Source organism: Globicephala melas, chromosome 16, assembly GCF_963455315.2.
Source record: "Globicephala melas chromosome 16, mGloMel1.2, whole genome shotgun sequence".
Classification (NCBI taxonomy): Eukaryota; Metazoa; Chordata; class Mammalia; order Artiodactyla; family Delphinidae; genus Globicephala; species Globicephala melas.
Window position 1 is genome coordinate 25579526 of NC_083329.1, and position 60948 is coordinate 25640473.

Sequence of the window (60948 nt, forward strand, 5' to 3'; positions counted from 1 at the left end):
GACAGCAAATGCTGTACCTTGTTAGAGAAATCAGGAACTCGGTGACTCAGGAGCTTGAGGTGGGCCCTCAGACCTAGGCAGTAAACGCACACATACAGCCTCTGGTATGCAGCTTGTAAGAGTTGTACCATCTTGTTTCTGTGCCACTCAGACATTAGCTTAAAGAAGGTAAGAATGAGGTACTCTACCAGTTCTTTCCTGTGGCTTTAGAACAGAACTGTCCTTGAGAACTGTCTTTCTAGATGCTAATATGGCTCCCCTGGGGTTGCCTAGAGGAGCCCAACAGTTTAGAAGGAACTAGGCAGAAACCATTCCACTGGAGTCACTGAAGGGCTGCGGCTGTGTCCTCTGGCCCAGGGTCAGATGGGGGTGGGTGCACGCCTGGCTTACACTGGACTCTCAGACACCACAGGGCTGACTGCTGGGCAAAGTCGAGGGCTAGAGAAGACAATGCTTTCTGCCAGCGTCCCCTGGCCCATCAGTGAGCACTCCACCTGGGGAGGCAAGAACTCCTCACGGGAGGGTTCTGAGGATGCTCATCATTCTGCTTTGCCCACCTGCACGCGGCCCAAAGAGAAGTCTTGCTGGGTGGGGGTTCCGCTTCCTGGGTAGAGGCACAAGGCTGTTCCTTCCCACAGCCTTGGAGCGGGGACCTAACACCTGACTCAAAGTGCTAAAAGAACAGTCTTAAGCAGAGGCTAAAATGACAATGAGTCTTAGGAAAGGCTCACGGGCCCACGATGGCAGATGTTGGCACACCGTTGGCTCCCACATCACCTAAAAATCAGTTCTGAGGCGCCTGCCTAGAATGCAAGCCCTACACTGCCACCCCCGACTCCTCAAGCTTCTCTGAAACAGTACTGCTCACTTCCTCTCAACCTGCCTCACACTGCCGGTTAGCTATTTCACATGAGTTTGTTTTGTCCTCTCCACTATAATTTAACTTCTAGAGGGCAGGGGCCTTGTCTTACACATTTCTTCCACATTCTCCTCAGCATCCAGCACAGTACTGGGCACCAAGAGGGGACTCCAAAACAAGTATTTCGTGTGTTAAGTTCCAAGGCCAAGTGCCCATCCACAGTTCTATCTTATCAATAAAAGATCTCCAGGAGGGCTTGCTTCCTTTAAAATGTCATGTCTTAGCTTTGGAGTCTCTGACAAAACTTGTTTCTGTTTTGGGGGCTCTGATTTTAACCTGTCTGTGGGACTTTACAAAGTACTCAGAAATATCCTCTTGGCAGGGAGAGGGTTTGGGTGGAAATGCCTCAGGACAGAGAGTGCCCGCGGCAGCCAGCCCAGGGCAGCCCAGCTTGCCCTCAGCCCAGGAGCCTGTCCTCAACTTCTCTCAGCCTCTGTGGGAAGAAGGGAAGAGCACTTGCAGTGAGGAATCTCGAGGTGTGACTCCCTGAAGTCTGAGGAGGAGGAAAAAGGATCAAGCGCTGCAAGGAAAAAGAGCAGTCGAGTTTCGGGGATCGATTTTATTTGGGCTTCTCACAGTGGTTAGAGCCACTCCGTCTTCAGAACAATCACAGCACAGGAAATGCGTCACCGAGACTGCCCAGAAAAGTCTGACCAGCTGAATCTTATTGCTTAAAATACACATATTCACAATAACTGACAAAAGGTGATGTGCCTCACACGGGAATGTGTTAGCATTTGCAAATCTTCCGACTGTAGCACCAAACCCTCGACCAACCCCTTTCTTCTCGTTCACCTGGAACACCAAACTCCCTCACATCTCCCCGGCCCCCTCCCGAGTCCTTCAGCTCCCTACTTCCGCCTTTCGTCACGCAGGGCAGCCTCGTGTAGCAGGGGCCAGACTGTGACGCTGGACTCAAGCCCAGCTCCACCCGTTGCGTTTTCTTCTTCTCGTGCCTTTTGGGTTGGATGCTGCAGTGAACCCAGCAGTAAACACGTGGACCAGTTCCCCACTCTGACTGGAGAAGGAATCCTGAGAGGGCCAGAATCCATCCCTTCGACCAGTTAACTCAAGCAGGGTTCATTTTGGTAAAACTTGATCTCCTTTGAGACACTTCAGTGAGTTGTTTGAGACAAAAACAAAAAACAAAAACCAAAAGGTGGCAGGAAAGGCATCTGAGGGCTGTGGCACACTTCTGCCCACTCTCGCCACACATCGGCCACGTGCTGGACCTCAGCACAGGGAGGTAAGCCCTATGGCACTGTGGTGGCCGCCAAACCCTCCTGGCAATTCTGGGCAGGGCTGACGTCTGGGCCACAGCCAGTCCGAGCTTGACACTGAAGATCCAGTCCAGCTTCTGTCTGAGGTTCCACCCTGGCCTTCTGTCCCGATTGGTTGTGGACACCCCCGGGGGCTGAGGCCGAGGGCCAGGAGCAGCCGAGGGAGGCAGACAGGCTCAGAGCACGTTTCCGTTTACAGGGAGCAGAACACAGGCCTCTGAGTGTCCACGGAGCAATGTGCAAATTGCAGTGATGGGTAGAGTAAAACCTCTACTTGGAGCACAGTATCTCTGGCAAACGTGGGGACTGCCGCCGACAGCGCTGCTGAGTACACCCAAGTGCACAGTCAGACATTTGCTCAGTAAACAGTAAATGCGTAAAATAAATTACCTTGAGAGGGCTGCGCCTGCTCCAAACGTGTGGGTAACGTGAGCAGAGTGGCTGCCGTTCAAAGTGTATTCACAGGAAAACAGGGCTGGGGGCTCACACACGACGGACAGACACACACAGGTTATCCAAAAAGTCACTGTATACGGACTGCACTTTGTTCAACATGGATTTTGGTTTTGTGGACTCCAAACTCAGACACTCGTTCACCTCACAGCCTTGGGTTTGTCTATTTTGTGTGTGTGTGTGTGTATATATATATACATATATACCCACACATACACATATATACGTGTGTATTCATATATATACATATATATACCTTCCTTTCTTACCATAACATCAATGCCTAGTCTGAATGTCATCGTTCAAGAGTGGGGGAAGAACCAAACTCTTCATATGAACAGGGCTGGACAGGGAATGTTAGTTTCAGCAGTTTGCTTTCTCCATTCAGATTATTCCTATCAAAGCTCAACTGGTTTTTGAAGCCAAACTACAATAATAAGGATCCTGTGGTCCTTCAGGATGGCTGCCTTCGCCCTCCTACCTGGGCCACTTAGACACTTGACATAGGCTACAAAAATTAGTTACCCCACTCAAGGCGGGGTGGAGCAGGGAAAGGGCACGAAAACCACAGATAACCAAGGCATTTTTTCCAAATGGTCAGTTTGAAAAAACAAACAAATAAACAAAACAACTTATTCAGAATCAAGAGAAAATACTGTGTGAGAGTCAGGCTGCGGGACCGCCCTTTCTCAGGTCCCACAGCCTCCTCATTTGTTCATAGAGAACAGTGAGACGTGAAGGCCGGCAGACGTGTACTTGGGATTGGGGGAGGGTACTGATCACCTGTGGACACAGATCAAAAGGGCAGAGATGCAGAAAGCTGCACCTCTATCCACTGCCACAGCGCAGGGCCTTCTGCTCATCCGCAGAAGTTCCAGAGATAGCCCCCACCCAAGCCTGCACACAAAACTTCTCCTTCTGGCTCAACTGCAGCCAGGACTCTTTGAAGGCCAAGTTGGGAAAAAGCCGCAAATTTTCCTTTTCCAAAACAGAATTCTTGCCTGCCCACTGGTCAAGTTCTTATTTTCAGCTCACTTCTGTTGTTGTTTTTTTTTTTTAAAGAAAAAAACCAAAGAGAAGGCAGGTATAATCTTCCACACTTGAACCAGTCTGCGGCCAGCCAGGACCTGCTGGGAAGGGGCCCCTCCAGGATGCATCGTGCCACCTCGATCTCGTCACCTGGAATTTGAGAGCACAAGCCCTTTACCAACCCGCCACGCAACCGCCGGTCAGCTCTCATCTTCCCACAGGAGGAGCCCAATTCCGGCTCCGGAGACACTGGCAGCGAGGGGCGACAATCCCGATCACTGGGGCTTCATCCAGGGCTGAGACCTGCCACCTCTCTCAGACTGAGACGCAGCAAGGTTCTCATCAACTCACACCAGAACATGAATCCACTCCACCACCAAGAGTCACCTCAGGGCACAGTCTCATCCCCTCCTTGGGGGCTTCTGAAACGCACATCTCTCTGACCCAAGCAGGTAGTGACACGTGACTTGAAAAGAGGTAAAGGGGGACGGGGTGGGGTATGAGGAATGAGTCACAGGACAACTTCTCAGCCCTCCGTGACACTGTATCTATGGGAGGCAAGGCACCCACACCCCAAACTGTACCTGGAGATGCAGGAAAACGCAGGAGCAGAGGGGAAAAAAAAAAGGAACGCAGTCACTTAATGCTTCTCTCATGGTTCTCCCCTACCCTGGTTGCGTCGCCAAGTTCTCGGGCGCAGGCAGGGCCTGCTCTAGCTTGGGGAGCTGCTGCTCTGGGAGTTTGGGGAGTCCTGCTCGTTGATGGTGTTCAGCAGCAGGCAGGCAGGCAGCCGCGGCAGGTGAGGGTGCCCGGGCTCCCGGGCCTGCTCCTCAGAGGGCTGGCAGAGCCCTTCCTCCTCGTCGCCAGGGGGCCGCACATGGCAGCTGTCGCAGAAGTCCAGGGGCCCGTCCAGAGCATCGTCGATGAGCGCGTTGAACTCTTTGAGGTCGTCATCATGGTGGCCCCGGTTGCACACACACACCTCGATGCCCGAGTCACCTGTGAAGCGGCGACGTCTGCCGGGCGTCTTGTCTTTGCTGTCAGGGAGGGCGCCGCCCTGCTCGGAGCTGTACTCTTTTAGCAGCTCCTCCTTACATTCGGAATCCTTGTCCAGGAAGGCCCCAGGGTCCACCTCCCCCAGGCCGGCCACAGAGCCACTGGGCTCCATCCCGGGGGCTTTGGTGGCTGCTGGGTCTGCTGGCACGTCGGAGGGCTCAGGGTCAGCGATGCTCGGGGGTCGCGTGCTGCTTCTGCTGGGCCCGGACAAGGGGCTGCTCTGAGCCCCCTGGGAGCCCCTGGTGGGGTCGGCACCCGGGGGGCTGCCGCCTGTAGGGCCACACTGTGCAGGCACCTGCTGCTGGAGCTGGAAGGCACTGTATGGTGGGGGAGGAGTTGGAGGTCGGTTCACCACTTCCTCATAAGGAGGTAGTAAATAGTTTGGCAAAAACCCTAAAATGGGGAGGTAGGGAGGAGAAATTACTGCACTGGCAATTGTTCTAGGACAGACTGCAGGCTCACACTAAGCATATGTCTCGTCCCACCCCCAGCATACCCACCGAGGGACAGCTACAGCTCTCAGGTACAGGTGGGGCACAGGGCTGTGAACAACTTTGCAGAGAAAGGGGGGTAGATTGGGAGTGACAGATTGTAGCTTCTGGAAATCTGAGAGCCCCTAAAGCTGCTTCACAGGCAAGGACTTCTGCTTGTCTGGAGTTAAGGCAGAGGGTTCAGCAAATGTGGTGAATGGCCAAGAGAGTTCTGTCTGGAAGGGACCTGTTTTCCACATGCACGCAAGTCTCATGTTTCTAGCTCAGACTGTGTCCTCCATCTGCATCCCATAGGCCTCAGGGTCAGGGACCCTAAGTTAAGACTTTCCAGATGTATATCATGAAGAGAGCCTTTTTCTGGGAGGCTGGAAAACTGTGTTGCCTCTCACCCTAGTGTGGCAGGAGGTGGTCTGGAAATACACACCAAACCTCATCCTGATTCGCATCGAAAGCGGGTGGCTTACCAGTAAAGGGTGAGGGGCCTGTCATCAAGGCTTGTTAAGAACATGCCAGGGGAGTTATCTTTTGCTTTGAGGCACAGATGACCTAATTATAACAGTAATTGCTAGCATTTATTGAGCACTTACTATATGCCAGGCACTGTGCTAAGCACTTAACTCTTCTAGGTGTGGAATTCCAAATTTATGACTACTTTAGTCTGTAGAACACACAGCAGAATGGCTTTGGACAGGCTGTACTTCTGGGCCTCCACCAACCACTTGAGAGATCAGTGTAAGGAACCCCAGGGAGGGGCTTCCCTGGCGGTCCAGTGGTTAGGACTTGGCATTCTCACTGACAAGGGCCCAGGTTCAATCCCTGATCAGGGAACTAAGATCCCACAGCATGGCAAAAAAAAAAAAAAAAAAAGGAACCCCAGGGAAGTCAGGTGAGTGTGCCCTTCAGTGGGTCACTGAGTTTCTTGGTTCTCAGGAAGTCCCAATGCTACCCCCCACCGCTGCCCCTTTTGTAGCAGCCTCTGCTAAGGCATATCACATGGCAGGAAGCAAAATGGGGGGATTTCAGGCCACTGACCTCTAAATCTCAATTCATTCACATCATACACCATACAACCACCTGCCTAAAAAAATCTGCCTAAACTAAAGGAGCAGAGATGTAGTCAGAACCCGGCTGGTGTGGACTGGAACGGCCCAGTGGCTGCCAGGGGCTGCATCCACAGCACTGGCTCCTTGGCGCTAAAGGTGCGCACCCCCTTGTTCCCACACTTGTGAGACCCTGCTCTGTGCGGGTCAAGGAGGCCAACCCCCTGTGCCCACAGTCTATGTGTCCTGGGCCCCAAGGGTGGGGTTTCGTGTACGTACTGAAATAAAATGGCAGCGCTGAGTAATTGTGGGCTTCCCGGTAGGCGATCAGGTTGATTTCATGTTGCCGCTGTTGGGCCTGAAGGCGGTGCTTGGCTCGGCGGTGGTGGCACACGCAGCAGCAACTCAGGATAATGATGATGGTCCACACGAGCCAGAACCCTGGGGGCAGGGAGGCGAGACAGAGAGGAGTGGGCACACCATGAATGCCAGCTGGAGGGACTGCTCTCGGCACAAGGAGGCCGGTGGACACTGCGCACCTGGTCGAAGCTGGCACTGTTGGCCCTTGCCTGGTGAAGTTACATTTAGAACCTGTGATCAATTTTCATGTTTGTACCAGAGTGAAAGACACGTGGGGCGGAAGAGGGCAGAAATGTAAGAATGGTGACCAAAAAAGAGGTCACCCACTCCAGGGCGCCTCCACGGCTCCTGGGGGAAGGGAAGAATGCCAAGGCATCTGTGCTGCACTGCTGGTCCTCCCATATTTTAGGTTTGGGGGGCATTAAGTATGCTTACCTTTTAGGACAACGTGCCCTTCCTATCTTAAGAGATCGCTGAGAAAATGCTTCAGCCTCTCTTGTGCCCACCTCCCCACTCCAGCCCTGCTCAGGCCCACAAGGACAGCTCCCAGGCTCCCCACCAAGAGCGAAGAGGCCCTCAGAATCCCCACATCTCAGCAGATGCGTGGTTGCCGGGGGCCTCGGAGGGGCTACCTGATAAAATTTTTTTCTCTACCATGTTGCCTCCGTCATACAAGAGTCACTGAAGTTAGAGGTGGAAAAATTCTAATTTCCTCAGGCCCATTTCTTCCCTGGAGAGTGTAAACAACTTCCTCTGCTCTTGCCATAATCTGGTACAACTCCATCTCCCACCATCACAAACAATCCACTCCCACCTCGTTTTGGCCTGCAGCTGCATTAGACTCGGGACCATCAGCGGCCTCCCCTTCTTCCTCCTGGCTCCAGAGAGGGGTAAAGGAGCAGGGGAGAAGCCTACTGCCCTCTTCCCCAGGCAGATTGTTTCTTCTCATTTCCCACTGTGTTCTCTTGGATCATACTCAGAGAACCCTGGCAAACTGCAGTATAAGACCCCCTCTCCAATCTTCACATGTATACAGAAAAGGCTTCTAATTTTTTTTTTTAATGAATGAGCAATTTTGCTTTAAAAAATATAGAAAGAGACAGAGAGAGAAAAAAAGACTGGAAGGAAAAAATAGTGACATTTTAAGTCGTGGGATTACGAGAAGAAATTTTAATTTTCTTCTCCCAATTATTTTTCTTCTTTCAAATTATAAAACTGGAAACAAAGTAAGTTAAAACTTAAAAATATCTGTGACTAATTTTATTTTTGCTGGCTTTAAAAAAATTAACATATTTCTGAATAGGTTTTAAAATTCCTCTGGGAATGTCTTCATACAATGAAATGATATGAATCATTAAAAAATTATTCACAGAATACTATATTTGACATATAAAGATGTTTCTAATATTAAATGAAAATAAAAGATTACGAAACAGCATAAAATATGACCCCAATTTTTGCTTAAGAAAAAAGTATATATAAATGTCCAGAGGGATGATCAGGAAGTTAGTCATGAGGTTATTCCTGGACAATAGGACAGAAGATTTTCTGGTACCAGCTCTTGTTCTTTGCTTATTGCCGATAAGATGAACATGTACTTCTTTGAAATAAAAAAGAATATTTTTTCTCAATAAGAAAATAATCTGGGGCTTCCCTGGTGGCGCAGTGGTTGAGAGTCCGCCTGCCGATGCAGGGGACACAGGTTCGTGCCCTGGTCCGGGAAGATCCCACATGCGGCGGAGGGCCTGGGCCCGTGAGCCATGGTCGCTGAGCCTGAGCATCCAGAGCCTGTGCTCCGCAACAGGAGAGGCCACAACAGTGAGAGGCCCGCGTACCGCAAAAAAAAAAAAAAATCTGAGGAATAATTTTAAGGTGAGTTTTTATTAAATGAGAATAGATATTATTTTTCATTTGTTCTCTGTTCCTGAAGAACTTCAAGTTTTTCCCACTACAAACGTTATGTATATTTTTTATTGTCTGCTTTGTAATTATAAATTTGTGTTTAGAATGTGTTATGTATTTCTACATCTCGTCAGAATGAGTTAATTTCATTAAAAAAAAAAAAAAAAAGGCTTCCCTCTCCCAGCAAACAAATTTGTAAATGAATAAACCCCTGATTTTTTTTCCTGTTTGTACCAGAACACAATATTCTGAAAGATACCACTGACATTTAGGGTGTGGCCTCTAGCAACACCCAGTGTGTTTCCTTTTGTCCTCCAGGGGTGTCCGGGCTGAATCTCCCCACAGAGCCACCCCTATGGGGTAAGGCAGGACAGCAGTACAGCCTTCCAGCCCTGGCAGGTTGGCAACACCACTGTGTAACACCTTTGCGTTTTCAGCACGTGTCGGTGTTCAACTGAACCTTCCTCTGAGGTCTAGCAACGGGACAGCAGGTGGAGGACAATGGGCAGAGAATCTCTTCCCCATTTCCCATCAGCAGACAGAAAAACCCCATTCCTAACCAGAGTTCATAAATGTAAGTTGAAGTCAGAAGTCTCCCTTGTGGTCCTTCCCGGAGTCGCTGCTGACATTTGCTTAACTTAACTTGCACTTCTCTCCTTCCAATGCTTGCCAACTGGAGACTGGACACTGTAAGAGGAGCCCTCAGGGAACGGTTTTGAGGCCAGAAAGGAGCTCTGGGAGTGAACTGGCTTCCCGCTGCGGTCCTGTAACGTCCCCTCCAGCCCCTACGATCTGTTCAGCTCCCAGCCTCCCGGGGTGGGGTCACACCCGAAGGAAGCGGCACAAATAAGCACAATGCATTCTGCTGAAGAGCCTGGCTCCAAGTGTATTTTAGAGTCAAGTCAAAAGATTCTCGACTAACCACTTTTTTATACTACCCAGCATCATCTCACAATCCTTTATACTTCGGTGTTACTTTATAATTTTCAAAGTACATTCTCCCATGAGATAATCAGCACCAAACTCTACAATTTTTTACCTCCCAAGTCATTTTTTCAATTTTCTTACCTAAAGGTAAATTAACTTTTAACCTTAATGCTGCAATATATATATGATATAAGGCAAAACTTCTCAGCTATATTATGACGGCCTTTAAAAAAAAATAAAGTTATTTATTTATTTATTTATTGCTGCATTGGGTCTTTGTTGCTGCGTGTGGGCCTTCTTTTTAGTTGCAGCAAGCAGGGGCTACTCTTCCCTGCGGTGCGCAGGCTTCTCATTGCGGTGGCTTCTCTTGTTGTGGGGCAATCTCTAGGCGTGCAAGCTTCAGTAGCTGTGGCACATGGGCTCAGTAGTTGTGGCTCGTGGGCTCTAGAGCGCAGGCTCAGTAGCTGTGGCACTCAGGCTTAGCTGCTCTGCAGCATGTGGGATCTTCCCAGACCAGGGCTCGAACCCGTGTTCCCTGCATTGGCAGGTGGATTCTCAACCACTGCACCACCAGGGAAGCCCTATAATATAGGCTTTTAATAAGAAAAATCTCAGGCACTGGTTTTTATGTTGACCAAATATTTCTGTTTCTCCCCCATCCTGGCATGTGGGTAAGCTTGAACTTCCTGGTGCCCTTATGATTGTGACACTTTGGGGCAGCTTCTAACTAATAAATTGAGATTGGAAGTGACAGGTGTCACTTAGAGGCCAGAATATTTCTTGCTGATGTGAGACCCTCTGTTAGTCTCCCTTCTGCCACGGCAAGCCGTAACATTCCAGATAGTGACTTCAGGGTCAGTCTGGCCCCAGGGGATAAAGAAGTAGGAACAAAGTTCTCATCCAACCTGTGATGGACATATAGTGTGAGTAATAAACCTGTTGTTTTAGGGCCACTAGGAGTTTGGACTTGTTTATTACTGAGCATAACCTCTCGCCTATCCTGACTGATGCAGTATCTTTGTAGGTTTTTCTGGGGGAAAGGATTTAAAATGTTCATCAGATTCTTAAGAGAATCCTTATTCCAGAAAAAGCCTGAGTTCTACTGAACTAGAAATATAATAGAAAAAATAGATCTTTTTTTTTTTTTTAAGGAAAAATGAGGCAGGGTAGAAAGAGGCTGGGGGAAGAAATGAGACAAGAGGAAGGCGTGCCCTTGGCAGAGTTACCCCAGTTATATTGAAGAGCACCAGAAAACTCACATGTTTACTGAAATTCCATCAGCTGCATCTGTTCATGTGGTATCATGGGCAGAAAAACTCTCCCTACCACGTACCACTTATATGACGTGATATAAAATCTCGAACTGAGTTTTGCATTTCTAATATAGTATCACAAAGTGATAGTGTGGATCAAAACTAGGAGAAAACTAACTTGGGAGCAGAAGGGGCCTAGTGGGGTAATGAGGCATTAGCACAGGTCCAGAAAAGGCCCCTAAGGACTGGTCCAACTTGACGGAGTTAATGTGGGAAGACAGAAGGCATTCTTGGTTTGACCCTCACAAAATGGATGCTATTGGTAGCTATTCTAGTCAAAGCCGTGTCCCATCAGCTTTAAAAGGGGGACCGTCCAGACTAGTACCTATGGAGTTGTACAAACTTTTGATCTTTTCACTAGATTTCACAAACAAGGAGGAAAGTTTTAAAAAGGAAAACCTACTGAAAGAGCCAAACAGAGAAAGACAGAAGCATGCCCTCCTCCCCAAACACACACCTACCACAGATTATATTCCCCACTGACCTTTGAAAGCTGTGACCTCATGGTGGGATGCATTTGTCATGCTAAGCAAAGTGGAAAACATGTTTTTAAAAACAATCACTGAGTCACGTGCCCCAGAGCTCACTATAAACTTGGGAAAACACCACTCCCCAACTGGCAGGAAATTCCTCATTAGGAAGCCAAAGTATACTGTCAACTAGCTCTCCTTCTACCCCACAGGATGGTGGGTGACCTCCCTGGCCCCTGACAGCTCTTAGCAGGAGCTCCTGACACTGCCGCTGTGGAAAAAGGACTGAATTTGGGAAATGAAGACTTTAGAGGACTTGCAACTTCATCGGAAAGACTGGACAAGTTTCATTTCCTAGCTTTGTGGCCTTGATCATTTTGTCTTTACTTCCCTCATCTGTAAAATGGAGAGAATAATGGTTTCTACCTTGTGAGGATTACCGAGTTAGTATCTGTATGCAGAGTACTCAAGCGTGCACATTCGAGACCTTTCACGACCTGGGCCCACCACCCTTCCAGCCTGGCACTGAAGAGTTCAGGAAGGGGGTAGCTTTGTGTGAGGCACACTGACCTCACTACTCAGCTGCGACCAACTGACTGGCTACTTAACGCCCCTGGTCCTGAGAAACGGGATATGTGTACCTGGCAGGGTTGTATTTGGGGCGGGCTGAGCTGACGTGTGTGAAGACCTTAATGAGTACCAGGCACACAGCAGAGTTCTATGCACGTCAGCACCCTCATCTCCCCTGGTCGAGCCCCACAGCCCAGCCCCATGGCCACAGGGGAAAGGTTAATGAGATGCATGCTCTCTTCTTTCCCATGAGGCCTTGACCTATGGTGTTTGGTATTCTTTGGCCTGGGAAGTCATTCTACCCTTCTCCATGTGCTTAAATCCTATCCACGCTTTAAGGCCTACCTCAAATGCCACCTCCTCCATGCAGCCTGCCTGAATCCTGTCCAGCTAAAGCAAACTCTCCTGGCACATACATCGCAGTCCTTGCACGTACACTCCACTCTCTACTTTGCATTACTAGTGAGGCACGTTGTCTTATCTCCTCTCTCTGCTCAGACTCCCTTCTTGATGGCAAGGATTCTGTCTCCCCACACGCTCTAACACAGAAGAGGCCACAGCGTCCAGTAGGAACTTGTTAGAATTGCAAATTCTCAGGTCCACCTCAGACCTATTGAATCAAAAACTCTGGGACTGGGGCCCAGAAATCCGTGCTTTAATAAGCCCTCCAGGAAATGCAGATGCTTGCCAAAGTCTGAAACCACTGGAATAAGAGTTTGCTGAATAGATGATTGAATGATGAAAGTACAAGTGCCATGAAAATGCATGGGATGATAATAATAATAATGGCCAGGTTCTTATAGCCTCAGCCACGGCAGTGGTAAACAGGACCCTCACTTCCGGACTGATGCAGACCCAGGAATGACCCCTGGCTTAACGTTACAAGAGACTGAAAAGACACGGGAGTAAGGGCGCTGGCTGAAGCTTAAGGTCTGTGTGTGCTTGTGTGTCTGTGTAAAGTGGGCTCTGTGTGTGTATGTGTGTGTGTGAGACAGTCCTCAGTACACAGGAAAATTCAGCTAAGTAGTGGTATGAGGGTTGGCAGAAATGGCATTTGTTTTTCCGTGAGGCCTTCCCTGTAGGCAACTATGGTTAAAGAGGTACTTTGACAAAAACCCTGCCAAGGATTTCCTGGCTGAGATTTTTTTCCTTCCAAAGGAAAGAGACAAAAAGAATAATGCAAAGCCCATTACTTTCACATTTCAGGCAAAGTTCAGAGGCAATTAGAGGGAACAGGGTTCAAAGCGCAAAAAGCACAGTTCTGATGAGAACTGAAAGGGCTCATTCCTATGCTCAACCTCCCTCCTCTACACATCAGGCTGAGGCCAGGCCCCTAAGAAGGAGGAAAACCAAAGAATTCCGAGAGGGGCGGAACACTCACTGGGCATCTTCTGACCAAAAAGCCATTTCTGGGCACAGACAAGAGGAAGTTTGGCTTTTACAGTCTCCGTCCCCCCAGAGCTTGGAAAGCATGGGCCAACTTGTACAGGGGTGAGTCTTTCCTCCCTGTCCAGACTCTGGTCTCCATCTGACCTTCTCCTTTCCCCGGCTGACCACAACTGGAGAGGTGATGAGCCACTGTGTAGCTCTTCCCCTGGCTTTCTTCAGGCCCTCGGGACGAAGTGCCTGGTTCCCAGACTGCCTGCCACCCTGCCACCTGGGCCTCCCTGTCCCAGCCGCCCCACCCCCAGCCCTGGCTTTGGTGACCCAATTCTGGTGGCTACTGAGTCTGCTCTGCCAACAGCCCAGGAGGCTCTGTCAATCTGAGATGGGGGCCATCAGCAACTCCATTCTTTCCGCAACTGATGCCGCCTGGGCCGGGCCCCAGAAAAACAAGCTGCAGCTCTGTGGCTTTTTTGGCAGCCCAGCTTCAACTTTTGTTTTAACAAGGGGTGGGAGGGAGAATTTGAGCCCTGCGGTTATCTGCATTTTGAAACATTTAAACACAGACTGTCCACCTGCCTGGCACTTTGTGTTTCTCTAGTGAGTCCCTCAGCCCCACCCCTTCTAAAATAGCACCAACAACTCCAGGCCTGCCTTTGCTGCTGCTTATATAATGCTTGCAGGACTGGTGGGGACATCTTGAACCCTGTTCTCTCCTTGGGGAGGAGTCTGCCCTTAACCACCCCTGAGCCCGTCCTCAAAAGGAAAGGACAAGAGTGAGGAGAGGTCCTGTTTGTAGGACCCACTCCCACTGGCTACAAGATCCATTTGCATTTAGAGGGAGAGGCTTCCCAGCCAATAGTCTAATTTCCTTTGCATTTCAAACAATAGCCCTTCTAGCTGCTTTCTGACCATATCACTGATGTGGGGGGAATGGGGAGATCAGAAAGGAGAAGGGGAAAAAGGGAAGAGATGGTGGTGATGGTAAGGGCATGGCTGACCAGCAAGCATAAAGTTTGTTTCCAAATGGAGGGAGTGATGGGGGCTTAGAATTCTCTGGGGAAACAGTTAGCGTTTCCTCTAGCAACAGACAGTTATGAGAACCACTGCATGCTGGTCACCTGGCAACTCTCTGCCCTTAGGACCCTCCCATTCTCCCCTTCTTTGTCCAGCATCCTACAGTGTCTCGTCTGAGTTCCAAGAAGATTAGAGTACAAAGGGCTTTAGTGACCTCTCCAAGCCTGGGTCACTCCCTGACGACCACAGCAATGTCACCACCCTTGTGCAACTCTGGAAGGTGCAAGCAGTCCTGGCTGCCACCAAGCAGTGGCAAGACGAGGATTATCTCCACATGGCACTGAGCTGACAGTAACAGGTTAGGTAGACTGGAGAAGCCTCTAGACACTTCAGTTTGTGATCTGGGGAAGGAAGAAAAGGGGCTGAACCTATAGACTCCTTCTCTCCAGGAGGGCTCTGTCGGCAAGGACCTAGGAAAAGATTATCCCTTTGAGAGGGACCCTCAGAAACAGAGGCAGCTCCTTGATGATCTCTGGGGAATTCTGGAAGCCCTGGTGCTTCTTACAAGAAAATGGCATTACAGCCATCCACAGAGAACAGCCCAGCATTCACAGCAGCTTGGCTGCTGCAAACCTCTCTTTGCAAAGATGACGAGCCTGGGCACCTGGGCTGGCCCATGAGAGGATGTAAGTTGTTGTCACTGCTCGGCACACCCAGGAGAGGGCATCAAAGAGAACCCCATTCAGGAGATTCTGCAGCAGACCTGCTAACCACGGCTTCTTAAGAAGGCTCAGGACCATGTTATCCGGTCGTTAGCGCATGGTGTCCGAAGAGCACCAGAGCTCTCCTCCTCTGCAGAGAGATCACTTCTAGAACCTGGAAGCAGATTCTGCTCACCAACACTGCCACCAAGAGAATAAGAAAAGGGCTGACCGGCCTATGGTTTCCCAATGAGCAGAGGCAGTAACCGAGACCCTGGGATGCCAAGACATCCCCAGGCAAGGACTTACACCAGAGTTCATAGTAGTAGTTGCAGCACTGAGACTGTCCACAGCAGTGTCCTGTGTCACAGATGTAGCTTTGATTGTTGGTACCCACGCAGGTTTCCTTATCCTAAAAGAAATAAAAAAACACTGTAGCATATTAAATTATAGCTTTTAAACACTACTTTTCTTTTCATCCTCCTCTTACTGATCACCTGCCCACCTTCCACCAAAACGGTTTGTACAAATGTTTATTGAAAGAAGAGAGAGAGAAAGAAACAGAGAGAGAAAGGAAGGGAGGGAGGGAGAGAGAGAGAAAGAAAGAAAGAACCACACAACAACAGCAGATTTAAGAAAAATAATATGGTTTATTAAAGGGGGAAGAGGATTCAGTACACAAAGCCGACTGGTAAAGAGCAGAGTTCTCCTCCTTGCTTTCTTTATATCTAAGCAGAAACACTCCACGTTCTGGTCCTAAACTCAGCCAGTAAGAAGGTGGTGATTCTCCTGTAATAGGCTGTATATTTTAAATAAATCCGGTTTCTCTGTGAAAGTTCCCAGAATAATGAAGGCAGCACGTATTCTAGGATTGGCATCTGGTCAGTCAGTCCATCTTCCCTTCAAAACACATATCTCCAAGGTTAATTACAGTGTGATTCAAAAGAAGGCTAAAAATCTTGCTACTAAAATTCTTTCAATCTTAAGAAAAGGGGTGACTTGCTCAGGTGACCTAATCCAATTTTAATTTGCTAGATCTTTTTTTGCTTACCAAATGATCTCTTAATAATCTTGACTGGATCTAGGATTCACACTGTCCCTTGTCAGGGACAGCTACAGAAAGGGCACCGCTGAGTAACCATCTAGCATTTTGCCAAATTCTATTCACAGCACTGGTGGATGGGGATGGAGGTGGAAAGGTTTTTTTATATTTCGTAGTTAAGATATGAAATACCCCACCGGCTGACCTAAACTTCAGCCTCAAATGTCCTCTGGGTCACAGTGCATATGATGAGACCTAGAAGATCTGGCTTTCAACATTTCTTTGTTCTAAAGAAGTAACACATGCAGTGACTGGACACAGTCTTTGTGCCAAGCACCGGGTTGGGTACAAGGGATACAACGATGAATAAGAAATTGTCCCTAACCTCAAGAGGCACAGAGCTAGGAAGGGAAAAAACCCTGCTCAGCAAAGAAACTAAAACCACAGTATTATATGTGCTGCTACTCAGGCTGACCCTGCCCAGAGTGTACATCCGGGCGGACGTCTGCCAGTGGAAACTCAAGTCACAGGGTCGATTCCTGTTCTCTGGGTCTTGCTTTATACTACGCTGTCTGTTTGGCCAAGGGTACAAACAAAGCACTCCAGCGACTGTCCACAGGGCTAGAGGCTGGGCACCTGAAGCCACGAGGACAAAAGGAAGGGCATGGCTACAACCCAGATCCCTGGCTCAGTGTGTATTTCCACCACATCCTCAGGTGTTTCCTGGTCTTTAAGAGTCTTACACCCTGGTATAAAGGGGTTTAGGAAGAAGGAAACATGGGAAAGGCATTTGTCGACTCTGACAATGAGGGTTTCACAATAGTATTGCAAACAGAGTTCTTCCTATCTTTGCCTTCCTGTGTCTGCCATAAGTAAAATGGCACACCTAGCAGGTGGCTGTCCAGTGGGACATCTCCTCTGAGGCCTGATGCACGTGGAGAAAGCAGATCTGTGTTCGTTGCTTTTGCTAGAACCCACCCTCTCCCTCTTGACTTCAGAGCAAAACACTGCTTTCCTAGGGACATCAAAAAGTTTCTCCCAAGTTTACCAGGCCCTGAAATGCCATTCTTCTGGCCTGGCTCACAAGAGCACAGTTCAAACTGTCCACATAGTTTCTAAAAGAGGCCGCGCTGCCTACACTCTGACACATGAAAGAATCCAGGGACACTTCTGCCTCAAGAAAATTCACCAGATGAGGTCCAGGCTCGGAACACAGGGCAGCCAACTGGTCCTCTGTGAGGCATGAAATGAAACGTGTCTGAAATCTAAACAAGTGGCATCCTCATGACCTACTGGTGTCAGCTTTTCTCTTGGCTCTCCCATCCCCCGAGGCAGGAAGCCCAGTGTAAACAGAACCCCACTCTTTTTCCCTGCTCTGCCTCCACTTTCCCAGGGACAGCAGACTGTGGCAGCATCACTTAACTCAGTTCCTCAAATACTTTTTTTTTTTTTTTCTGTACGCGGGCCTCTCACTGCTGTGGCCTCTCCCGTTGCGGAGCACAGGCTCCGGACGCGCAGGCTCAGCGGCCACGGCTCACGGGCCCAGCCACTCCGCAGCATGTGGGATCTTCCCGGACCGGGGCACGAACGCGTGCCCCCTGCATCGGCAGGCGGACTCTCAACCACTGCGCCACCAGGGAAGCCCCTCAAATACTTTTTACCCAGTGTATCTCATCCCTTGCTTTCCTCCCCGCAAGTAGAGTCCCCAAGTTGCCTGAGATGATCTTGGTTATGGGAACTGTCATTTTCTGCTGCAGAAGGAAGGAAAGCAGGTAGGCAGGTTAAGAAGACAAGATGTGGGTTCATGGACCTTTAGCAAGGAAGACATGAAGGATTAAGAAGGTAGCGAGATGTGAGTGTCATGAGCTCCTCCAGAGAAAGAGACCTTCTGGTATGAAAGGAAAATCCAGAAGCCTTGTGTTTGGCCCTAGCTCTGCCATTACAGAGGAATGGCACTCTGGACAAGTTATTCAATGGCCCTAGAGCTGGTTAAGATGCTCACTCATGTCTCCTTAAACCCAAAGGGTTTATTAGCCTACCCACCACCCATTCCCTTTGACAGCAGCCTCGAGCCAATGCAAGAGCTCCTGTAACCTATGCCTCCTCTCAGTCAAAGCAAAGAACAGAGGTGTGCAAATGTTGCTTGGTGCTCTTCCACCCTTCCCTGTATGAGGAAGTCACCCAGAGGACTTTCAAGGATCTCCAGGCAGCTCAAGATACAAACGGTAAAGATTCAGTCAGATCTGGGTTCAAAGCCCAGTTCTCACACTATGCTTATTACAGTGTAACTTGGGTAAATGACTTAACTTCTCTGAGCACTCAATATCAACGTTATTCTATGAGCCATTATTGTTGGGCATGAAGGACTATTCAATACACAGCACTCTGCATTCACTCAGAACTATTTCTCAGAAGAGTAAAGTTCACTGGCAATGTGGGCTGCTTCAGACACATGAAGAATAGAAAAAGGTAGAGAGAATGCAATGGCAAGTTCAAACATGAAAAATTCTCAGCACTCTTTATGAGCACCCTTTGCTTTTCTTCCAAGCATCTCCAAGCACTACGACATTATGTTGTTCAGGCCAAGTCTTGAAGAGTGGGAAGTTAATATCCCACCCCACACCCCCTTCTCAAGAGTGAACAAGAGTTATATCGTGCACTCCCTATGGGCAGGAGCTCTGTCTCCTTAATCCCCCTCCCCAACTCCAAGAATGAGCACAGTGCTTGGCACACAAAGGTTTGCTGAATGAAACAATGGCTATGCAGCCTCTGTGAAGGCAGAATGAGCTGGGGTGAATAATACGGCTAGTGTATACTGAGTACCTGCTATGTTCCAGGCACTGTTCTAAATGCCTTACAAGTCTTCCTTCATCTAAACTTGAAAGCACCACTATGAAGAGGGTAGTATAAGAGAATTGAGGTCAACAGAGGCTAAGTCACTTGCTGGAGGCCACACAGCTAGGAAGCAGTCCAATCTAATTCATCCAACTCCAGAGCCTGAGCTTTTAACTATTAAGCTACAGCCTCCTTGGTTTAAGTTATACTTCTTCACTTGCTTTTTACACTTCAGATGCTTAAATAAATCCACTTAAAAGCCCCAAACCAAACAAAATCAATATTTCGTCTTTGAGGGAAAAGATAAGGGCCCTGCCCTTGTGGAGCTCTTTGACTTTGGGAACATCTTCTGCTTGGCAGTGAGGAGGGGCAACATGCTTGGGCTTCCTCTCTTCTTTGTTTGAAAGGTCATTATTTTCACATACTGATTTTCTGAAAAGCAGAATGGTGTTTGTCCCATTGGGGAACACAGGGCCTTCACTCCTTCCTTCAGCATTTACTGAGTACCTACCCTGCACCAGCACTGAACTAGTGGTGGGGAACACAATGGAAACATAAAAGGCCAAAGCAGTCACGCACTTTACCCTCATGGAGCTTAAAGTCCAATGAAAGATGATAAAGTAATCATACAGATAAAACTGTAGGAAGGAAAAGTATGTGATTTGGTGAAAGCTTACAATAATTAAGAACTAGGAACTAGTCAAGGAGGTCCAGAGAGCTGTGAGGAGGGTAAGCTTGAACTGAGATTGCCAGGATGGTTAGAAAGTTAGTAACTAGGGAAGAGGGATGGGAAGAACATTCCAGGAAAAGGAAATGGTACAAGAAAAGCCCTTTAGCTAGGAAACGGCTGAACAAATAGGTAAGGAAGTTAGGTAAGCAGGGACAAGATGAGATCTGCATTTTAAAGATACTTTTTTCCCAGGCAATGTTTTCATTTGCACAAACTCCTGGCCCAAATATGCTAGAAACGTAGACCTGTCATAAAGAAACTTTGGGTGAATAACACATGCTCTTACGCTGAGGTCTTTCACCTCAGAATGAGACTGTGATGATGACCATCAAGATCCTCATTTGTTAAACGTGTGCCTTCAGCTCTGGTACTGCGGTGACCAGTTCCAAGAAACGGGGCACATATGGTCACCAAACAAAAAGCACAGGTGTGAAGAGGCAGGAAGCAAGACCAACACTGCCCTGGAAAGAACATTATTTACAGTGGAAGAGGATGAATAGTATGCCTTTTGCACATATGCAAAAAGTTACCTCGTCTCTTTGGCAGCAGCATAAACTATGGGACTAACATCATTTTCCTTAAGAGTTTCAATGTCTTAGAGTTGCTATTCTTACTGAGCCACTGTAAAGGTCAATTTGATCAGTGTAAGAACTTTCAAAGTGCCAGCATAAAAAGACACTGGGCAGTAATGATTCCCCGGGCATGCTTTTAATTTGCCAATTTATGGGGCTGGAAAACCCTGCTAACAACTGGCAACAGCACCTTCATGCCCTTAGGAAAGCAGTGAAGTTTTAAAGTTTAAAAGTGAAAAATAGGAAAATTGAAATCCTTCACAGGATGTTAAAGCACAGATGCTAAATCTCTTGGCTGCTGGATATGCATGAATTTGGAGCACCATCTCTGGCCTTCTCTACAGGGGAAAGGAATGGAAACATCCATTTCTACAAATCAAATAACAAATATGTATTGATACCCTTTCCCCACTTGCCAGGCACTGTGTTGGATGCTACAGCTACCACATTGAGCAAGAGATTCTAGAGGAAAAGATCCTGCTTCTAGCAATGTAGCTGGGTAGGTAACTTTAAAAATATGATAATATTCTTTTGGGACTCCCCTGGCGGTCCGGTGGTTAAGACTTCACCTTCTAATGCAGGGGGTGCGGATTCGATCCCTGGTCGGGGAGCTAAGATCCCACATGCCTCACGGCCAAAAAAACCAAAACGTAAAACAGAAGCAATATTATAACAAATTCAATAAAGAATTTATATATATAAATATATATATTATTTTAATTACACAGCTGAGCTTGCAATAAAGCAAGGAAGAGCCCTCGGACCAAAAATGTTGGGGGTGGGGAACTAGAAACTACAGTGTTAAATGAAATCTGGCCTTCCCAGCTGCCGTGGAAAGAAGGGCTGTTTGTTTTCTTGGGTCCACCTAAAACAGGGAATTGGAACTGAGTCCCAATATCAGGTGAAGACCCTTCAAAGAGACAGAGCAGACTAGAAAAAAATTAGCCCTTTGGCACACAGTGACAATAAGAAAGGTCTGAATTGAGAGGGAAAAAGTATCTCTTCTAATAATCTGTAACCATCGGCTTTTCCGCAAGCTAATTTGAGATCAGAATTGTGCTACTACATAGTCTGAGAATCCCCAAGCCAAAATTTTAACACAAAAAGTAATCCCAGGACTTGCCTGGTGGTGCAGTGGTTCAGAATCCGCCTGCCAGTGCAGGGGACATGGGTTCAATCCCTGGTCCGGGAAGACTCCCACATGCCACAGAGCACCTAATCTGGTGCGCCGCAACTACTGAGCTTGCACTCTAGAGCCCATGAGCCACAACTACTGAGCCCTCATGCCACAACTACTGAAGGTCGTGTGCCTAGAGCCTGTGTCCCGCAACAACAGAAGCCACTGCAATGAGAAGCAAGCTCACCACAACAGAGTAGCTGAGTAGCCCCCACTCGCCACAACTAGAGAAAGGCCATGAGCAGCAATGAAGACCCAATGCAGTCAAAAAAAAAAAAAAAAAGTAGTCCCAGAATGGGACATGTGGTAGAAGAAACGTAAAACTCTAAAGAGACCTACCCTCCATCAGGGCATGAAAGATGCCCACAGATAAAGCTCTGTTGAAGATGAGCTCACACAAAATATAAAAACTTATGTAAAAATAATCCATCACAAACAAGATGTGGGAAATTCAACAAATAGGTGGATAAGACTCTCCAAAAAAACTTAATAGAATGATCAGATAAACTGTAATATATATACATGTTTCAAATGATTAAAGCCAAAAAGAAAAACATGAGAAAAGAACATACTAAAAAAGAGACAGTGACCAAATGGATTTCAGGAAAAAACAAAACTTGCAGAAAAAATAGTTATTAAAATTAAAAACTCAACAGGTGGGTTACACAGAGATTAGACCATGTTAAAGAGAGAATTAGTGAACTGGAAAGCAGAGCTGAGAAAATCACCCAGCAACCAGCTTCTACCAATTAAAAGAAAACATAGAAATGGAAAATGAGAAATAAGAAGCTCAAGAAGGAAAGAGGAAAATGGAGGAGAGTCAATATTTAAAGAGATAACTGAAAAATTTCCAGAACTGATTAAAGATAGGGAATTTTCAGACAATAATAAACTCACACCTGGGCACATTGTTTGAAACTGGAGAACAACAAAGACAAAAAGATCTTAAATACATTCCAGTGGGTGAAGACTGAAAATTAACAAGTGAAATTAGAATTTAACGTAGTAATAAGCTTCACAAGGATAATAAAACAGTATAATAGGACAAAGGGTTTTACATGGGGCAGTCAGGAAAGGCCTCCCTGAGAGGGTGATGTCTGAGTTGTGCCCTGAATGATGAGAAGGAGACAGCAGACCTGTAGGAACAGTGTTCCAGGCAGAGGGAATGTCAAGTGTATGCAAAGACACCAATGCAGGAATGAACCTGGTGTGCTCTAGGAAAAGAAAGAAGGCTAGTGTGGCTGAGTACAGTGAATCTAAGAAAGAATAATGTGAAAGGAAGAACTGAGAATTCAGAAAGAGGCCATACCTCATAGGCCTTGTACAACAGGCAAGCAACTTTAACTCAGAATCAGCTATTTTTGTTCTATCCTAGACAGCATCTTTAAATTCTGAAAATGCTACACTTTCAGGTCCAGATCCTTAGAAAATGATTTGTAGGTGGTCATAAAATACACTCTTAAAAGTTTTGTGGATTTACCTCTATTTTTACAATAAGAAAGTTAAAGTCACTTTTCCCCTACTAACGGTTTTAAGGCTGTTTGAAGAGCTCCAGGAAGTAAGTATAATTGTTCAAGGGTATACATTTTTTTGGGGTGCACTGGGTGGTATGCGAGATCTTAGTTCCCCAACCAGGGATCGAACCCATACCCCCTGCAGTGGAAGCACGGAGTCTTGATCACTGGACTGCCATGGAAGTCCCAAGGGTACACATCTTGAAATGTGGGAGGCCATTACAGAAGAGTTGGGGATGAAGGAAAGTAAACTGAGGCAGAGGGATGATTCCACAGGAGTCCTGACCCATTGCTCCCTAGGTGTTATTCTAATCTCCCTTTCTTTGATGGTAGGGATCGTCACATTCTACTTTTGCATCCCTCCCAGTATATACTACACATGACAAATACTCCTTTAAGCTTTACTAGCTAAAGGAGCCCAGTTTCTTCCTTTCTGATAAAGGGCAAGCCCCTGCTAAGAAGTGAACCAAGATTCTGCTTTGTATGCAACCAGATTCTAGGAAAGAATTTTTATGCTGTTTTGTTGAGTTCAATAATTTCCCGAAAGGACAAATAGCCTCGGCATGTTCCCCTAACCAAGCCAATATATCCAGTCTGGTAAGATTCAGGCTCACCCCTCAGATTTGATAGTGTACTTTACCCCTTAAGGGCTCTAGGCTCCAGCTCCCTGGGCTCAGGAGCACCCAGTCTCCCATCCTCCAGCTGCAAAGTACTTTAAAGGGTAAAGCCAAAACCTGGAACTAGTGACACACTTGAGAAAAGCCTAGAACCAATGGGGGGAGCTGCTGCTTCAAGATTTGGCTGCAGTGTGTGCTGCTGAAGGGGAGTCCCTGGGACCCCTGCTATAGGAGGGACTTGGTCCCTTTACTTCCACCTGTGAGGGTCCCCTGGAATAATTCTCTCTGGGGACTCTAGAAGACTGACACTCTCTAAGAATCCGAGGAAGAGTAACACAGTGAATCAGAACAAATCAAGGCATCTCACAAATGAGTGAATTCGCCCTCAAGTGGCAATGAACACATTTAGACAACAAAGGCAACAAAACAGAGATGCATTTCCCAAAGTATGGTCCATAGGCCCCAAATCACCTGGGGTATTTGTTAAGAGTGTAGATTGAGGGCTTCCCTGGTGGCGCAGTGGTTGAGAGTCCGCCTGCCGATGCAGGTAACACGGGTTAGTGCCCCAGTCTGGGAAGATCCCACGTGCCGCGGAGCGGCTCGGCCCGTGAGCCGTGGCCGCTGAGCCTGCGCGTCCGGAGCCTGTGCTCTGCAACGGGAGAGGCCACAACAGTGAGAGGCCCACGTACCGCAAAAAAAAAAAAAAAAAAAAAAAGAATGTAGATTGAGAACCTCTGGGGGCAGAGACTGAAGAATTGCAATTTAATACATATTCCCCTGGTTATGCTCACATATATTCAAATTTGACAACAACTGCCCTAGATTTATAACAAACATACAATATAGGGAGGATGGGAGGGAGATGCAAAAGGGAGGAGATATGGGGATATACGTATATGTATAGTTGATTCACTTTGTTATAAAGCACAAACTAACATACCATTGTAAAGCAATTATACTCCAATAAAGATGTTAAAAAAAATACAATATACACAGTTCTGGCCCTCCAGAAGTGGGATAGTCTTATATTCTATTTCTATAATCTTGAACACATCCCAATAGTTACCCTCAAGAATTGCCACTTAGAATCAAGGCACATAAAATTATTTATACTCTCTCTGCCTCATTCCATAAAAAAATACAAATAACAGATCATAACTTAAATTTTTTAAAATGTGACACGTTAGTTATGTATGCTTCTATCCATACCAGTACTGCTACAGCCAAAGCTGCACTGCAACTGGATCCTCATTAAATAGCCCCCAAACAGAGCAGCCAGCAAAGAAATTAAAACTCATTTCCTGTGTTGCTATTAGGAACCTGAGTAACAAACTCAGAAAAAGCCACTTGATCGTGGTAGGAAAATCCCAGAGCAAAGATCGGAAGTTGCAACATATCCCATGGTTTTATTAAAGGCTACTTGTCCCAGTGCATGCAGGCCTGCGGGACCTGGCCGGCTGCAGCAGCTCAGGACATTGGGTTAACCTGCCACTCTTTCACCCCTGGACACTTACAAGGAAAAACAGTTCTACCTTGAGGTACCGCGGCAATCCCTCATCACTGACTTCTGCCACAGAATAAATGCACTGAGAAGTATGGCATCTTCAGCAAGGGATGGTGCAGGGAGCCAAGGGATACAATAGCAGTAGCATGCAACAGAGCAGGTGGCACTCGAGCAGAGCAGGACGGCAATTCTGCTATTTTGTGTCCACAGTTGGTCATGAGGGCAAGTCCCTCCCTTCGCGTTAGCTTTATCACTGCTCCTCCTGCTTGAGAGCAGGGATTGCAAACTGCTGGCCCGTGGGCCACAGTGGGCCCACTAATGAGTTCTATGCCCACATGGTACCTTTTTAAAATTTTTTTTACAACTTTTTAAAAAAATGGAATTAACTGTCAACATCGTAAAATGAGAAGGATTCATAGAGAAATTCAGATTTCCAGCTTCTGGAAATCCAGGGCCCACATTCCCTCGGGGCCCTATTAGGCAGGGCCACAGACGTGTATGTGCTCTGGCTCCAACGCAGCCTCCCTGAATTCCCTCCTGGCCAGTAACCCCATCTGCTTGACTCAGGTGTGTCACTGCCTGGCCCCTGTGGACATCTGATTAGCTCCTCCTGCTCTCAAGTTCAGTAATACTCCGTTCATCCCCTCACCCTGAGGTTAAGGCCTACTGCAGAGGGCCAAATATAAATGGCAGACATCTGAACTCTCTACACTGAGGCTCCAGCAACATCTTACACACGCCATATAAAATAGGTACCTAGACAAAAAGGAGGGCCCCTCTTCACTGGATGAGGAGAATACCTCTAGCGAATCAGGAAAACCTACGGCCACAACACTCAGGAAATGCGACAGAGAACCAAGTTCTGCCCAGTGCCTGTGCTTATCGAGCATTTAGCTAGGCATTTTTACCCATGTTATGTATTCCTCTCTTTTTACAGGAAACCAGGAAACTGAGGTTCAGAGTGATTACCCAGCTAGAACATCTTTTCTGGATCTAAAGCCCGAATTTTAGTGGAAAGAACAGGATGCTTAGGGGTTATCCTAACTTTCATGATAGATGCTGACAGGCACAAAAATGACAGATAAGATACGGACTTTGCCTTTGAGGAACTCTGTAATTACTAAACTGTTAGGTTAAAAAAAAAAGTTTATGTCTCAGTTCTGGTTGCAGAAAACCTTCCTGAAATATTCAGGTTCCTTCTGTGCCTTAATTAATAAGTATAGTCTAATTAACAGAATTCATTCTTTTTTATTTTTTTAACAATTTATAATGTGGCAAAGCCTCATGGTCATAATTTGGAGCAATGATGGTATATACACAACACACACATGTATCTAATCAGTTTATATAATACACATTTATATAGGACTCTCAAGCTTTTCAAACTTCAACAGCCAGCCTCACATTTGAGCCTGCCAGCCAGCACCCTACAAGAGATCAGAAGTGCTACCACCCTCATCTTACGGATAAGAAACTGACACTTAGCCTAAGGCTGCTGATTGACAGAATCAGGACTGTCAAAACCCTGGTCTTCTGACTTTTGGTTCAGTATTCTTTCTATGACTGGGTTCCAGCTCATCAAAGTCTTTGTTATATCCTGAAAATGGCTCTTGATCAAATAAAATAATCACTTCTTTGCCTAGAAAGAGGTACAGTTTTCAAAAGGATCTAAAATACTGAAGGTACAGGTTAAGTTGCTGCTGTCTGTTGTGCTTTAAAAGAGATTCACCACAGTTTCACTGGACGGTGAAGAACACGTGGGGTGTCTCAGAGACCTTCCTCACTTTAAGCAAAGTTCTAAATTGAACCTCGTTTTTTTCCTCAGCAGTTCCATCCTACTGCAGCAGGCTTTTGTTGGGAGCAAAAGAAATAATAACAGGACTTGTCTTGTGTGCTTGCCTGTCTAGAGACTACCACCAGAGATTTATTGCCAGTAAAAAGTTCCACGCTGTTCAAGGAAACCATCTGCTTCTACCTCAACAAAGGGTTACATTAAAAATGGTCTCCCCGAGAAGAGAAACAAGATTTAAAAACATCTTCGGATCCAGACGCTCTCTCCAAAAGACTTGAATAACTTTAAAGAACTTTCTGTATTTTAAGATCTTACACCTTAGAATTAAAAGAGACGCCACATGATTTAGAAGAGGGGAAATTTAGTATCCTCCTTTTCTATGTGTTATCGGAAATAGATTACAATAAACACAGGCCACAGCAACAGGGACCGGGCTTGGAATATGGCCTGTTATTAAAATAACTGTAGCCTAATTGTTCTTTAAGTTGTATAAAGTTATTTGAGCACTTCTGAGATCCTACCTTCTGGGGGGTGGTTATCCAGATTTTTCAGAGCAAGAGATAAAATGTCAGTTCCAGAAGGGCTTGATCTTATCTACTGGCCATAAAAAATTATCTTTATACCTGTCCTTGACAAGGCATAGTTCCTGCTGATTAGGGGCAACCAAGATGTCAAGATTCTAAATCTCTGGACAAAAAGTACCTATTGCTTAGAAAGCAGCAGGGAAAAGTACACCCATTTCCCCTTTATTAAAACATGTCAGTCCACCCTTCCTGAGGCCTGTGGCTTGTGACTGCCTCCTGAGCAGAGTGCCATGCACTAGGCAGCAGTAGTTTTCAGCCCAGAGTGTCTCCACCCTGGCACGACAGTCGGCCCTTGGTATCCACAGAGTCAATCCCAGGCCAGCTGAATCACAGATGCGGAACCCACAGATGCAGGAGGGCCAAGTGGACTTAGTCATTTTACATAAGAGACTTGAACATCCTCGGATTTTGCTATCCGTGGAGCTTGTGGAACCAAACCCCTGTGAATACTGAGGGACAACTGTATTGACATTTGGAGCCAGATAATTCTTTGTCATGGGGACTGTCCTGTGCTTTGTAGGATGTTTAGCAGCATCCCTGGCCTCTACTCACTAGATGCCAGTAGCAACACCCCACCCAACCCCCTAGATGTGACAACCAACAATGTCCAAACATTGTCAAATGTCCCTTGCGGAGGGAGGCAAAATTGCCTCCAGTTTCGAACCACCATTCCAGCCAAACTGAACCATACAACTTAGCGCAGAATTGTGTTCCACCCAGTACTGTCACCTGATTGCCCCCTGGGCTCCCCAACCACTCTGTAAATTCCCTGGGACAAGGATGAAGTCAATCTCATAAATGAACCTACCCTAGCGAAGGATCAGACATGCAAAAACCTTCAGAAAGTACTAATCCTGGTGACTGACGGTCAAGTAACCCCAAAGGCTAGTCCTCCTGCACGCTCCTTGTGACTCTTCAGTACGCCCTACAAGCAGCAACATGAAGGGATCCTCCAAGAGTTAGGTCAGGGCTGTGGCGATGTGATTTCACATGATGACTGAGGGACCTACCAAAGGCTCTCTGGCCATGATAGGTTTACAGTAACCCAGCACAATCTGAGCCTGGCCCATCAACCCGAAACTTTACTCCTGAGGCAGGAGAGTGACTGCACGTTCTATTTTCGTTGGCAGCCGGTCCCAGCCTATCCTGGGCCTCCGCACCACACTCCAGAGCCACACCCCGAGGAGCAGGAGGTCACAGGTATTCACACCACTGCCGGGGGTAACCAGGGATTTCTAAATCCTTGAAGAAAACCACAGGATAGGCTGGGCAGTATTTGAAACCAAGAATGAGACCATGAAGAAATGGACAAATTCTTAGAAATGCACAACCTTCCGAGACTGAACCAAGAAGAAATAGAAAATATAAACAGACCAATCACAAGCACTGAAATTAAAACTGTGATTAAAAGTCTTCCAGGGGCTTCCCTGGTGGCGCAGTGGTTGAGAGTCTGCCTGCCAATGCAGGGGACACGGGTTCGAGCCCTGGTCTGGGAAGATCCCACATGCCGCAGAGCAACTAGGCCTGTGAGCCACAATTACTGAGCCTGCGCGTCTGGAGCCTGTGCTCCACAACAAGAGAGGCCACGATAGTGAGAGCCCCGCGCACTGCGATGAAGAGTGGCCCCCACTTGATGCAACTAGAGAAAGCCCTCGCACAGAAACGAGGACCCAGCACAGCCATAAATTAATTAATTAATTAATTAAAGAAAAAGAAGTCTTCCAACAAACAAAAGCCCAGGACCAGATAGCTTCACAGGTGAATTCTATCAAACATGTAGAGAAGAGCTAACACCTATCCTTCTCAAACTCCTCCAAAGTATAGCTGAGGGAGGAACACTCCCAAACTCATTCTACAAGGCCACCATCACCCTGATACCAAAACGAGACAAGGATATCACAAAGAAAGAAAACTACAGGCCAACATCACTAATGAACATAGATGCAAAAATCCTCAACAAAATACTAGCAAACAATCCAACAGCACATTAAAAGGATCATACACCATGATCAAGTGGGGTTTATCCCAGGAATGCAAGGATTCTTCAATATAAGCAAATCAATCAATGTGATAATACCATATTAACAAATTGAAGGAGAAAAACCATATGATTATCTCAATAGATGCAGGGAAAGCTTTCGACAAAAGTCAACACCGATTTATGATAAAAACCCTCCAAAAAGTAGGCATAGAGGGAACTTACCTCAACATAATAAAGGCCATACATGACAAACCCACAGCCAACATCGTCCTCAATGGTGAAAAACTGAAACCATTTCCACTAAGATCAGGAACAAGACAAGGTTGCCCACTCTCACCACAATTACTCAACACAGTTTTGGAAGTTTTAGCCACAGCAATCAGAGAAGAAAAAGAAATAAAAGGAATCCAAATCGGAAAAGAAGAAGTAAAGCTGTCACTGTTTGCAGATGACATGATACTATACATAGAGAATCCTAAAGATGTTACCAGAAAACTACTAGAGCTAATCAATGAATTTGGTAAAGTAGCAGAATACAAAATTAATGTGCAGAAACCTCTTGCATTCCTATACACTAATGATGAAAAATCTGAAAATGAAATTAAGAAAACACTCCGATTTACCATTGCAACAAAAAGAATAAAATACCTAGGAATAAACCTACGTAAGGAGACAAACGACCTGTGTGCAGAAAATTATAAGACACTGATGAAAGAAATTAAAGATGATACAAACAGATAGAGAGATATACCATGTTCTTGGATTGGAAGAATCAACATTGTGAAAATGACTATACTACCCAAAGCAACCTACAGATTTAATGCAATCCCTATCAAACTACCACTGGCATATTTCACAGAACTAGAACAAAAAATTTCACAATTTGTATGGAAACACGAAAGACCCCGAATAGCCAAAGCAATGTTGAGAAAGAAAAACGGAGCTGGAGGAATCAGGCTCCTGGACTTCAGACTATACTACAAAGCTACAGTAATCAAGACAGTATGGTACTGGCACAAAAACAGAAATATAGATCAATGGAACAGGATAGAAAGCCCAGAGATAAACACGCATATGGTCACCTTATCTTTGATCAAGGAGGCAAGAATATACAATGGAGAAAAGACTGCCTCTTCAATAAGTGGTGTTGGGAAAACTGGACAGCTACATGTAAAAGAATGAAATTAGAACACTGCCTAACACCGTACAACAAAAATAAACTCAAAATGGATTAAAGACCTAAATGTAAGGCCAGACACTATCAAACTTTTAGAGGAAAACATAGGCAGAACACTCTATGGCATAAATCACAGCAAGATCCTTTTTGAACCACCTCCTAGAGAAATGGAAATAAAAACAAAAATAAACAAATGGGACCTAATGAAATTTAAAAGCTTTTGCACAGCAAAGGAAACCATAAACAAGACGAAAAGGCAACCCTAAGAATGGGAGAAAATATTTGTAAATGAAGCAAGTGACAAAGGATTAATCTCCAAAATTTACAAGCAGCTCATGCAGCTCAATTACAAAAAAACAAACAACCCAATCCAAAAATGGGCAGAAGACCTAAATAGACATTTCTCCAAAGAAGATATACAGATTGCCAACAAATACATGAAAGAATGCTCAACATCATTAATCATTAGAGAAATGCAAATCAAAACTACAATGAGATATCATCTCACACCGGTCAGAATAGCCATCATCAAAAAATCTACAAACAATAAATGCTGGAGAGGGTGTGGAGAAAACGGAACCCTCTTGCACTGTTGGTGGGAATGTAAACTGATACAGCCACTATGGAGAACAGTACGGAGGTTCCTTAAAAAACTAAAAAAAGAACTACTATACGACCCAGCAATCCCACTACTGGGCATATACCCTGAGAAAACCATAATTCAAAAAGAGTCATGTACCACAATGTTCATGGCAGTTCTATTTACAATAGCCAGGACATGGAAACAACCTAAGTGTCCATCAACAGATGAATGGATAAAGAAGATGTGGCACATATATACAGTGGAATATTACTCAGCCATAAAAAGAAACAAAATTGAGTTATTTGTAGTGAGGTGGATGGACCTAGAGTCTGTCATACAGAGTGAAGTAAGTCAGAAAGAGAAAAACAAATACCGTATGCCAACACATATATATGGAATCTAAAAAACAACAGAAAAAAAATGGTCATGAAGAACCTAGGGGCAAGACGGGAATAAAGACACAGACTTACTAGAGAATGGACTTGAGACACAGGGAGGGGGAAGGGTAAGCTGGGACAAAGTGAGAGAGTGGCATGGACATATATACACTACCAAACGTAAAACAGATAGCTAGTGGGAAGCAGCCGCATAGCACGGGGAGATCAGCTCGGAGCTTTGTGACCACCTAGAGGGGTGGGATAGGGAGGGTGGGAGGGAGGGAGATGCAAGAGGGAAGAGATATGGGGACATATGTATATGTATATCTGATTCACTTTGTTATAAAGCAGAAACTAACACACCATTGTAAAGCAATTATACTCCAATAAAGATGTTAAAAAAAAAAGAATGAGACCATGTGTCACAGTTCAGTGGAAGCTCCTGAGAGCATGTATGTTAAGCAAGAGAACCAAACAATAAAGAATATTCTGTCCCCCTTCATGCAATGCCCAAGGGAACCAATGTCTTCTGTGAGACACAGTCCCAGCAAAATATACGCCACTTGCAGGAAAATAAGTCACTGTGTCACACTCCGGCCAGCCGTTCTCAAAGCCTGTCTCCCTCTCTACTGAGATGTATACAGCTTTCTGCCACTGCCCCTCCTCTCTTTCAGTTAAAAGAACAAGACAGGTCAAGCAAGTCACCTAGAATTGAATCACCATTTTTAGCAACAGATGCCTCTTGTGAGGTCCACGTTCAAGTCCAGTTGAGCCCTGCCCACAGCAGCAATGGCTACAGAGGGGGCACAAAAATGGCTAAACCAGGTCAAATGCAGGGCTGTTTCAACTCACTGTTGCTACAAATTAGCAACAAATAGAGTCAAGAAGTGCCAGGGAGGAACTGGTATCCAGCTGCTGGGGAGTCAGGGCAGGGGAAGGAATTTTATAGCACAGTTTTTGGGGTTTTTTTCCTCCAAGTAGTCCCAAATTATTGTTTTCCTGGACTAAAATTTACCTCTTCAAGGAAAAGGGGTGGGAGGGGGTGGATCAAACTCATGGGATATTACTGGAGGAAGTGAATGTTTTCTTTGGCTCCATCCTGGATAAAAGTTTCAAAATCAGCAGATACAGTCTTCTTTTCCACCAAGTTACTGTCCAGTCCACTGGCTTCTCTTTGCTTTGATAACAAGAATGTGATGAAAAACAAGCACATTCCTCTTAAAAAAGCAGCTTCTTGCAACAGAGATGGTTGCGGGGGGGCGGTGTTTAAAAAGTCACCTGAAAGGGCTTGGACGGGAACCATCCTTTCTGTTAGGTGACTATAGGGAACTGAGGTGTTCTACGGAGCTGTCGCTCGTAGTTTTCACTGATGTTTACAAATCAGTTCCCAATCAGTACACCTCTGGTAGTACAAACAAGTGTTACTTGGTGTTTGCTGCATTTATATACAGCCAGTTCCCTTCCAGCAGGGTCTTGCTTACTTTGTCCTGAACCTGGTAGAGAGGCTAATTAAAATCAGCACACATCGGAGGGTAATGGTGACTGGGACACTCAGTCCCGTGCAGAGAACAGGGCCACAGGGAGAAGGTCTGGCAGCAGGTTTGGTGCGGGAACCCTACCAGCGATGTGCAACAGCAGGACAGCACTGAGGAGACGTGGCCTCCAGAGCTACCGCTGCCACACGTTAGCTCTGTGATCTCGAATAGATAATTTCTTGACTTTCCGCTGCCTCACAGGTGAAAGGAGATAAGACCTCCTACCTGATGGGTGGCTGTCGTGACATTAATCAAAGTATCATGTCAACGTTGGCTGATATTCAGCAGTGTAGGGGTTAAATTGGAAGTTGGAAAATTCCATCTGCCCTCTCCCTGGGCACGGCTCCGGCGCTTGCAGCTCCAGGCTGCCTTCCCTGTGTCCAGGGAGTAACTGGGGTTCAACACTCTGGCTGCCCTGTCACATTCAGCACCAGGCCAAGCAGGGGCCTTTTCAAGAATACAAACAGCCCCCTGTGCCTCTACCCGTACATTCCAACCTGGGCAAGGGCACACTGCCTGAGCGGGCCCCAGACCCACCCCACTTTCACTGGAGGCTACTCATTTCAGTATCAGGGATCATCTCACTTCATCAGTGAGGGCAATTTGGGGGATAATTTTCCCACAGAGAAAGGCAACATTCGAGGTACAGGATATAAATTCCTGTCTTGACGGATCTAGCCTGCATCCCAGCAACTAGAACTTGCCATCAACTGGTCCTTCCACATACCTACAGTGCAACAACTGAGACCACTGGACTGTGGAAAGGACCACCTGCAAAAGCCTCCTTTCCACAACTCTGAACTGTACCACTCCATTCCTAATGTCACTCGCCCACCGCCACCTGCCTAACGTTCCATCACCTGCGTGCTTGTTCTACACCACCTGCCTGACTGTGAGGGCATGGATAGTTTCTATTGATACCTCTTTGTATCCACAACGTGCTTTGAGTAGAACAGGTGCTCAATACTTTTCAGATATAGAAGTTAGTCGTAAGAATCCTTCAGCATTAAAAAATCAATACCTTCTGAATTAAACATGAAATAGAATTCATTCAAATCAGCAGACCAAGAACATTCTGTTGCAATCTTGTTCTCTGAAAATCAGTGATCCATCTGTTAGGTATACAGGATGGATTCCCTCTTAACCAGAAAACTCATTTTCTAGTCTTGCCAGATAATGAAGGGATGGCACGCTCAACTGCGTGTTGTATCTAAAATCTGGCACGTGGTGCCGTAGCCCAAAAGTTCAGTAGCTGACTCTCTTCCAAACTTCAGCCCCATTAAGCACAAAAGACTGTTCTCTAGACAACACTGTAGCTTCCAGGGGGCTGTCTTAACTGTCCCTTGACTGGAAGAACTAATACAGCCTTGAGGCCTATCTGCCCTTCACAGACACTGAATTCATGCCACACTCATTATTAGATTGAAGGTCCCTCATGCCTCCCTCTTTCTCAGTGTCATAAAGGACACCAATACTCGATGAACCGAGGTCTTTGTTTTGTCTCAGGCATACTTAATACCAAGACTCACAGATGAGTTTCCCTTCTCATCTGCAGGAGAAAACAAAAACAACACTCCCAACCTGATCTGTCTGGAATGCTCTTTCCCCAGCTCATATGTCTGGTAAACTCCTACTCATCCTTTGAGACTCAGATCAGATATCACCTTCTCAGGAAAGCCTTCCGTGCCCACCCCCCTCCCCAAGCCTGATTTAGATGCTTTCCCACCCTCTGCTGTCCTAGTCCCTGGGGATCCTCTGTTCCGGGCTTTAGCACATTGTCATGTAATTATTTCCCAGCTACTAAAGTGCAGGTGGGGGTGGGGTTTGCTCAGAGTGGGGCCAGACACTGCCTGGGTCCGGGCCACCTGGGGAACACAACAGAAATGCAGATTCCTGGGCCCTGGGACCACACCTACGGAATCTACATTTTAATAAGCCCCACTCCCAGGTGATTTTTATGCATTTTGAGAACTACTGCATTAGAGTATGAGCTCCTTGGAAGTAAGGATTGTGCTTTATTTATCCTTTGTGCCGGGTTCACATTCATTAAGTGCAGAGGCATTATTCAGTAGATGCTGCATGCATAAGAATCTTCCACAGGGTAAAATGTAAAAGGGCACTCAGAGACAAATGTCTCATCTGGTACCTGGGCCACCTAGAAACAACCTTCCGAAAACACGCCCCAACTGGAACAAGGCATTAATCCAATTCCACTTTCACAGACACTGATAGGTAGTGAGAAAAACACCAGGCTTTGGAATTAAAAAACCTGGGTTTAAAACAAACAAACAGAACTTCGATGACCATTTCCCTAGCTAGCTGAGCAACTCTGGACAAGTAGCTTACCTACTGTAAGCCTCAGGATGCACTTCTGTAGAAACAGAATCACACTACCACGTAAGACAGGGGTGTTATGTGGATTAAGAGGGAAATAATATATGAAAGCACATATATATATTGTGTATGATAAAGACTAACAGCATATATGTTTTGTGCCATTTTCTTAAAAACAGAATTATCACCAAGTAATCTTTAGAAGGCTGGCTTTTACATAGCTCCAATAAAAAACAGTTACACTGTCAGACACAGAAATGCTAGAAATATACAAAATTATGTTACCAAAAATACTCAGGGTTTTTACAGGCAAAGTTTGAATCACAGAAGCCTAAGGCAGAAAGGGCCTCAAGAGGTCCTCTAGTTCGGCCCTCTATCAGGAACCCGTTCAGAAACAAGAACAAAGATTCACCTGCTGTGGATCCTCTGAGATGCTCCCCACAACCAACCCAGTTCTTCACTCCACCTACCTCTGCATCCTTTCACTTAACTGAGCAGAGGTTACTGGACACGAGCAAGACTGATAGTAAATTACACTGGTACAGTAAGTAGTGGCCTCCCAAGTCTCAGTCAATGCACAATGACCAAATCCCAGGGCAAGAGCTCCTGCCTACTATATGCTTCATCTCTGTAAAGGAACCAGTCCTCTAGCTTCTTGTTTCCTTACGTTTTTTGCTAAATGCCTATTCTCAGTCAGCCAAGGTGCTAGTGTTTTAAATATTCTTTTGTGAAATCTTCCCAATGACTCTTCAGTAGGTTTTATTGTTTCCATTTCAAAGATGAGGTTCAGAGCAGTTAAGCAGCCTCTTGAGACCCAGGTGGGGAGCCAGGATATAGACTTGGGTCTTTCTGGTTCCCCAGCCCTGCTCTTTCCACTGTATCAGGCAGTTTCCAGCCGCTATCCCCTGCCTGCTGACATAACATGGGATGCTTCATCCATCCTATTTCCAACGCTGCTCAAAATCCTTGCCAGGGCTTACTCTGCCCATGGGTTAAAAGGACAGCCTTTCTTGAGGGGCAGAGGAGGTGCTCAAAAAGGGCCCCCAACGCTCTGCCTATCAGCTGCATCAAAGGAACTCTGAAGATTAACAAGGGCAGTAATGGAACGTGCGGAGCTTTTCAGAAAAGCTTACTTTTAAAAGAATTTCAGGCAATCCAAGGGAGACTAGCACTTTTCTAAGAGTGAGGTTAAACCAGCAGTCCCTAGCAGTGACTTTCTTTGCTAAGGCTTCTGGTTTGATCACATCTGTGGCTTTTCCTCCCCCAAGAACAGGCAGTAGAGGGTGTGTGTCTGTCCCCACCCCCTCTTACAGCCGCCACTGGTTACAGTTACACATTCCGATACAGACGTGCCTCTCAGACCAAAGAGGGGGCAGGGGTGGCCAGCTCTCAGAAGCCCTGGAACAAATAGTTGGCAACAGCTGTGTTCTCAGAAGACCGCAGTTGGTCGCTCGCTACTGTTTTCTCATTCCACACCAGGTTATCGGCTATAATTCAGTGCCCCTACTTCAAACAGCCGCGCGCAAAGCAATCGAGTTTCTGCCACAGGGGTCTGCTGGCTTTGAAAAATCGGTCAGGAAGGCCAAAATGTGGTCAGTGCCACCCCCACCCCTCTGAGGCATTCAGGCTGTCCCTCAGTCACACAGCCCTGACCACACGCTGAGGAGGAGAAAGCCTCCGGGCGCCCTACCCTGTAAAAGAAGGCCCCGACCCCAACTCAGAATCTCTTCAGAACCAGGGAACTGTGAAGAAATCTCTGCTAACTAGCCAAATCAAAATGGAGAAGGAATAAAAGGGCTTTTGATCAAGAATCCCGCTCTGCCTCTCCCCCTCCCCAGCCTCACTCAACTGTTTCCTCCCTAAGGCTTTGGTAACGGTTTTATGGTGCTAATGGAAAATCAGAACGGAGGGCCCCAGAGAGACCTCGGTGAGGTAGGGGGTTAAGACACGGTGGCTCTGGGAATAAGGAGCAACTAGCAGGCAGGAAAGGAAGACTGGAAAATTCTGTGGGAGCTGGCCTGTTTTAACTGCAAGACATTTTCTAAAAGGTTCCCTCCGCCCAAAGCAGCAGGATGATAAACTCCCACCCTTCTTCCCTTCCCGAACCCGATCCACGGACCACCCGTTCCATTACCTGTCTAAGACCCAAAAGGAAAGGCATCCTGCAAGAGCATCGTCCACACTAACGTTGGGAAAAAAGGGCTTTTTAAAAGTTAAGGTCTTGGAATGAGCATTTTCCCTGGTGGGCCTGGTACTCAGCAGTCCCGGTTAACCGGCCTTCCTTAGCAAAGAAGAGAAAGTAAACAGACTCCTGGGACCAAGCAGGCACTCTGCCTCCTGCTCTCCTCACTGCTTCCCCCCACCAGCCTCCCACCCCCCCGCCTGGCTCCGACCCACCCCCACTTTCTCGTGACATATCTCAGACGCAGCAAAGCTGAAGCTGTCTGCCAAGGGGGAAATGACATCAGTTCAGGCACGGCAGAAAAAACTCCAGACAGCTGCTGCTGTGGAATACTGAGAAGGATGTGCTGCAAACCTACGAAGGCCTGCCCTGGACCCACCTAGGGCTGGAGCCCACAGCAGGAGGAGGATGGGGGCTGCTGCCCACTGCCCGCTCCCATCGGCTCTGAGCAGACTGGGCTGTACATAAATCAAGGCTCTAAGGCTGAACAGAGCTACACTTCTCTGAATAACGACTAGATTCTAATAGCTCCCAAGGTCTTGTTTCTCCTCCTTGGGAAAGAAAAGGAGGCCAGGGGCTGTCAGTTTCACAGAAACTTTTCCTCCCCCCACCCCTGCCAGAGCTGGTGCTCAATAAAAGTGCACTCTGGCCTGGTTGTTTCAACTTTCTCTAGGGATGGATGCAATTCAGAGACAGGTTGGAGAGGCACCCCTCCCCCAGCGAAGGCAGGACCTGCTACCTTGGGCGCTGACCTCTCAAGCCCTCGCTTCGACAGGAGAGTTTATATTTCGTAAACAAACTGTGTGTACAGGTGCCAACATCCTTCCTCACTTGTCTTACAAAAGGTACAACAAGTCCCACGGCTGCCTCCAAGTTGCCAGTGAAGCAGATCATCTATATTTAAACCAACTCTTGCTTCTGAAAAGTTCACCACCTTAGGTTTGTCAGGCTTTCTTCTCTAAGCTCAGTTTATGGAGAAAACGGCTCTCTATAAGGTTGGCGTCCTCATCTGACTTCTCCCAGTCAGTGGTATAAGCCAACTCTCGTCTGGCCACTGTTCCCTCAACAGCAGGTCACAGTCGCTCCCTCCAGTCCTGAATCCTCCACCAAGGACAACACTAGCTAAGGTCCGTGTTTGGATTTGGACTTGCAGAAATGACTCTCAAGGAGAACAATCTTCAGAGGAACTTTATGAACCCAAAGTTACTTTCTAATAATTATATTTCTGTCACTCAAAGCAAGTATATCTCCTTTCTTTTTACTTTCTGCAACAATTTTCTTTCAGTGATACTTATCAAAGGCCCCCATGGGACTGGCACTGTGCTGAGCAGACCCAGGTAAGTCAGAAATGATTCTTGCAAATTAGTATCTTTCACCTCCACCTAGGACAATAAATTAGCAGTACGTAACACTTACAGCAAGGTGAGTTGCCAAAAGTACTTAGTGAATCCAGCCAGACACAAAATGTGCTTGCTGCAGGTCTACTGACGGTCAAGGTCACATCGACTTTCCTGACAAGGAAACGAATGAGCCAAGCCAGCTGGGCCATATCCTGGAGGCTCACAGAAAAATGACTCACAGCCTCATTGCTTTGCAGAAGGGAAGAGGGGTGAAGTGGCTTCTGCTGCTGCAGGTGTTTGGGGACTAGGGAGCCATTCTTCAGCAAATATGTATTCTCAAGACACGGTCATCCAGTCTATCCCATGCCTTGCAGCTACCCTCACATACAGGCCAAACTGCCAGACAGGCGGGCCTGGACGTCGAGGCACAAAAAAGAAGAGGCTGCTTCCAACGCCCTCCTTTCATTTCCTCAGTTCCCTGGCAACCGCCGACCATCCCAAAACACATGCAGCATTATTAACTTTGACAATCAAACTGGAGGAAGGGGCATCCTCAGCCCCTCCTGGGCAACTCTGGTCTGAACCTACCTAACAAGAGAGAGTTAGGTGACACCTGCAGCTCTACAGAAAGAGTACATGGCATAAGTATACTTATTCATTCATTCATTCCACACCTATTGAATGCCCACAGCGTGCCAGGGCACTGGTCTAGGTGCTGGAGGTACCGCCATGGGCAAAACAGTCAAGAACCCTTGCTCTAATGGGCAAAGGAAACATTCCACATTTCCAAATAATATTTATCAGCAGTCATCTCTGAATAAGTGGAACTGCAACAAAATTATTAGAAATCCAAAAATAATCTTGTGAAAGTTCAAGCTAAATTATCAAAATTGCAACATAGGCTGCCCAATTTCCTCCCAACCTAATGAATCATCCTTTTATGGATGCTACTCAAGACAGCGTTTCTAATCAGCATCTGCCTACTTTTATCTTCTTATAAGATTGTAAGTTCCTTGTGCAAGGCAGCATTAAACCCAAAACATTACACCGAGCACAACACCATATACTCTAACAAAGTGATCACTGAGAATGGCTTCTTTCTCACTGATCTACTTTTCCTTGCCCCTAGTCCCTGACCAACCCTCACTGAGCGCTAAGATTTGGGGGATGAGGAGAAAAAGAAGCTGAATTGGCAAATGCAGGCATTCCCAGGAAGGCGAGTTCACTTTTCTCCATGCTCTACAAATATTATAACCCAGGGACACAGCAGTCAATTTGGGGATTTAAGAGGCAAGAGAATAATCAGCAGTTTCTGCTAGTCTGAGAAAAAAGGGTTCTTTTATGTAAGTGATCCAGGTTCATACATGGTGGACCAAAGCTAAGTCAAATCCTTCTTCAAACGTTTTGGTCATCTGCCTGACAATGCAGAATTTAATTCAATGCTGAATTCACCAATTTAAAAAAAAAAAAAAAAAGGAAGAGTCACACTAAACTGGGATGGAGCAGGATCATGTTGTCAAAATGTTGCAATTTAATCCCACTACTGGGCATATACCCAGAGAAAACCATAATTCAAAAAAGACACATGCACACCAATGTTCACTGCAGCACTATTTACAATAGCCGGGTCATGGAAGCAACCTAAATGTCCATCGACAGATGAATGGATAAAGAAGATGTGGTACATATATACAATGGAATATTACTCAGCCATAAAAGGGAACGAAATTGGGTCATTTGCAGACATGTGGATGGGCCTAGAGACTGTCATACAGAGTGAAGTAAGTCAGAAAGAGAAAAATAAATATCGTATATTAACGCATATATGTGGAATCTAGAAAAATGGAACAGATAAACCGGTTTGCAAGGCAGAAATATAGACACAAATTTAGAGAACAAACGTATGGACACCAAGGGGGATGAACTGGGTGGGGGGAACTGGGGGGGAACTGGGAGATTGGGATTGACATGTATACACTAATATGTACAAAATAGATAATAAGAACCTGCTGTATAAAAATATAAAATAAAATTCAAAAAAAAAAAGTTTCAGTTTAACAACTGTTTATGGCCCCAAGCAATGTCTGAGACATCCTTCCACTGACCCAGAGCTCTCTTTCCCAGTTCAGAGAACTCACAAAGATAGTAATGCTGGAAATCCTTTGGATTAACTTATTATTTAAGAAGACAGTGTTCGGGGCTTCCCTGGTGGCGCAGTGGTTAAGAATCCTCCTGCCAATGCAGGGCACACAGGTTCGAGCCCTGGTCCAGGAAGATCCCACATGCCGCAGAGCAACTAAGCCCGCGAGCCACAACTACTGAGCCTGAGCTCTAGAGCCCGCAAGCCACAACTACTGAGCCCACGTGCCACAACTACTGAAGCCCACGCACCTAGAGCCTGTGCTCCGCAACAAGAGAAGCCACCACAATGAGAAGCCCGCACACCGCAAAGAAGCGTAGCCCCCACTCACCGCGACTAGAGAAAGCCCACACACAGCAACAAAGACCCAACGCAGCCAAAATAAATAAATTAATACCAAAAAAAAAAAAAGAAGACATACTGCAAAGCATATATGTTCATGGCTAGTAGAATTCATTCCTTCACTGTACTTCATTTAAGAATCTTTTGGCAACGTTTTCTAAGCAGCCTATGCATTTATAATCTTTAAATTCTGGGAAGGAGGCGGGGAGAGACAGTTATTTGTTTATTACTGACAATAAGCCAGCCTCTGTGCTAGGACTTCATTTAACCAACATCTCACTTAATGTGACAACAATCCCATGATGTAGGTATTATTATCTTTATTGTTCAGTTGCAGAAACTGAAGCATATGGAGACCTTGCCCAAGGAAGAGCAGAGGAAGTAGGCAGAGGAAGAGCAAGGATTTGAATGAAGTCTCTGGCTCCAAAGACTCTTTCCTTTACAATAATACAGGAGTCATGATATTAAACCAGAAGTTACCAATAAGGCAAAAACCAGAATTGAGGGTCAGTCGAACGCTGAGCAGACATGCATGTCCCTGGTCTGTGCTCCGGAATCCTGTCTATAAGACTGTCACTTATACCGGATCCGACAGTGGTGTTCCCAAGGGTGGAGTCAGGGCGCTGGGGCCCCAGAACTCCCATTCTGACCCACTTTGGGGCTGAGCTCTGTGAAGTAATGACTGGGGAAGTCCTGAAGTTCTCATATGTTCCCAACACACAATGGGTCCCCACACAAGGAGCAAGCTGGCATGGAAGGTCTTCCATGCCTTGGATCTCAACTAACCTGGTGAAGTGCTTGTCATCTGGCCAGTGGAGGCTAAAGGAGACTAGGGTTGAGGGCCCCCGAGTTTCTCATTTCGCAATCAAGGAATCTGAAGAAAGAGGGTTTTGTCAGAACAGGACAACTGCCAGGCTTCTAGGGCAGGAGATAATCTCCAGACCTAAAGCCTTTTTATTTCCAGGAGTTTTGAGTAGAGGCTGCTAGGTCGACACAGAACATCTAAGATAAAAATAAAAGACCTTTCTTATCTTTCTCGGGTTGTGCACAAGCACATTTAATTGCCCTAGAGTTCTGACTCAAAAAACACAGAAATGAATACTAACCCAAACCCCAAACCAATGGGAGCGCCACAATCAAAGTCAAACCAAGATATCGTCACGTCATGAATGCCAGGCTTGGCATCAATAAAAGGATCCTGAAGTAATTATTTTGGGGAATGCCATAGGAAGAATTCCAAGCCCAGAACAAAGATTTGCAGAACCTTGCCAAGTAGAAATGTTAAGGACTGCTCAGCTGCCAGAAACCAAGAACACTAGATTATCTGTGTCCTGGGGCTGGACAAAGGCAGACATGTAGCAAGCCTGCCGAGGCAAGAAAACACACCTCTCCTGGGCTCCGAGCAGGACAAGGAGTTCTACAAGTCACAGGGCTTGTTTCTTCTACAAGGCGTCCATGAAAACCTGTGGATGCTCTCCTGCTATTGTACTGAGTCTTCCCAGAAGTTGTCTGGGCAAACAGCCCTCAATTGCAATCACTTGCTAAACATCAAATGATACATTTCAGAGAGGGAGGATCTTAACCTACGCTGATATCTCATATTTTACAGATGAAAAACATGAGCTTCAGTGACGTTAGGTAATCATTCAAGGACACTCAGCTAGTAAGCAGTGGAGCCAGCATTACAACCAGGTGTGTGGGGCTCCAGAATGGCTTGAACACGCATGGAGACAGTATTTTGATATTATACCCGTCACTTCCCCCTCTTCTGTGACATGACAGTCACAGTCGCATCCAGCCACCCAGGATATACCATGGAGATGAGAAGGATGCAACACTGGATGAACTGGTCTGGCCCTGGAGGACTGATTTATTCGATTACACAGTTAGAGAGAAAAGACAGCAGACACAGAGACAAACGTAGGCACCCTACAACAAATGGGAGGGGAGGAGTAGAGGCAGTAAATGCACGAAGGGCTTGAAGAAAGGAAGCTATTGAGGGATAAAATGGCCAAAGAAAGTTTTACCAAGAGATGGCTAACTAAAAATCATGTAGGGTTTGCGGGGAGAAGGTGAACACATTAAGCAGGGCCAAGCATGACTGAAAGCATGGAAACAAGGGCACACGGGGCATCTGAGAAAGGCAGACGATGGGCAAAGATCAGCTGGAGGTACAATGCATACATGTGTGTATTTACTGAGTACCTGTAACCAGCATACCTTTTCTTTCTGATGACTACTACTAAAATATGATAAATCTTGAAGTGGACTTTGGCGGGGGGGGGGGATGTGGGAGGTGGAGAGAAGACATCCATGGCAATGGTACAGCCTTAGCCCTTTAAAAAGAGAGAAAAATCCTAGTGGCGCAGTGGTTAAGAATCCGCCTGCCAATGCAGGGAACACGGGTTCGATCCCTGGTCCGGAAGATCTCACATGCCGCTGAGCAACTAAGCCCGTGTGCCACAACTACTAAGCCTGCGCTCTGGAGCCCGCGAGCCACAACTAGGTGCCCACGCACCGCAACTACTGAAGCTCACGTGCCTAGAGCCCGTGCTCCACAACAAGAGAAGCCACCACAGTGAGAAGCCCTCGCACTGCAGCAAAGAGTAGCCCCCGCTCGCTGCAACTAGAGAAAGCCCGTGCGCAGCAATGAAGACCCAACACAGCCAAAAATAAATAAAATAAAATATATATATAGAAATAGCTCATAAACAATCACAACAAATAAACTTCAAAAAAACTTTTTAAAATAAAAAGAGAGAAAAATCAAAGTAGCGGAAGCTGAAACCAGTTTACAAGAGCTTCCTAAGGCTTCTGCCTCTTGCTTCTCTGCCCCCTAACAAGAAAATCCTTTCCTGCTGACAATCAATCACCCCTCTGATATTTATCACCTTCGTGGATAAACATTTACTGCCCTCTCTGGAGAGTCCAGGGGTCTCCGAAACTCACCACTGACAGGGGGCTGTCACTGATGGTTAGTGTGCTGTTGCTGGATCGGCAACTTCAGCTTTACCAAGTACAACAGCAGCCTTGTTTGTTTTTATATCAAAATGCTAGGTTCATTTTTCCTGCCCTGAAAACAGTTCACCAAACTGTCAAGTAGCCAAGAATTACATGAAAATCAGCAAGCTACAACTCAGGGCTGTCCCCAGAAACATTTCATGTCTCCTCACAAATTGCTCTCTAAACCAAAGATCGGAATAAGAAAAAAAGGGGGGGGACCTAGGTCACACCAACTACATGATACACTCTCACATGTAACTTGGAAAGAGAATTCCATTTAGGAAAATTAGTCTTCAAGGTCCCCACTAAATCTGATTTCATCTTTCACTTATATTTAAATTTAGGGCAGGGTAGAGAGAGATTCCACTTTTGGTGCAATGGTGGTAGGCCCAAGGAAAGGGCTAACATCATGGTCATTTTATTAAAGGTACCTCAACTCTAAGTCCCTGGAAGCAGCTCCGGGCCCCCTGGATGCAAAGCCATAAGAGCAAGTGTGCACACTCTCCAGCGAGAGATCATCTTGGTTGTGATTTTATAGGAAAATCCACTCTTTTTTTTTTAAACATCTTTATTGGAGTATAATTGCTTTACAATGGTTAGTTTCTGCTTTATAACGAAGTGAATCAGCTATACATATACATATATCCCCATATCTCCTCCCTCTTGCATCTCCCTCCCACCCTCCCTATCCCACCCCTCTAGGTGGTCACAAAACAGGGAGCTGATCTCCCTGTGCTATGCGGCTGCTTCCCACTAGCTATCTATTTTACATTTGGTAGTACCACTCCCTTTTTCACGTGCTCATAAATTCAGCAAAGTTATTTATTCTCAGGCCTATCTCCTCTTCTATAGTATAAGCAACTTAAGGGCAAGATGGGTAACTTTCATTTCTGGGTCCCTCACAATACCAAGTAATGCCTCACACAAAGCAGGCCCTCAAGAAAAACTGGTTACATGGATGAAGAGAATTGATGACTAAAGAGAAGATGGTAAAAATGAAGCTAATGCACCTAAATCCCCAAACATTTGGGCAGGTGACTTTTTCTGGTCACAGAAACCTGAAAAACAGCTAAGAGATAAGGAGTGCACCTGGATGGTACTCTGAGCTCAGGAGGCTTGATGAAGGGATTGCGAAACCCTCTGGCTATCTAATTTCTCAGCTGAGGAATTTAAAGCACTTAAGCCATCTCAAAAGCAAAACTGCCTTCCTCCAGGCAGAGCTGGGACGTGATCTAACGCCCCCATGACAGTTTTTCCTTTATGGGGAATGGGATGAAGCGGCTTCTGGTTTTGCCTCCCGTTCACCAGAAACTCCATTAGCAACACCTGGAAGTTGCCTTTTTTGCTTAAAGGATTGTGAAACTTAATAAGCCCCTAGTTGGGGGCTTCCCTGGTGGCAGAGAGGTTGAGAGTCCGCCTGCCGATGCAGGGGACACGGGTTCGTGCCACGGTCCGGGAAGATCCCACATGCCGCGGAGCGGCTGGGCCCATGAGCCATGGCCGCTGAGCCTGCGTGTCCGGAGCCTGTGCTCCGCAATGGGAGAGGCCACAACAGTTGAGAGGCCCGCGTACCGCAAAAAAAAAAAAAAAAAAAAAAAAAAAAAGGCCTAGTTGGAAACACAGCTCCTGGCACTAGGCCTTCCCTCAGTTCCTGGATCTTATGTATATCAAATACTACCTCCTCCTTCCTTAGGCTGTTCGGTAACCAAATCTACTCCAGGTCTAAGATTTCATGGTCAAAAATACCAGCGGAAAACTTTATGAAAACTTATCCCTCCCATAAGCTGTAGGGAGTGGGGAAACTTCTGGAACATGCACGTCCACACCCCAAGTAAAATGATGACTGAAGGTGGTGAAACTGGAGAGGGAATCACACCAGATGCAGGGATGCTGGACCTTCCGTCACATTACACCCAACCACGGGCCACACCTGAACCCTGGATTCCCAGGCCGCAGAGAGTGAGGCAACACAGGATGACAGCACTTGCAAAAACACGTTGACCCGGAGTCCAAATCGTGAAGAAAGCACTACAGCAACGCAGAAGTGGGCAGGAAGACCCTACTCTATAAGTAGAAAACTTAGGGGGAAAACGCTGGAAGGCCTTTGAGAAAGCATCCCCCATCACAGCAAGAAGTCAGCACAAGTCACTCTCCCTCCCTGAAAAGAAGTAGCAGGTGCCAATATCTGATATTTTATATCCAACATTCCAAAGTCCTTCACTTTTCTCAAGATGCACCTTCTTGGCAAGATGTGCTCAGTATTATTGAGAATTACATTTTTTTTTTCGGCCACACCATGCAGCTTGTGGGATCTTAGTTCCCCGACCAGGGATTGAACCCAGGCCCTCGAAAGTAGGAGCACAGGGTCCTAACCACTGGACTACCAGGGAATTCCCAGTGTTATAGAAAAGGTGGCACTAACCAATGAGAGACACAATAAAGCATCATCCTTGCAGAGATCTCAGGTTTATAAACTACTTTCATATCCCTTTTCATTGTTCCTTATATCAGCTGGTGATAGGGCCAGGTAGTTACCATCCCCACTTGCCGGGCAGTACACTGGTCTGGAGTATGAGTTGACCTAGGACTAGACCTAGGGTTTCTGACTGAAGAGGCAGAGGTCTTCCCATGGAACCCCAGTAATTGACTGCCTAGGGGCAGATTTTCCTTTAAGCTAGACTCTGTCAGGGCTCTGGCACTCTACCATGCTACCACCTATTCTCATGACCCCGGGACAATTACTTCACCTCTCTGAGCCTTCATTACTTTTATCAGCATCAACCAGAGACCGCTCCGAGGCAGCCATTTCTGCGATAAGAGGCTCACATGGTTAAAGAAGTTTACCGACCCTTTTGGAGATTCACGATGCCTGTGTTTTACGGTTAAGCCTCTGAAGGGTCCCACAATTAAGAAGCCTGTTCAACCCTAAATCTCCTACATTTCGAACAGCACGGCCTCTCTTACCAAACATCTGTTCATAGCATCATTATCTCTACGGTGTCTTTCTTTGCCTCCAAATTCTATGTTCCACCTCTCCCTCAGCAGCATTGCTCATTAGCCATGAGACACCCCCCCACCCCCACCCCCCGCCAATACTGTACCTTGAGGGTGGGCATGGTCAGCCAGACACGGGATGGGGACACCCAGCCTAGGCCCTGGAGAGCTGAAAGAGAAGATACGCAAACAGGGTCTCCTCATTTTCCTAGGTTTCTCTGAACATTTGTGCAATCTCAGATAAGAACAGGATTTTTCCAAAAATTCTCCCTACACTAGAAATTGAGGGCAAAAGTCATAAGTTAATCTTTCACTTTATATACTGGGAAGAGGTTGGAAATGGATATGTGTCCAAAAAAAAAAAAGTTTTGAGAGGGAAAAAGGGGGGAGCGGGCTGCTACGATTAAAGCTTCACCACTAGATCTGTTCAAGTAAAGAAGAAAAAGCTGTGGCTGGAAGAGCACTTTTGATACTCATAGGATTGAAGCGTGTCACTGGGGAGTAACTTTTTTAAAGTAGTGTGACACAGGGTTAATTACTCACGAAAACTGAAGAACTATCATAATTAGCTGAATTTTCTAATAGTATTTTTACCCCTAGATCCAAATTAAATTCTCACACACAAGATCCTCTCCTGTAACATTAAGGAATTATTGTCAATTTTTTAGGGTGTGATATGGGAGGGTGGTTATGTTCGGGAACATAGTCCTTTTATCTTTTAGAGATTCAAACAGAACTATTTATGGTTGAGATGATATGAAGTCTGAAATCTGCTTCAAAATAATTTCACTGGGGATAAATGGAAGTGAAAGTGGATACAGTATAGATAAAACAAGACTGGCCAAGACACTAAATCGCTGAGGTTGGGAGATGGGTACATGCTGGTTCATTATACCATTCTCTTTTTTTTTGTAAATGTTTAAAATACTCCATAATAAAAAAAAATTAAAGGATTCTATTCTGAATAATGTCCATTTTTGACCCTAAATAATATTGTTTTACAGAGCCCTTAAAACAAATAGGGAACACCAAAAGCTCAAGCAACAAAAGAAAAACACAGATAAACTGGAATTCATCAAAATTAAAAACAGTTGTACTTCAAAGGACACCATCAAGAAAGTGAAAAAAAAGACAGATTGGGAGGAAATATTTGCAAATCATTTATCTGATAAGGGATTCATATACGTCTCTTAACTGTGAGACTCTTCCGAGGCTTAACTGTAAAGCATGTGCACCATGAATCTCCACGAGAAATGGTAGACTTCTGGGACCACGAGGGCCTCTTCCTCTTACAGCAGAAAGGCTGCCTCGGACCCGTCTCTGGGAGATGCTGATAGAAGTAATGAAGGCTCAGAGAGGTAAAGTAATTGGTCCAGGGTCATGAGAAGAGATGTTAGCATGGCTAGGTCTAGAGTGCCAGAGCTCTGACAAAGTCTAGTTTAAAGGAAAACCTCCCCTTGGACAGTCACTCACTGGGATTCCGTGGGAAGACCACTGTCCTGTCAGTCAGATAAGGGCCTTTAAAACAAACAAAGGATTGAATAGGCATTTCTCCAAAGAATATATACAAATGGCCAGTAAGAACACAAAAAGGGGACTCCCCTGGCAGTCCAGTGGTTAAGACTCTGAGCTTCCAATGCAGGGGGCAGGGGTTCAATCCCTGGTCGGGGAACTAAGATCCTACGTGCCGCATGGCATGGCCAATAAAACCAAAAAACAAACAAACAAACCAAAAAAAAAAAAACCCACCAAAAAACAAACAAAAAAAGAACACAAAAAGATGTTCAACATTACTAGTTATTAGGGAAATACAAATCAAAACCACAGTGGGATACTACTTCACACCCACTAGGATGGTTATGATTTTTAAAAAGACAGTATTGACGAGGATGTGGAGAAACTGAAACCCTCATACATTGCTAGTGGAGATATATAATGGTGCAGCCACTATGGAAAACAGTCTGGCAGTTCCTCAAAAGTTAAACATAGAGTGACGATATGACCCAGCAATTCTACTTCTAAGCGTATACTCATGAGAATGAAAACATATGTCCACTCAAAAACTGTATATTCATGTTCAAAGCAGCATTATTCATAATAGCCCCAAAGTGAAAAAAGCCCAAATATCCATCAATTGAGGACTAAATGTGTTACAACCAGACAGAGGAATATTTATCGGCCATAAAAAGGAATGACATAGTGATGATACATGTTACAACATGGATGAACCTTGAAAATACTATGCTAAGTGAAAGAAGGCACTCACAAAATAGCACATGGTATATGATTCCATTTACATGAAATGTCCATAATGGACAGAGACAGAAAGCAGATTATTGGTTGCCAGCGACTTGGGGGATGGGGCAGGGAGAGGGGGAATGACTGCTGATACAGCATTTCTTTTGGGGGTGATGAAAACATTCTGAAATTACCTAGTGGTGAGGTGGTCCAAACTTGTGAATACACTAAAACCCACTAAATTGTATACTCTAAAAGAGTGAATTTTATGGTATGTGAATTATATCTCAATAAAGCTGTATTACAAAAAAGAAAAAAAAAAGCCTCAGAAACCATCCTCACCTCAGAACAGGAAGTACCAAATGGAGGTTGGGGACAGGTGTCAAGAAGCCCGAGGGAGTCCCTCAGCTCGGTACAGTCCACTGTGTGCTGAGAGCAGACAGATCTGCGTGTGGCAGCACTGTGGTCAGAATGAACGACTAACCACAACCCCCCACTCTTTTCCTCACTCAAGAGGCTGCAGTGGTGCGTGTATCAGAAAAATAGCATATATCCTAACTTACCTGCTCTAAGAATAAATAATTTCATATCTTATTATTAGAAAATAGTTGTTGAAAAAACACCTCTCATCTGATCACCAAGGCTGATGATATGGAAAGTGATTCACGTGCATTTTGGACAAGGAGTGAACCAAAATATATTCTTAAATTCCTCCACTGAAAACAAACCTTGGGTCAGTAAGGGAAGAGGGAAGTCTTAAAGTTCCCCAGAGCTAAAATAATTAATAACAACAACAACAACAAAGGCTAACATTTGCCAAGTAATTACTATGTGGCAGGCACTGCTCTAAGTGCTTTACAAGTATTAATTCAGTTAACCCTCACAATAACCCTACAGGCTAGGCGCTATTAACCCATTTTACAGATGAGGATACTGAGTTAACTAACTAGTCCAAGGTTATATGGAGGCAGTCTGGCTCCAGAGTCTGCACTCTCAGCAATGCCACTTCCAGGCGTCTCTTCTGGGATGGCCACCACGGAGGGGTGGTAGGTCGGGCATGAAATTAGACTTGTGTACCACACAGCAATTGGCCAACAGCTCCAGGCCACCTGCTTGACATCTTCCAGGGACCACAAACCACTTCCTTCAGCACATGGGCAGGCATTTCTACCCTCCTCTGGCTAGAGGCTCACTGCCCTTGTGTGAATCCTACTCCACAGCAAAGGGAGCAACCAGTTTGCAGACAGGGAGACTGGAAGCTAAGCCGATTAGAGACCTATAGGCTTTTGAGAAAGTAAACTGAAATGTTCCCCAGGTGCCCATGTTAAGAGTCAGAAGGCACATCTCCAAGGATATACAGAGGGTGCAGGTGAAGAAATGATGTTCACATGTGTGTGGGGAAGTGAGGCCTTGCATGCGCTACTGATGGGAATGTGAACTGATAAAGCCGTTTTGGGGAGCAACTTGGCACTATTGGCCCCAAATTCCAAATGTACATACCCTATAATCCCATAGTCCCCAGTTCCACTTCTAGGAACCTAGCAAACTGCAGAAAGAAATAAGTGCAACAATGTTCACTGCTGCACAGCTTGAAATGGCAATACCTTGGACACAATGTACGTTCATTTATGGAGGGGTAGTCAAATAAATCATGGTCTAAAGTAATTACAGGCATAAAAAAAATCAGAGGCATATATGCGATATGAAAAGAAGTCTACAATATATTAAGGTTTTAAAAAAGGTGCATGTTGTTAAAGTACTACATATAAATTATCCCATTTTTGCTTTAAAAACAAATAAAATAAAGAACCCTACCCATACCAACAACTTTATGTATTTTATATGTGTGTGGATGTAAGTTTATACATAGGAGTTATATTACTATATCTATAAATTTGCAGCATAAGCAGAAAAACCAAAAATACACAACAAACCACAAACTTTCACTTTTTCCTCTAAGTATTTTTGTATTTCTCTATTATTTACCATTGTTATGAGCGTGTGTTATTTTTGTGTAATTAAAAACTGATGTGAAAAGGTAAAAGGTACCTCAAAGCCCAAAGAAAGGCAGCAATCGGGTCTAAGAAAGGGATTGGAGAGACAGCCAGATTGGTCCTTATGAGAAATCAGGCCGGTGTAGGTGTTCCACTCCCAGCTCCCACCCACAGCAACAGCAGCAAGGGGATTTGCATAATTAAAGACAAGGGACTCAAGAAAAAAAGAAAGAAGTACACAGGATGAACTTCTCACACTGTTCGACTCTATATTCAAGTCCCAAAGAGCTACCGTGCTCCAACATCCTAGTGTAGAAAGACAAGTATTAACTTTCTCTCCCAAATAAACCACAAAAGTGTAAATCTGATCAATAAACTAAGCTATGGTGTTTTTCATTGTGTCTGTGTTTGGTTGGGTTTTGATACGATTGGAGTGAAACTGCCAGGTGGAATTTTAGATGAGGAAGATTAATTTTTAAACGGCGAACAAAAAGCAGTATGTACAATTTTGAAAAATATGATTATTTTCTCCACGCACCGCATTTTCTCCATGCACCGCGCGTGTCTCTGATCTGCAAGAATGTGTAACAAAACAGTGTTACAATGTAAGATCTGTCTTGCTCCATATTTAAAAATCAAAACAGAAATGTTTTGATAACTCCACTCTAGGATCCACCTTTCCAAACCACAAATATTCTTGTAACGTCTTACATTCACTCTCATCTCTTCCAAAACAAGTTTAAATTGTTTAAAACACCTAAGATGGTGAATCAAAACTGAGCCGTGGCTCTATGAGGGTGATGACGGCACCAGGAACAGAAGATACACAGCTCATCTGCTTTCCCACAGAAAAAAGTATGGAAAGATGAAAACCAAAAGTAAATAAATCCAGCTATGGGAATGTAGCTGAGTAAGCGAAAGTATCCCCCAAACCCCAAAAACCCCATCCAGGCAAGACTGACAAGTCTGAGAGGATGACCTATTTTAATTCCCACACTGCGAAAGCCCAGAATTGTATCAACAAGCTGCAGAATTCAATAGAATGAGACTTGTTTCCCTTTTCTTTACCTCCCACGTTGCAATGTTCTGGATTTATTTGTATTTCTTTGTTTGTGGTTTCCACATTTGCATGTGGGTTTTTGGCCAGACTTTGCTCCACCTAGTGGAACTTCAAAGGATGGGCCAAAAGGGAGGTGCCCACTGGCAGACCTCAGCCTGTTGTATGCAGCTGAGTGGACAGGTCACCAAGACCCGCTGTCGCCGTTCCCTGTCACCCAGTGGCTGCTCTGTCTGTGTGGTTATAGTGGGGTCGGTGGCCCCAGCAGGGCCCACAGTTGGGGTGGTAGGGCAAGGAATGAACCCACCTGGTCATTGCTCCACCTGGTCCTGATGGTCCCTCAAACGTCAGTCCAGCAACTTAAGGCAAGAAAGAAAGAGGCCCTCAGGTGTACGGATGGCCAGGCATTCAAAAGGCTGTTGGAATTCTGAATCCAAAGCCATCTAACTTACCCACAGCACCCACAGAGTAGCCAGCTTGTGCCCAGCACCCACAGATGAGGGACATCCTGGACCTGGAAGAGAGGGCTCTCCTCCAGACACAGCTCTGGTAAAGTCCAGGACCATCAGCTTCCCTCGTGGCGACCTGGGAACATCTAACGGTTTCTGCAGGCTGAGCGTGCGTGAGAACAAACTAACATTCGTGAGGCCGAAAATGAGAGGAGAGCCAAGATCTGGAATGAGGAAAGGAAAAAGTTCTAAGAACATGACTCAGTTCAGATTGGTGGTGGGACCATGGAGGACACAGAAAAGAAAGTGACTGGCCCTCAGGCTTCCACTGGGATGAAGACAAACGTTCTTAAAGTGAAACCACAAAGGCAGACCAAAGTGAGAGGAAAGAAGGTTTAAGATGGGGTGACTTAGGGAGGCTCACCTGCTTACTGAACCACAGACTAAAAAAATGTGCTTTTTGGCTTCCCTGGTGGCGCAGTGGTTGAGAGTCCGCCTGCAGATGCAGGGGACACGGGTTCGTGCCCTGGTCCGGGAAGATCCCACATGCCGCGGAGCGGCTGGGCCCGTGAGCCATGGCCGCTGAGCCTGCGCGTCCAGAGCCTGTGCTCCGCAACAGGAGAGGCCACAGCAGTGAGAGGCCCACATACCGCAAAAAAATAAAAATAATAAAAATTTAAAAAAAAAAAAAAAAAATGTGCTTTTGTCAAAACAGTTGATGTTGGCTGACGATGATGAGCTGACTGGTAACACATGTCAGCAAATCTGAGAGACATCAGGATTCAGGACACTAAAGCTTTAAACTGTCCCACCTGAAATTTGTCATCAGAGCTTATTTCACACACATCTTTTCATAGGAAGGCTGACCTCAAATCCCACGATACTGGTCAGGAGCTGGTAAGGGGATAGCAAGTACCACACAAGGGTTTCTCCACCTTGGCACTACTGACATTTTGGGGAGGACAATTCTTTGTTGTGGGGGACTACCCTGAGGACATTTAGCAGCACCCCTGGCCTTCATACAACAGATGCCAGTAGTGCTCCTGAGTTACGACAATCAAAAATGTTTCCAGACACTGACAAATGTCCTCAGGCAGGGGCAAAATTGTCTCCAATTGAGAACCACTATTCTACATAGGTTCACCATGAAGAGTTACCTACATAGGTAAAGGATCACAGGGACAAACCTAAACTCAGATATAGAACAGCATCAAGGAAGTCACTTCCAAACTCCCCAAATCTCAGTTTCCGAACCTAGTTTGAGAGTTGACACTAACTTACCAACCACAATGCACTCTTGAGGATCACCAATAAGAATAGCAGTGATAAGTATTATTATATTTAATAACCATGAAGTATATTCCAAAAGCTTTACATATATATCTTTTCAGGTCCCAACAAACCTATAAAGTACGTGCTACTTTTATTTATTTATTTATTTACTTATTTATTTAGGCTGCGTTGGGTCTTCATTGCTGCGTTCAGGCTTTCTCTAGTTGCGGCGAGTGGGGGCTACTCTTTGTTGTGGCGCATCAGGCTTCTCTAGGCGGTGGCTTCTCTTGCTGCGGAGCATGGGTTCTAGGTGTGCGGGCTTCAGTATTTGTGGCATGTGGGCTCTGTAGTTGTGGCTCGTGGGCTCTAGAGCACTGGCTCAGTAGTTGCGGTGCACAGGCTCAGTTGCTCCGCGGCATGTGGGATCTTCCCAGACCAGGGCTCGAACCCATGTCCCCTGCATTGGCAGGTGGATTCTTAACCACTGCACCACCAGGGAAGTCCCTAAACTATGTGCTATTATTATTCCCATTTTATAGATGAGGAAACTGAGGCACAAAGAGGTTAAAGTAACTTGCTCAAGGATAGTAAGTGGAAGAATCAAGTTTGGAACTCAGGTAATCTGCCCCCAGAGCCCATGACCTCACCACTACATTAGACTATATTCCACCTCCACACTGGAAAACTGTTAGATCTACATTGTCTAACAGGTAGTCAGTAGTCACATGTAGCTATTTACTTTAAATTAAAAACTGAATATCATACCACTTTGGAAAACAGTCTGGCAGTTCCTCAAAAGGTTACACATAGAGTTATCATATGACCCAGCAATTCCACCATTAGGTATATATCCAAGAGAAATGAAAACATATATGTGTACACAAAAACTTGTACACACATGTCCATAGCAGCATTATTCACAATAGCCCAAAAGGGAACACAGCTCAAATGTCCATCAACTGATGAATGGATAAATAAAATGTGGTACATTCATGCAACTGAATATTAACCGGCCATAAAAAGGAATGAAATACTGATACATGTGATGATACACAAATACATCAACATGGAAGAATCTTGAAAACATTATGCTAAGTGAAAGAAGCCAGTTACAAAGGACCACATGGTGTATGATTCCATTTATACAGAATGTCCAGAATGGGCAAATCCAAAGAGACAGAAAGTAGATTAGTGATTGTAGGGGCTGGCGGAGGAGGGGGTGTAATGGGGAAGGGCTGCTAATGGCTATGGGGTTTCTTTGTGGGGTGATGAAAATGTTCTAAAATCAGATAGTGGTGATGGTCACACAACCCTCTGACTCACTAAAAAAACATTTTCTGTACACTTTAAGAGGATGAATCTTTTGGCATGTGAATTATAACTCAATAAAGGTGATACAAAAAATTAAATGCCATTAAAAATTCAGTTCCAGGACTTCCCTGGTGATCCAGTGGTTAAGAATCCACCTTTCAATGCAGGGGATGTGGGTTCAATCCCTGGTCGGGGAACTAAGATCCCACATGCCAAGGGGCTACTACTGAGCCCATGCACCACAACTAGAGAGAAGCCCACGTGCAGCAAGGAAGAGCCCAGCACCGCAACAAACGATCCTGCATGTTGCAATAAGACCTGACACAGCCAAAAATTAATTAATTAATTAATTAAAAATTCGGTTCCTTAGTTATCCTAGCCACATTTCAAGGACTCAATAGCCACATGTGGCTACGTGGCTACAAAATGGACAGCACGGATATAGATGATTTCCAACATCACAGAAAGTTCTACTGTCAGCAGAATTTCGACAAATGGATAAAAGCCCTCCTTATCGTCTAATTGCAGCTCACCTTTCAAGTCTCAAGCTATTCTCACAGTCCTCTGCACACCCACAGGCAAAGCTTCCACCACAGACTATGTGCCCCTTCTAAAAGCTCCATTTTCACTCTTTCATGCCGGAATAAACTTTCCCCCTTCCTAGTCCACAGACATCCTACCTATCCTTATTAACCTTGAAAGCCCTGTCCAAATGCCTCTCCCTCTATGAAACCTTCCCTAAATCCCCACCTTCCCCCAGCCCTAGCCGTTGTTCCCACCATCCTTTGCTTGCACTTCCATTACAGCGCTGATCCCTCCAGATTACATATCAGTGGATATTATCTGTCTTTCCCACAGGATTATTAGCTCCTTGAGGACAGGGATTCTGCTACTTGTTTGAGGGTTCCCAGTGCCTAGGAATAATAATAGCCTGCTGCAAAGAATGAACATTTTGGTAAACGTTTGTTGGATTCTACTCAAAGGATTTACAGCAACTCATGGTGTTAACTTTAGACAATTGCTCACTTTGGTGTATAAAACAGACTAAGAAAGTGAAAGAAAGAGGGTAAGAATCTGAAAGTCTCATATCCCACTATTCTACAAGGAATAAGGGTGGTCACACTGAAATGCCATATGTAGGAAAGAAGAGTGGAGCAGGGCTTCTGGACTGAAAACTGGGGCAATGGAGGAGAGTAAAGGTGGGGCGGAAGGGGTATACTATTGGAGGGTGTGAGGGGAAGAAAAAATATCATGAACCAGGGCCCCCTTCCAACTCAAAGTTTTAAGCATGGAAGAGGAAGGGCAAGGACTGCATCTCTACAGATCTGTGCCCAGCCCATCGGCTGGATCACTTTATTGAAAAAGACATTTCTCCTAAAACTTTACTTTAAATACTACAGTCAGATTTTTCTGTTGAATCTAACCAACAAGAGAAAGAAAGAAACTCCGCATATCCCATCATAATTTAACTGGAAGAGACAAATGCCAAGGCCTTACTGTTTGGAGACTCTATTGCTTTTTTATTCTCTATGGATTCAAGGAATCACATCTGAGTTGCAATGACCCATAGGAGAATTAAGTTTAAGTTCCTAATCACAGAATGGAGTTAAACTGATGAAATTATTTGGGTCAGGATGGCAAGAAAACTGTTCTAGTGCAGAGCTGGAACCAGGGAAAGCAAGCTGCCTAATATCATATATTTGATATTAAATGCATGTGTAAAAAAAAGATTGTATTATGAAAAAGAATATATGTATATACATACATATATACATATATATAAAACTGAATCACTTTGCTGTACACCAGAAATTAACACATTGTAAATTAACTATACTTTAATTAAAAAAAAAAAAGCCTGGGCTTCCCTGGTGGCGCAGTGGTTGAGAGTCCGCCTGCCGATGCAGGGGACACGGGTTCGTGCCCAGGTCCGGGAAGATCCCACATGCCGCGGAGCGGATGGGTCCGTGAGCCATGGCCGCTGAGCCTGCGCATCCAGAGCCTGTGCTCTGCAACGGGAGAGGCCACAACAGTGAGAGGCCCGTGTACCACAAAAAAAAAAAAAAAAAGACTGTACTTGATAGAGACATTTCAAGGGAAAAAAATGCAGTGAGGTACCCATACAATTTTCAATACAGACGGAGTACAGAGAGTCCTCCTCAATTCGGAGCTAGCTAGAAGCCACTTGTTGAAATACGGACAGTGAGTACCTGAAGTACATCCTAAGCCAAAATGGTCTCTAAATTTTTTTTCCTTCACTGATTTCTGCAAGCCAAAAATCAACAAAAACAAAAACAAAACAAAATCTAAATTGACTAAATTGTGGCGGATTCAGAGTTAATAATTATAGAGTAACTTCCATTCCAAAGGTTAAAATTCAAAACACAATTCTCACTATAGATACTGAGACTCGGCTAGAGAAAGAGACAGGCTATGAGATGGGGTTAGGAGTGTTAGGGGGAAGGGGGTTAGAAGGAGAGAGCCTACTCATTTTAAAAACTTTCCCTTCTCTGCAGGAACTGTAACCACATAATAGCTGCTGGCCAGTGCTAGCATCCATTCAAATGGACCAAAGTACAAAAGCCACCCTGTCCCCCAAGTAAGTATCGGAAGTGCCAGAGAAATGATAACAAAACGGTCTGTGATCCACAAGCTGCAATTAGGGCATGACACTGAAGATCCCCACCCAAACCTTCTCTCCACGTCCCAGGCTTCCATGACCTGGGAAGGAACCTCCACTTTCCATCCTTCCTGCTAAAGAAATAGATCTGGTTCCCACCACTGCTCTCCAATGGGGAGATGTAGTCCACAGGCCCAGGGCACCCACCTCAAAAGGCTCCAAAGCCTGCACCATTCCTAAATCAACCCCCTAGCAATGTTAATTACTTGTTATTGGAAACAGCCTTTAAAGATACTTACAGAAAGGCGCAGGTGCAAAGGAAAAGCAACAGTTTGTTCTATATTTTATTCTCTCAACATCTATATCTTAGCTTTGTAACTTTTCTAATAAAGGAAATTTATTTCTCTTGCCACTTCATGATTTTAACTGAGAAAACAAAGAACCTCAACAAAGCCTAAAACAGAAGAGCCCCAGCCCTAGAAAAAGGAATGTACTGGGACAGAAAATGAGCTCTATTCCTTTCACATGTTATTTCCAATAAACATAAATATATTCTTTGGGAAAAGCAGATGATACGTCCACAGATAAATGAATAAACAAATTATGGAACACAACGGAGTATTATTCAGCCATAAAAAGGAATGAATTACATGCTACAACATGGATAAACCTTGAGAACATTATGCTAAGGGAGAGACACCAGATACAAAAGGTTAAAAAACAAAAAAAAAAAGCCAGATACAAAAGGTATTGTAAGATTCCATTTATATGAAATATCCTCAATAGATAAATCCATAGACATGTAAAGCAGACTGGTGGTTGCCAAGGGCTGGGGGAAGGGGGAACAGGGAGGAACTGCTTGTACAGGGTTTTCTCCCCAGGTGATAAAATGTTTTGGAACTAGACAGAGGCAGTGGTTGCTCAATATTGCGAATGCACTAAACACCACTGAATTGTTCACTTTAAAATGGTTAAACGGTTTTAAACAGTTTATATAAAGTTCATCTCACCTGAAAAATTAATGTTTTAAATAGAGGATACTAATGGGCATAACATGATGCTCATAAACTCCTAGGAAAAAAGATAAGGCTTTTTGCTGGCATTCTGCTTCTACTCTTGACCACAACACAAAGTTCAAGTGCTAAGCTGTATAGAGTCTGCCATCTTGCTCTGTGTGTGTCTGTATATGCCCTTCTGAAAAGACACTGAAGGGAACAGAAACTGAAGAAAATAGAATGGTAAAGCCTTGCCAAATGCAAGGAAGGGAAGGAGGGGTGATTCCCCCCTACTGCACCCCACCCAACCTGGCGCCAGGAGTAACGCTCCCATTTGGGTTTCGAAATGCCAGCGGCGCTAAAATCAGCACAAGCCACTTAGCAAGAAAAGCTGGGGTGCTCCATTTGTTGCCCGTATTGGCATCAGCACGACCCTTTGCTCAAAACCCGCAGCTGGCCCAGATCAGCATCAGTGACCGGCTCCCCAGGCCAGCCAACCTGATAGTAAGAGCTTGTTACAGCTCAAGTGTGCCCTGCTGCTGAGCGGTCCCAGTCTACTTCATCTCACTTGCCTTCCAAGAGTCCTGCCTCCAACACCAGTAAAAATGGGGCCAAGAGGCCCCTACAACTTTCCCAGGTCCAGCTTGAAATAGATATCCTCTCAGCCAGCCCCTCCTCCCTCTCAAGCCCGCTCAATAACCCACGTACCCCTACCCGCACAGACATACACGCGGCATCGCTGCTTTGGAGACCTGCTCCACTGGAGGACACGAATGCACCCCACATGACCCCGCTTGCGCCACTATCCAGTCACAGTCATGCCAGCCCACCTGACCTAACTGCCGTCTCAAAGGCCCCTCACTCTCTTGGCACCATGCCTCTGCCACCTCCGTGATACCAAAACCGTCACAGGTGTCCCTCAGCTAAACACCGACGCCCCCTTAGACCCTGTCCACTCCAGGCATGGGTGCCCCTCTCGGGACCCCGCAACTCTTGGCAACAACATTCCTTCAGCCCCCTCCAGCCAGGCCTCGACGCCCCCCAGGCCCCAACCTGGCCCGGACACCCCCTCCCCCTTACCTGCGGGGGTTCAGCCCTGGCTGACAGGGGGCTGGGCAGCGCCTGGAGGAGCAGGAGCGCCATGCCACCCAGGAGCCTTCTCCTCTCCATCCCCCTCCTGCTCCTGCTCCTCCGCCACGGCGCCGCCACCTCCCTCCTCCTCCTCCCTCTCCTCCTCTTCCCTCTTCTTCCTTCTTCCCTTCTTTTCCTGTTTCACTCTCCCCTCCCGCTTCCGGCTCCGCTCCACCCCGCCCCAGCCCAAACGCCCTCCCAGACACTTGGATGGTTCTCCAATTCCAGCGCGTCATTGGCCCTTGCCCTTCGTCCATTGGTCAAGAAAGATGTCGATCAAATAGAAGTCCCGCCCCCTCGCGGAGACGGAAAACTGGAGAAATCCAGCCAATGGAAAGTAGGAGGAACCCGGGCCATCTTGAGTGCTACGAGGCGGCGTAAATGCGTCCCGCAGCGCAGAGAGTGGCGGAAGCAGCTCTGATCAGGGGCGGGGCCATCCAAGACGTTGAGTTGAAAAGTCTAATTCTGGTGCCACCATCTTGAATGTGGCGGAAGTACTAGATTTCCACAGTTTAGCAAAGAAAAGGAAAGGGGTATGGTAATTCCAAAGGGTGTTGGAAAATAAGTTACTTTTATAAAGTAACCTGGCACTCTTAAAAAAGACAACTGCAGAGA

General features: G+C 45.8%; 1 protein-coding gene across 4 annotated transcripts; it reads right to left on the reverse strand.

Moving 5' to 3' along the window:
• Nucleotides 1–1440: 1440 nt before the first annotated feature.
• WBP1L (WW domain binding protein 1 like) lies at nucleotides 1441–60477 on the reverse strand. 4 transcript variants are annotated; one of them, XM_060286818.1, is made up of 7 exons: nucleotides 60283–60477; nucleotides 53008–53228; nucleotides 52863–52914; nucleotides 47374–47435; nucleotides 15221–15323; nucleotides 6548–6709; nucleotides 1441–5130 (listed from the first exon to the last, which is right to left on the reverse strand). In XM_060286818.1, the coding sequence occupies exons 4-7, from the start codon at nucleotides 47386–47388 to the stop codon at nucleotides 4394–4396; spliced, it is 1017 nt and encodes a 338-aa protein (XP_060142801.1). In that variant the 5' UTR covers nucleotides 47389–47435; nucleotides 52863–52914; nucleotides 53008–53228; nucleotides 60283–60477; the 3' UTR covers nucleotides 1441–4393. The 4 variants fall into 4 exon arrangements, with proteins under 4 accessions (XP_060142801.1, XP_030721348.1, XP_030721344.1 ...); XM_030865488.2 differs by lacking the exons at nucleotides 52863–52914; nucleotides 53008–53228; XM_030865484.2 differs by lacking the exons at nucleotides 47374–47435; nucleotides 52863–52914; nucleotides 53008–53228.
• Between the last annotated feature and the right edge of the window lie 471 nt (nucleotides 60478–60948).

Bases quoted from the DNA above. Each gene is read 5' to 3' on its own strand.
- WBP1L (XM_030865484.2), bottom strand. From the start codon at position 60,372: ATGGAGAGGAGAAGGCTCCTGGGTGGCATGGCGCTCCTGCTCCTCCAG. The intron at 6,710-15,220 runs GTAAGTCCTTGC...CCCTGCCCCCAG, and splicing joins CTACTACTATGAACTCTGGT to GGTTCTGGCTCGTGTGGACC. The intron at 5,131-6,547 runs GTACGTACACGA...TCCCCATTTTAG, and splicing joins AGCGCTGCCATTTTATTTCA to GGTTTTTGCCAAACTATTTA.